Source organism: Lagopus leucura, unplaced genomic scaffold, assembly GCF_019238085.1.
Source record: "Lagopus leucura isolate 7727_CA_CO unplaced genomic scaffold, USGS_WTPT01 Super-Scaffold_100157, whole genome shotgun sequence".
NCBI classification, from domain to species: domain Eukaryota; kingdom Metazoa; phylum Chordata; class Aves; order Galliformes; family Phasianidae; genus Lagopus; species Lagopus leucura.
Window position 1 is genome coordinate 36,993,342 of NW_024962334.1, and position 72,089 is coordinate 37,065,430.

Consider the following 72,089-nt stretch of genomic DNA (forward strand, 5'->3'; position numbering starts at 1 on the left):
GAAGTATTAAAATGGACTATGAACAAAGATAATTCATTTAGCTTAGAAATACTTTATAAGACTGGTAATACTTTCATGCATGAAAAGAGCTTCACAAGAGCTATGAACTCACAGTGGAACTGAGCTCAGTTGTTCTTACACAAGACAGCTCTTCCATCAAGCTTTTTATCAAGCTTTAGCGTAGACCTTTATTTTAGGTAGACTTAAGGCACTTGTCAGAGCATAGTTGAAGATGTTTGTCCCAGTGCAAAAAAGCATCTGACCTGGGTTTATTTAATTTTACTTTAATTTAGTTTTCTGAGCCCAAAGTCATTCTTCTCACTCTGGACACATCTTTCTCATTACTTACTGGGTATCATTTGATCAATTGCTAGTTAATCTATTGACACCACAGTGAATTTCCTCACTTATCAAACAACACGGCAAGTAGACTTGGGGCACCACTGAACCTACATAAAATCAAATGAACTTTATTGCTGCAGTGTTAACAGCTTAACGTCTTTAAAGAAAGCAAAAAGGAATGAAGTTTTGCAGCAAGAATTCTCCTGGGTCTAATTGAGAAATGGAAAAAAAGAGATATTTTAGAAAGTCTGTGAGTAAAGGATTTGCTTTCTCAAGTGAAGTACTACTTGCTGAAGGAAATCTTAAGAATATTCTATTTTACCAGCTTTAAAAATAAGAATATTTTATCTTATCAGCCTTAAAACCCATCCTAAAAGTGTTAGCACCTCTTGGAAGGTATTAGATAAGATTTAATATGATAAAAAACGTTATTATTTTTTGGTGCACTTCTACTATTGGAGCTCTCTAGTCTTGTGAACTTGCTTGTAGACTAATTTGTTTCTTCTTCCTCATTCTTCAGAGTAATAATGCTCAGGAGTTCATTAGCACTTTTATTCTCTACAATTGTCTTGGAAGAGTTCAGGCTGAGTCCTTAGTGTAAGTATAATATTAGATTGTAATGCATACATTTTACATTTATATAATTCATGAAATATTAACAATATTTAAGCTAAAAGTATTCCATGAATTGTGTATAACTTTCTAATTTGTAATTTCAATACTCGTAATTTCAGCACGTTAAGTCAACACCATTTTTCATCACAGGATTTTTGCAACAGGTTCAGTAAATAATGAGGAAAATCAAGGAACTGTAGATCAAACTGGCATAATCCTACATTCAAATATATAATTTATGCCTGTTTTCTCATTGATGTACTTTATTACTATTACTTACTGTACTGTTAATTGCCAAGAAAATATATATTTTTTTCTCCAATGATACAATAGAATGATAAAATCATCAAGGTTGGAAAGGCCACTGAGATCATCTAGGCCAACCATCAAGCCATGCCTGTGAGTGCTCTGGCCCATGTCACTCAGTGCCACATCCATCTACCCTTTCCTTGAAAGGTTCCAGGGATGCTGATTCTACCACCTCCCAGGGCAGCTTGTGCCAATGCCCTCCCGCTCTTTCTGAGAAGAAATTTTTCCTAAAATCCAGCCTGAATCTCCCTTGGCACAACTTGAGGCCATTCCCTCTCACCCTATCGCTGTTACCTGGGAGAAGAGACCAACACCACCTTCCTACAATTTTCAAGTAGTTGTAGAGAGCAGCCAGGTCTCCCCTGAGCCTCCTCCTCTCCAAACTAAACAATCCCAATTCAGCTGCTCCTCATAAGACTTGTCCTGCAGACCCCCCTTGGCTTTGTTGCCCTACTTTGGACTGAACACAGAACTCAAGGTGCAGACTTACCATAGCTGAGCACAGAGGGACAATATAATATAAAAGAAAAATTATTTAATAATACTCAAAAATAAAGAGCAGTTTGTCAGCTTCTTTGCAGTTATTCTGAACAGTACAGAAATGAAGGACCTCATTATTTTTCATATGAAATTGATAAAGAATATCAAACTTGAGAGTTCTAATTCAGTATACAAATGAGTTCAAGTATCTTTACTAAATGGCTAAAAGTAAATGACAGACCTTGTTTTTGAGCTTTTTTTATATGTCTGTGCATCCAGAGGCCTTCTGTTTTGAGGGAGAGACTGCTACTTGGACAGCATCTGGCATCCATTTCAAACATCACCATACATGTTGCTTGCTAAATGAGCACAGTATTTGGTGCTTCTGAATTTCAGAAATGTGTTATTTCAGCAAGATGTCTTTCCCATTCAGAGTAATGTCACCTTGAGATCTCCTGCAGAGTAAGTTGTTCCCTTTAGTATTTCTGAGGCTTCTCTCTTCACATGGCTAACACTATCTTTTCATTCTCTACCCTCATTTCCATTACAGTAGGGTCCAGAGCTCTGTGTAGCTCTCCTCTCAAAGTTCTCAGAGGACTTTGTAGCAGGTTTCACAGGGAAATTAGTTTTGTACATTCATTTTTGAACCTGCCATCCAGTTTCAAACCTATTTGTCAGTTTGCTGTGGTAATGCGTAATTAATGTCGAACTTCAGTCAGAGTTTTGTGAGCTCCTACAGTCCAAGCATTTAATTGTATTCAACTCTTACTAATTTCATTAAGACAGAGACATCGTTTTAATACCCATGCTGAAGAAAAATAATTGTGCAAAAAACAGTTCAGTAGTGAAGAACAGGCTACCATCCTTTTGTTGCTTTCGAATTTTTAAGAATTTTTATTACTGACATTACTTTCTATCAAAATGCCATCAGTTTTAGGATTAGATTTTTTCTGGCCTTATCACAGTTCATTTGTCTGGTTGGGATCACACTGTGAGCTATTCATGGGTTCACATAAAATGAATGCTTTCTCACATGCGTAGAATTGGAAAGTTCAGAGGCTTGGTTCCATCTACTTTAAGAAGTTAAATGTGTTTTGTGGCAAACAAGCTTACTATTTCCACTAATTATAAGTAACATAGAAGAAGAAACTAGAATTTGAAGCTTGGAGAGCAAGGTGCTTCCATAAATAGGTAATTCTGTGTGGAAGGGAGCAGAAGAGCTTTCAGTGTATCGGTGAAATATTTTCTTTGATGTGAAAGCCTAGCAAACATACAATTAGTGCGGACTGAAGAAAGCACAGGAATCTAGGCCACATGCAGATTGGTGAATGCTTTTCTTGTTTATTTGGCATAGTCTTGCTATGCAAATATTGCTTAGTATTACAAGAACATAAGAACAGCAAGAAAGTGACATGACGTCAGGCTGCTGGTGCTGCTAATGACAGCAGGGAAGAGTGCAGGAAACAGGGCAAGTGTAGGGCGATCCTTGTGGTGGTGTGTGTGCCCAGCTCTGACAGGTGGCAAGAAACAGATTTCCAGAGCTTGTGTTTGCACAGGGCTTGCACTGCTTATTAGTCACTGGAAACAAATGCGATAAACTTCTGCTGTATGTTTAAAAGCCACTAATATTTTTTCATTTCTGTAATATCTAATAATTTCCAGTTAGCCTTTATTGTAAATGGTTGATTGATCAAACATTTTGCTCCATTTCTTCAGTTTCATAAATGACAAATAACAATTTTTAACTCCTCCAGTCATTCATAGCTCTATACCATTGTTATATCTGTTGGAGAAGAAGGATTCTGATCTACTAGAAGCAAGTTTGTAATGCCTGTTTTTATCTTTGTCACCTTTTTTTGCACTTCTATTTTTTTTTAATAAGAGATAGGAGTACCAAAAGTAAGTGTAGCAGTCAAGATGTGGCCGTGCCACCCATGCATGCAGCAAGATGCTTCCTGCTGAATTTGAGTTTTCTTTGCCTGTTTTTTTCAGATTATTCTTATTTCCATTTTCCAACAGTTTTTTACATTATTTACCTAGTGCTAAGAGTTGGTTCTCCTTGGAGAACTACCCACAGTGATGTCCATGTCTTCCTTGTTTCAGGAGAGGAAGGAAGCATTAATAGTGACTCCATATATATGTAATTGCATCTATTTTCCAATGAGCATAATTTTCCAACTAGAGAAGTGATGATGACTTTTCCCCACATACACCTTATTTATCCACCAGTCACGTGATATTATAATACTTTCTACCACTATTCCCAGTACAAGGGTCAGCCTTAGTGGCTTACAGATCCCACTATTTATACCACATTTTTCTCATTAATCTCCCCGGTACTGGGATTTTAGAACTCTAAGCTCTAGTATCACCACATTTTGAAGGAGGGACTTGGAATTTGGCAGCAGAACTTCTCCGATGTAATGAAGTGAATTTGCTGTTTTTATGACAGCCATCAGATTTTGGCAAAATAAGCTCCTGAAAAAAACAATTCCCATCTGTTCAATAAAAACCACTAGGTGTCTCGTACTTCTACCTATACACTGCCCAATTTGATTGCCTTCACCTCCACATTATATTCTTCTATGGCTTACTAATTTTAGGAAAATTGTATCTATATGTAGAATTCTTCATTTCCACACAGATCCTACATACCACATATTAATTAGACACTTATTCTACTGCCTCTTGTACGTACTGCAGCCATCAGACCCTTAGAACAGCTGTTTCTATAGCTCTGCTGGCTAACAAAATGGCAGTTTATTCAGAGGGCTTAGAGCTCAGCAGAACTTCTAACATTTCTGTTAATGGTATTAAAAGTTACTGTAGTGCTAAAACTAAGATTGTGGATAATGTTTGAGACTCTCAGTGTTCAAGAACCAATGTGCGGAGGGCATGCAGGTGCAGTCTGACTGGAACGCATATCTGCTGGGCAGCTGTGTGTTAGAGAAGACACAGAGAACTTGATCAGGAGGAGAAAAACAAATACAGAGACTAAGAAGGAAGGAGAAGTTTCTCTGAGAGCCTGGAATTAATCTGTAATTGTTGGAGTCACTATATGCATTTGCTATCAAATAGACATGAAAACATTTGAAAAGATATGTGACCTCTCTTCTGGTTCCTGTGGGTAGAAAACAGCAACAAGTTCACGGACAGCCGTCTGTACGGCCAGACTGAACACGCGAGTGCTGTTCAGAATCTGCATAGGGTAAAACATTTGCACTGATTAAATGTCTGCAGGGAGGAGGCAGTGAGCAGAGTGCACATCTCTATCTCCATCCTTTTTACAAAATGTTTGGAGAGGTCTATTCATATCAAAGCAAAAGAAAAACAACAGAGAAGAAAATGAAAGGATTAAGGCAGCTGAATAATCTGCAAGTAGGACTCAAATTCTCACCTCCTGTACGATGCTGGCCCTGTTATCCCAACAAAACTTGGAAAACTGGTGTAAGGTACAATTTGGAAATGTCATGATTTGTAGTGTGAGTTAACATTCCTATGTGCATATGAAGACAGTGGGAATCCTGTTTGGAGCACACCAAATGCTAACATCAGAAAAATTAAAGCTTTGCTAGCTCATGTTAAACCTCAAAACAGGTCAGCACTTCTGACTTGTGTCTCTTTATGCTCATGTATAAAATAACACCATGACCTCACCCATCATCCGAAGCATCTTAGAAAACATGTCATTTCACAAGTACTCATCATGGTGGTGACTTGCACTGTAAAGAGGAAAAAGTCATGAGGAATTAATAATCCATTTCCAAAGCTGTGTAATATACATACAACATTACATGAATGTGTATCAACACAGAATGAAACTACTCGTAGCTGCTGGTTGAGGGTTTCCCATCTTGTTAATTTCCAGGTACTTGATATTAGTTTTTCTATGAGATGTTAGGACGTGTAAAGCACAGATAATTAGCAGGAATTAACATTTAGCAAGCACATGTATTTATGGTATTTCCTAACCCACGAAGACCTGGTCATACAACAGTACATATTTACATACAGTTTACATGCAAGCTCATTGCTTACACAGTAGTCCAGTCCAGCAGTCTGCTAACGATTATCTCCTCACTGTGAAATACAAACACGCCATCAGTGTGCTTTCACAAGTGGTTCATTCTCAGTACCCTTCTAACAAGTGATCAAATTCATCTGGTTTTGTGGGTTATGTCTTGGAAAATATATGCTATAGTGACCATACGCAGCTGCAGGTGTTTATCTGCATTTCAGAACATTAACCCCTAGCATTTGCTCTCGCTTTCCCCAGTCTGCTGTGCAAGCGCTGCTCCAGTTTGTCACGGCCCTCATGGCAGGGATGGGCTTTCTGTTTGTTTTCTCAGGGATGATTCCTCCTCAGTGGAGCAGAACGCTCTCAGTGAGAACGTTATGTGTACCCCAAGGAGCTCTCATTAAATTTTGCTTCAGCTAAAATGCATGCTACTGTTGCGTCTCAAGCTTCTCCTCGAATCTGGAGTTTATACTTGATCTAAGCAGGTCGTAACGGGAGAATATTCCGTTACAGAAGTTACGCTTAGCGCTCTCCCCGTCCTCTGCACTTTAGCAGAGGATTCTCCCCGGGGCCGACCCTCCAGGTCAGGTGCAGTGGAAGGAACTCGACTCCTCGTTTCCCCTCAGGGCCCGCCAGGTGGCGGCCCTTGCGCTCGCGCCCGCCCGAGCCGTTGGAGCGCCGCCTCAGCGCCCGCGGCCGCCTGCCGACAGGGGAGGTGCGCGCTCCCGGCACAGAGACAGATGTAGGGCTGTCTGAGCGGCGGAGCTGCGGAGGAAATCACTGCAGGGAGAAGCCGAGAGCTGCTCCCCTGGCAGCCGCAACATCTGCGCTCAGCCCGTGCGCCCTGCCAGGTGTCACGCAAAGCGCCTCCGGGCCGCCCCTCCCGGCTTCCCTGCGCTGTGACGGATTGACCCGAGGGGCCACCGCGACACTCAGCATCCAGCGTGGTACTGATATAGGTTAGCCGGTTTCACAGTGGAGATTAGTACATTCAAGAACCAGTATATTAGTTTGGCAAAAGGAATCCGTGGGTGATGGTTCGAAAACTTTCCATTTCACCTTTAATGGGTGTATAGTCTTGTTTTCCTCAATAATTTTGCACTGAGGACATAATAGAATACTTTCATCTTTGTCTCAAAGATTTTGCCTCACGAGAAGCACTAGAATCATAATAGCATGCTTCTATCTTTTGTCTCAGTAAGTGCAAGGACATCTTCCTCATTCCACAAAGACTGTTTTAAAAGTTGCTCACTATGGCCTAATAAGCAATGGAAGCTTTCCAAGTTGGGGAGAAGCAGCTGGAAGTTGGGCAGGGCTCACGGTGATGAAGCTGATGATGGAAAATGGGGAAGAACTGTGTGGGCACTCGACCACTGCAGATACCACTGAGCGTGCCAAAGGGACATTAGCATATATTAATGAGTCCTTGAAGAAGAGTGAATATGTATGCCTATGTACTGCATATGTATGTCTTAACTGTTTAAATGAAGAACCTGAACTGTCTAAGAGTGTGCTTGCTTGTCAGGTCACCAGGTACATAAAGTGAGAAATAAAGGAATGCCGCTTACTAAAACCACACTGGGGTCAGAGTTTCCTTCCCAGATTTCAGATGGCAGTACAACGTAGGGACCTCCCTCAGACCTGTAGTGGTTCTTGAAGCACACAGGCTGGTGTAGCTGGACAGGCACGTTTTTCGTTCCCCCAGGAATACGACTGAGTACATTTGGTGTGCTGCATGGAACTTGCTCTGTGGCAGCTAGGAGAACAACTGCTCGAAGTGCCCACAGTCAGAGATAACAGAGGCCCTGAGAAATGAGGGAAGTGTCAGGACTGCCTGTACTGACACATGGCTGAAATGCTACCAAAACAACTGAGCAACACACGGCCACAAACAAAACAAATACCTGTCAGAATAGTTGAAGGGAGATCATTTTCACAGTGCTGTGGTCACCACAATAATAAATACATTTAGATTAGATTTAAAAAAACATAGCCTAGGCAGGCTCTGAGAAGTTAGATAATCACTTACTGTGACCATTATCTTGATTTACTTAAAACTCCTAAGTACTTATTACTCAGCTTTATTTATTTATTTCTTTTTAAGATAGGAAAGACTTGCAGTTTGCTGAGAAGCCGTAACCCAAAAGGAAAGCCTTAGAATACTTTTCCTGCGTTTTCCATGCTGCTCAGAGGCAGCTTGAAGTCAGAGTTGTCCAACCCAGTCAGAAAAGCCTGAGAGCTTTTACAGTTTTACCACTTCAGGGAATGGGATTCTCTTGCAACACTGTGCTTCCGATTATTCTGGAGCTGTGTATGGGCTTCTAGGTTTTGATTTGGTTATGGAGGTTTGCAACCTGAAATGTACTAAGTGCTTTTTAATATTGTCATCACATTACTTTTTATTTAGGAAGATTCTGATTTAAAATTATTCTGAACCTAAGTACACGATATTCTGTACTCTCTGCTTTGTTTATACATATATATATATAAAATCTTGTATGTAGAAATTATGCAGATGCACGGTCACTACAAAAGCAAAAATGCCTACTCTTAAAAGTAAACACTACCATTTCCTGCCTGCTTATTTTCTTCATAGTTTTGTGCCATTTAAAATCCATTTCACAGTGCCACACTGCTCATAATGATTTGATCTCTTTAACAGCGTAACACAGCTGGATTTAACTTCTCAGCAGTGTTTTCGGTACAGTTTTTGGTTGGGGCTTGCAAGGAGGTGGAGATATGTGTCGGAATGAGTTCCACGTGGACCAGCTTCGCACTCTCCCTCAGCTGTGTGCTGCCAGCTATTACTGAAGACTCAGCATAGGATGCCTTCCTGTGACCACACTACAGCATGTGATTACATCCCATATGGCACTTACAATGGCATTCTGGTGAATTCCCCGAGCTCCATTAATTAGAGCTCACTCTTCTGCAGAGGTTGGCCTAATCTCTTCAGTTCCAGTTCTGACCTAAATTCTTATCTCATTTACTTGACATACACTTTTTTTTTCCTCCATTTTTTTTAAACACACAAATAGTATTTAAGAAGCAGTATTAATGGCAATAACCTACAGCTTTCCATGACTTGCTTTATTCAAGTGAGAAACTGCATGGTGAAAGCTTTCTGTCTGAGCTTTAAGAAAACACAGGAAGTTATTGTGCCTGTCTTCCTCATACCAGAAACGATCCAGAAGGGGAAGGGATATACTGGCTGGCTCTGCATTGTTTAGGGAGGCCTAAAGCAAGAGGAAAATGTGCTGAGAGTTATTAAGAAAAATGAGCTTGAAAGAATGCATTTATTCATTTGTGAGCAATATATCCATTAGCACAAAACCCATCTAAGGACTATTTTTATATTGGCCTGATGTACGGATATTAACTGGGTCTGTTCTTCAATGCTGTTTTTATTGCTTTTCCTTACCAGAAACGGGCAATATCACATTGACACTTCTCGAGAATGAGAGAATTTCCATCATTAGCTCCTGGCCCAACCTTAATTGTGCCTGGGGAGATGAACATTTTAGTTTTCTATAGCTCTCAGCCTGTCAGAAAAAATATTCGAATCTTTCCATGACAGTATGAAAACAAAATCAAAGCAAAGAGGTTTGTCCACGACCCGACGGACAAAGAAAGCGATTCAGCCTGATGGCATGGATTAGAAATAGTTTTGCTGCACAGTTTTGCTGCATTTGCCTGTGAGGCTGCAGTAGGCATTTAAGTCAGTTGCAGCACTTACCCTTAGACACCCATGGTACACCTTGATGATGGCAGGAAACAGCCGCTGCTGCTGCAGGAAATGGGATTGTACTCGTGTCCTTCCTTCTTGGTTCTCCTTCCTTTTTTACACAATATTCATTAACTACTGTGGTGTGTTTGTTTGGTGTGCATTGGTTTGTTTTGTTCCTAATCATCTGCTCCACACAAATCTTAATAGCACAAAACAAAAATGTTACTGGCTCTGTCAGTCTGCTTTTGCACTTTTGGCTTCTGGTACTCTAATAGAAGCTGCTTATATAAGCTACAAATATGAAGCAAATTATTGTCCTGATTGTGTTAGCTTTCAACAGATCTTTGTTTTCTCACAAATAATACTACTAAGTTTTAATCCTTCTAATCTTCTTTATTTTTTTCCCCCAGAAACATATTTCTGTCTTCCTAAATGTAACAGAAACAATAACAGGAGACAACTTCTTTGTACACTCACAGTGGTGAGCTTTATCTTGTGCTTGCTAAATGGCTTTTTGCGTCCAACACAGATTCTAAAATGAGTCTACTGATGGTGGTACTTGGCAAGTGTTAGTTGACTTCTTGTGATACGTGGCTAATTTATGATCAGCTCAGGTACTTCTTCAATTTGGTAAGTAGGTAGACTACCTACTGCAAGCTTTGACTATAGTTCATATATATTACATAAGAAGTAGATTCATGTCACGTGAGCTCTGAAAAACATGAATGGTTTCAAAGAGAACTGAGAGCTAGTGGAAGAATTCGGATGGGACAGCATCATGGCAAAGGCTCACTAACAAACAAAGAGTTTTCAAGAGTTTCTTTCTATAGCCTTTCATAAAGACAGTAGAAAAGCCTCATGTTTGTCTGAACAGGGAAACAAGAACGGTTTCTTCAGGTACACTGGTCACAAGAGACAAGCAAAGGAGGGCACATCCCTCTGATAAATGAAAAGGGAAAACTGGCCTCCTTGAATGTGGAGAAGGCTGAGGTACTTCATGAGTTCTTTGCTCAGTTTTCATTGCCAGTCACACTGGCACTGCCAGATGGATTTGAAGGGCGGGGTCTTCAGTGTTCAAGAACTGGCTGGATGGTTGTAGTGTGAGGGTTGTTAATAATAATAATGTTGGGTCTGCACCCAGCTGGAAGCTGGTCATGAGTGGTGTCCCCAAAAGGTCTGCCTTGGGACCAGTGCTCTTCATCTGAAACTGGGACTGAGCACGCCCTGAGCAAGTCTGCTGAGTGGTGCAGTCAGTACAGCAGGAAGGGATGCCATCCAGAGGGACCTGAACAGACTTGAAAAGTGGGCACGTGAGAAACTAGTGAGGTTTAGTAAGACAAAGTGCAGGGTGCTGCACTAAGGCTGGTGCAATTCTAGACATGAATACAGACTGAGAGATGGACTCTTTGAGAGAAGACCCAACAAGAAGGACTTGGGAGTCCTGATGGACGGAAAGCTGGACGTGGAACTAAATGATCATCAAGGTCCCTTCCAATCCAAACCATTCTGTGATTCTGTGATATTGAGTTGAGGCATTGGAGATAAATGAAAAAAGAAGAAATCTAGAGATGTTGAAAAGAGGAAACAGCAGGATTCCAAAATAGTAGATTTTTGCTCCTTTTTTTCCCCCTTTTTTCTTTTTCTTTAAAAATAATGTGAAGGAAAACTGTAAAACTACACTGAAATGAAGTACCTGAGTATCCAGAAAGACTTTTTTGGAAAGTAAAGAGATGCAGACATCTTTTGAAAGAAAAATCGCTCTTTTTCACAAACCTTCTTAAAGCTGGTAACACCTTGAAATGACATAATTCAAGAGAAGGGCAGAGGGGGGCATATTACATGAACAATTAATGATGCCGAGTTTGATTTATTAGTCATCATAATGACTAATACGTAATACATAGACAATAACTGAGATGTGTCAGCTGACGAAATTGCATAGAGAAAATACAGCATGTAAGATGAGCAAAAGGCTATGGACGCTGCCCTGGGGAATAACAAGAGTGGGAAAACAGTAAAAAGACTCATGAAACCTAAAAGAGTCTTGAAATGAGCTGGAACAACAAAAGCCATCTTCAAGCCTAGTGGGTACAAAGTGTCAGGAAGGCAAGAAAAGTCAATGGCATCAAAAATTGGAAGAAGGCAAGAAGAAAACATAGGAGAAGAACAGTGGAAATATGTGCCAGGGCACAGCAAGGGTAGACTAATCCACAAGGTAAGGCCATCCAGGAGATAACGATGGCAATAAGACCATCGAGGGCAGTGCCTTCACAGAGGAACATAGCCCAGCAGTAGGTGAGCAAGGCGAGCAGTCAGTCTGGTAATGGCTATCAGGATCACTGAACAAGTCACAAGACACGTCTAAAATGATGAGAAATGATCTGAGGTGGAGTCGAGCTCCTGGTCAGAATCAGGGCTGGTGAGAGCAATCAGCTTCAGCCAGCAGTCCGGTGGTTGTCAGACAAATCTGTACTGGCAAAGCAAGTCCAAAATCAAGGCCTGAAACCAAGTCAGCAGGTCAAGATCAGTGGCACTGGTGGCAGGTGAAGGAATGCCTACAATATAGCTCAGGCAAGGGCCTGAAGGCATTCACAGCTCCCAGAACAAGGAAGAGAACTTCTCAAGAGGCCTAGAGCTTGTTCTCACACAGCTCTTCTTGATGCAGCCTTCTCCCCGTGTTTCTCAACTGCATCATAACAGAGCTAAGTGGTTCATACTATTTAATGACTTACAGTGGCCTCCAGTTAAAGAGAATTTTGTGAGTGCTTTCATTGGGGCCATTCCCAGTCCTACATCTGACCATAATTCCTTTTTGCTATTTGCAGCATTTCAGATGGGAAAATAGGATAATGTGATCCAGAGACCGGAATAATAATCAGTTGCATTGTGATACAAGTGAAAAGTTCATCTCTGTTTTGCAGGGCTTAAACATATATTTGGAGGGGCAGTGTTGGAAAAGGAGATAATAAAAGTACATTTTTTTTCATGATTTATACACTTAATTTTGGTGTTAAGGTTCTATAGAAAACTCATTTTTGTTGGGGAAATGACCAAAGCAGAATGAAGACAAGTATTCAGATATCCAAAATAAAATCTCATCCCTTGAGACCAGAGTTGAACTGCAGTTCTGTAAAGTGGATATAGATCAAATAACACAAATTGTACGGACAGTGCAGCATTCACTTCTTCCTTATTTTTGGTCAGACTAAACGCCACTCTCAGACTGTTTATGTGCTATTTGGAATGGCAATACAAGAGAGAGCATTCACAAAGCAAGAAGCAATTCAGAGCAGTACTGTGGATTTTGTTATGAATGACAGCAGGCTCAACTACTGCTTCTTCCGATCTGTGACTTGGCTCTCGTTTGCACCACCCAGCAAAAACATACCTGTTGCCAACTCCAGCAGCCCAAGGGAAGCGAGGTTGCTGCAGCTCCACGTCCACGGGCCCAACTAATAGTGAGCCTAAGTGCACACTCCCTGCAAGTGTGCACATGCAGAGAACACGCACACACTGCATGCACAAACACACACAAAGCATCACCAAAACCAGCACGCAGAAGTACAGACAGAACCAACGGCCTCATCCCTCTTCCCCTTTCTGGCCAAGCAGAATGAAGTGGGAAATACGGACAGGAATGCAGCGCTCGTCCCTGACACTCGGTCTACCCAGCCGCTGTCCCTTGCCCCTCGCACCTCCACTCTCCTCCATCAGTGCCACATGAGCACGTGCCGCTGCGGCTGTGGGTGCAGACTGAACCGCTTGAAGACACCAACATCAACACAATCCTGCCAATTGCTGGCTTTACACAACCAGGGCTGCCCGATAATTGGCTCCTACCTCCAGCTGCCTCTCTAAGGGAGAGGCACTTCAGCCACACACATTGCAGGGAAACTGGGCTGCTTCTGCCCTCAGCCCGAAAACACTGAAAGCAACTTTTAAAACAGAGCCCCGTTCATCAGCTTTTCTTTTCTTAAAAACAATGCGTTATTCTCATTTGCTGTGTGTCATGAAACAATATTAACCAAACAGTGGTAGTGTGGTAGAACTGCCCTAACTTACAGAAATCCTTTAGCACACAAGCTGTGGCTTCACATCAGTTGTCATGCCATGTGATAGGCACTGTGCTGCACCCTGGCCTTCGTGCACTTGGTACATCTAACTTCTTTTACCTTACCTTTTACCTTGAAGATCAGCTGTACCTCACCTCTTCTCAGATTTGATCCAAATACCATGCATTATACTACTACAATTTTTATTATCTCTTGCCCATCAGACAGTTCTCTTTTTCCTTTTTCTTTTTGTTCTAAATGAGATCTACTTCTACAAGATAAAGAGACAACATGCAAGTATTTTAAGGTACTTTTATTTAATAAATAACTTCAGTAATAGCACTGTAAAAAGTGAACATCTGTTAAAATAAAAAGGCACTTAAAACAAGGATATGACTGTAATGCAGTTTGAATGGTCAAAGGCAAATATACATGGCACATGGCAAAAATGTGTGACTTGTCACATGACAAACTATGCAATCTTAGCTACGGGGCAAAGGCAAATTTACAGCTAAGACTGCCCAGAAAGAAAAAAAAACTCTTGTGTTGATACAAAAATATTACAAAGAATCGCAACCAAATACGTTAAAAAGATTAGGAGTGTGACAAAGCACCAGACTAAAGAAACATTAACAAGAAAGACACAGTGTGATGTAAGGCCCTTACGTGTTTTGAGGATGTCTTGGTAAAGCACTTCATGATACTGCCCAACCAGGGCTTGAATTTACAAAGGAAAACGAAGCAAGTTACCAGTCAGCAACTTTCTCAGTAATGGCACGTGTTTTAAAGCTATGTTTTTCCTTCTGAGAATTCTTTCCAAACCCTTTCATCTTAACCCTGACAATAAGCAATCACAAAATTAAAAATAAGCATGCTCACACTTTTTCCACCTTTTACACTGCTCATTTCCAACTCATTCAACTTACCATCTACTTAATCATATGTCTAGCAAGCAGAAGCCCTGTAATTCACCAGCTCCATGCTACATGAGTTTCAATAATCTGCAAACTCAAGCCCTGATTTCTCTGTAAAGCTACAAATTGTAACGCTAAATGGCTAGGCAGAGCCCTCATGCTGATTGCTTTAACCAGTTCCCTCCCAGTCTTGTCAAAGCACTAGCACACCCTAGAAGATCTAGATTCACAGCACGGGAGTGGAAAAGGTCAAAAAGGCACCATGTGACCTTAGCTGACTAGGCTACACAGTCTCAAGTTTTTGTTTTTTTGCCAGACCCCTGGCACTGATTTTTATTTGCAAAAGAAATTAAAAATAAACATAAAAAAAATTACATATGGTACATTCTCAAAACCTGAACAGGAAAACAAACCTATATGTAATGAATTAGTAAAATCACTGCAGTTTGCCCTAAATCTATCTTACTGTGACTACAAAAATTGCTATGCTGCATACAGTGTTGTGAAGTTATACAAGCAGTGTTCATTTTCCCTCATATTTAGGATTGACCACAGTTGTCACTGCACTCTTGTAAATAGGATTTTCACCCTAGAAAAAGAAAAATATTTGCATTAACATTCAGAGATGTGAAAAAAGCAGCGTTTTTAACAAGAATGAACATTAGTTTAAGAAATTACTCAATGTTTTGTTTGTACACAAACAGCTTAAGTAAAGCTAGTTTTCCCTCTAGCAACTTAAAGGCATGCTCAGCTAACAAAGCAAAGCGTTAGGCACGATCCTACTCAGCTGACGTCACAGATTTCTTTTAAAGCTGCTGAACCTCATACGCTCCTATCTCAGGCTGAGCAGTCAGCTCAAGTCTGGAGCCCAATAGGGTTTTTAAAGAACAGAACTGCAACAGTATCATTTGAAACTATGACTGTTCAATGACCACATCCTGCTAGAATTAACATTAAATAGCTTATTTCATGTTATAATCGAATTCTTGAAACACAGACGAAAGGGTTGTACCATCTTAACAATGCATATTCAATATTCAGTGTTGAACATCAGCACTTGTAATTCTATTCCTGTAGGCTCCCTCCTCTCTCCTGGTATGTACAAAACGCACAGTTAAATCTCAAAGATGGCTGCTGTGATGCAAACGCGTTTATCTTAGTAAGTCTTACTCCATTTATGGCACATCCTTGTGCACCTAGGATGAACAGCTTAAACTCTAAATGAAGAGATGAATCTCATTAGAGGAAAGGCTATTGCAGGAATTCTGCCAGCACAGGCTAGATCTCCTGTTCTGTGCTCTTACCACAGCTGAGCTGCAAGCTAAATAAATGTGGTTTACCATCATCAAACTCTTCTGTGCATGTACAAATAATTCCTGAGGAAGTTCTGCACAGAGCAGATGTCAGCCTAAGTACAGCTCTGGCCAGAACCATATCTGGTCTTCATCAGCAGTAGAGGAGTATCTCTCCCTTTGAAATTCCTCTCAACTAAGATGTCTTATTACACCATAATTCAATTCTACGCTATTCAATTACATAGCATTTAAAATATTTCAGGTTAATTTTTTTTTCCTACAGTCAATCAAAGGAAATCCTGCTCCTACCCCCTCCCTGTTCCCCACTTCTGGATATCATTTTTTTTCTTTCATCTTTGATAGTCTGGCTTTTGGTGTGGAACAAATTGTGTCTGGTGGAGACTTATTGCTTTAATAATGCAGATTTTCAAGTAGATTTTTATTGTTTTATACACAGCACTTGAGATCAAATGGCACAGAGGAGGCGTTCTGTAAAGTGTCAAAATCAAGCGATTAATATTCATACATAAAATGGGTTGCATCATGCCATGAGATGCTGCTCTGAATGACCTTTTCATTTGTAAGGAACTTGAAGCACCTATAAACGTACGTGATTTATAGAGATTAGACATGACTGGGTTTTTTTTTTGTTTTTTTTTTTTAGGGTTATAAAGCTGAAACATCAACTACAAATACCACAGGATGTGCCACAAGGTGACGAGGTGAGGAAAAAACTACTTGGGCTGAAACTTCTATAACCGCTCCTGGGGAATTCTGTTACCTTCTGTGTGCAAGACCTAGTAAAGGACAAGCTGACTGATGCACCCAAGCAACAGTGGCTGCTGCTAGGGCAAGGCCATTGAGATGGGGTTCTGCCTTCGTCGCAGTTCTTCTCCAACAAAGAGTATTTCTCCTTAAAGTAGCCTTTTCTCCACACAAGGAACAGAAAGGCACATCCAGTATTGCCAGGGCTGAGTCACCAAACCTAATCTCTCAGCTCCAGAAACTGGACTGCTACACAGTGTCTTTTTCCTTAAATCTGTATTCTTCGCTAGCTCCTCAAGAGGGGAGTCAGCATCATCTGGTTTGAGGTGAAGCTGCAACTAGGGGTCCAGTGTAGGCTAAACTCACTAATGGCAAAGACTTTTCCATCAGATCCCAGGCAATGCTCTGTTATTTAAAAACCTGTCCTCTACTAGTTCAGAAAGAGATGAGGGGGTGGAGGAAAAGTATTTATCATGGACATAGTGTTGCAGCTAACTCTCAGCCAGATAAATTACCAGGGCAACATTTCTTGCTCGCCCCCTGCAGAACATTTTTATGCTAAGACTTCGCAGTAGTAACATGCAGATGAAACTGGAAGGCAGAAAAGAATCCAACTGCGAGGGATGAGAGCTTTCATCATGTTTAAATGCTTGGCAACGTTATGTTGACTGTTTTCTAGATAAGTTTTAACACAGACTTCTCCCCTCCCCTAAAAAAAGTAAAATGTATAATGCACAGAAAATCTGTAAGCTTAACAGGCTGTATCATATGCAGACTGGAAAATACATACAGAGCTTTTACAGAGCAAGGCATGGTATAACATTTGTTGCACCACGCTTTCAACCTTCAACGCTCACATACAGTGAGGTGTAGGTTTGCATTTTTTACTTACAAAAGAGAGAGAACTTCAGTCAGTTGTCAGTCCAAAATTTAGCAGTAATGCTTGGAAATTTGCAGGGTGTAGTTGCTATAACTAATTTGAATTTGGAATCAGTTCAAAATGCAGTAAGTCTAATGCTTTTTCAAGAGAAGTAATGATATGAAGTATAAGTGCTCTTTCTTTAGCACAAGGCTGATTTTACAAAGAAAGTGAAACGCTGTACTGTCTTCCTGCATACCTGCATTTGTGTTTGCAAGAACTCTTGGAAATGCACAGTGAAATTTAGTCGCAGGATAAGGCACTTAACAAGGTGCCTCCTCCTGTCAGCTGAAGTGTCTCAGGTCCCATTACAAATAATGGAGATTCAGTCAGCACAGCCAAAACTGTTCAGCTCAACCTTACACTTCATCAGCTGAGCAGCTTATGTGGCTCTACTGCCTTTAACCAGAACAGAGGTACCCAAATACTTCCATGAAGCAGGCACTGACAGCACTGGCCTTGCCAGCTGCACTCAGGCACTGCATCTCAGCCCCAGCTTAGAGAGATCGAGTTAGAGCTGTTCATTAGAAATGAGATGGAGGTAGCAAATGAACACCCACTAGTCTAACACAACCCTCACCCCACCTGGGCCCTCTCACAGCTGGGACACAGAGCAAACTTTCAGAGGTTAGCAGCGCTCTGCACTTGTAACTGGTGACTAGAATATGGTACACCAAACTTGCTTAGACAAATGCTACTGCTCTTCAAGCAAACCCATTTCCTTTATGCCAATGCAGAAAATGCATTGATTTAAGCATGCGACATTAGGAAAAAAGCTTCTGCCATGAGCCCTTACAAATGAAAACATCATGCACACTTATGCAACAACAAGATGGAACAGTAAAAACCAACAAACAATAACTATATACAAAATATGGTGAAGTACGTTGGAATAAAGATAGAGATATTTATAAAAGTACCTTTAGCAGAGAATAAGTGCCACATTCTTATAACAGTACTCATTTTTAACTAGGCTGGGCTGTTCAGAGGTAAACAGTTTAGCCCAGTGTTGAATGAAGATGAGCTTACAACACAGGATTCTTCTCCATGGATTTACTGTTTCAACAGTCACCTGGAGTACCTACCTTACTAATGGTTGAAGTCCTAAGTCACTCTAAGGAACTGCTGCCCAGAATGCTTAAACTTCCCCACATACAGTGCTCAAGAGCTGGTTCTTACTATTTTCAGCTCTCATAAATATTTGTACTTGTTTTACTATAATTCATAATGATGTTCTACAACATGGCTGTTGTTCATTATTTTACAGGCATGTAAGACAGGCATCTGTCAATCTGTAAATACAGCAATTGAATCAGAGGGTGAAGCAAGGGCCACGCTTGAGGGGCAATGCAGATGGCAGAGGGCATCACGCTGTGACTGGTGGAAGAAAACCACTAGCATACTATTAAAAAATACTGTTAATGGCCATTTTAGACCCTCAGAAAATCTGTTATTGGGAAAAGGAGGATTTTCTCCTTTTTCTTCCTAAGGCCAACCTACTGCGCCAATGCTTTCCTGGTGCTTGATAAAACAGAAAATGCGTCTCTCTCTCTCTCTCTCTCTCTCCAGAGTTCAGTTATTTCTATGAATACGAGCAAAAATAAAATCATACATGAAGACCCACACACTGTCATATTCCTTTTCATCTTCACAAGGGAATGAAACAAAAAGGCAGAATTCAATCTTTCCATGAACAAAGGAAGGAGGGGAAAGCTTTTAGCAATAAGTAAATTTTGAGGAGAAATGGCAACACTGAGGACATCATATCCTGGGAGAGTCACAGAGCAGAGAATGAGACCAAAGAATGGAAGTTACACACCACACGGTTTGTTCCATGCTTGTTCTGCAAGCAACAGAACACACACAACTCAGTGAACAGCACAAAAGATGGTAATGGAGACTCAAACAGATGGATTGCATGAAATGTTAGAAAGGAGCAACAACTCAATTTTCTCTCCAAAAAAGTGCAGAGAAGGAAAAATGGAAGGAAGGTGAACGTGGTTGGTGTGGCAAGCATAACAAACGTTTTTTACCACCAATTTGGGATACACTGAAAAGTGAAATGATTGTAAAGAGAAAAGGCAAGTACATTTATGAGGCTAGAACTCAGAATGCTAGGCAAAGTATTTGGAAATGTTGTCACGGTGAGCACAGGCAAGAACTTAAATATTTTCTATTCCGATTTTCTCCCCTCATTTTCTCTTTACAAAATCTTTTAAGTGCAATGCTGAGAAAGGGAGATAGCAGAAAGAACGAAATTACAGACAGCTCCTTCTCTTCCACTGGCTCCTGAACCCTTTGATATTTATAGGGATGCACTGCCTTCCCTACTTTCTCAGATTCTACTTCCTCCTCCCTTTATTCCATATTTCTTATCCCTCAACATTCATCTGACGCCCACTGCCTCACTATCATCCTCACCTCCTTCACCAGCAACTGGGTGTCCCAGGGAAGGAGGAGACAGCCTAAAGCACTCAGGAAAGTGCAAGAGCAAAGTGTGTGTAGGTTATCTGTCACTTCTGGTTTACCATCTTGCTGTTTGGGGTGCTGCTGTTTCTTGTCAGGTATGAAGAGAACTGAAGTTAGCAGTTCCAAACAGAAATTAGGGATTCTCACAAAGTTTAATAGGACTCAGAAACTGAGGAAAAATACATCCGGAGGGGACAAGAAATGTTCTGCTCTTGTGTGAATTTCTTTTCAAAGGAGGGCCCTAAACTGACTAAGCTACAAGGGCTGATACTACCAGTTATAACAGAAATAGGAACTGAATGAACTAGGTGCATATTTAGTTACCAAAGCAGCAAAGAATATGCATTTCACACTACAAATATGGGACAGTTCTATGTTGATAAGCCAAAGCAGTTACAAACCCACTCTGTGAGGCTACCCTGAATGTTTCCAGACTTATTCTAATAATAATAATAAAAAAAAAACAACAAAAAACAAAAAACAGTGATATTGACAAGCTGGGATATCTCAGGAACATCTAAACTAGGTTTGAAAACATACCAGCTTCAAGCAAACTTACTGTTGATTTGAGGGAGTAGAAGATAAATTCTTCCCTGAACTTCTGTTTTTCTTCACAATCCAGAAAGCTTCATAAATCCTATCTACTGTTCTGTTATATACCCACTTATTTATCCACAAGTAGTTCATGAAAATAAATCACTTGTAGAATAGTTTTGTAAGCCAGTACTGGTGGTATTAGTAAGAAAGCAATCCTTCTGTCAAAACAAGTTAGATTTTCAAATTGCATTCTTTAAAACCCCACAACCAAAGCAGCAGTAGATAAACTGTGCAAGACTCAAACTGTGATAAACTGACTGTGACACACAGTGAGTTTCAAGTGACATGCAAAGGAAACAAAAGGAAGAAAATGAAAGAAGATACAAACTGAGACTTAGAGACCAGCTTTACGTCCATAGTTTGGGTTCTTGAAATTGTTAATAGGACTCTTGTATATTGGGTTTTCTTGCTGAAGTAAAAGAAATGGTCAATTTCAAATAATTCAACAGGAAAAAAAGTAACATTCTCAAGTACCACCCAAAAAATCATGCTATATATATGTAAAGAAAAGCGTTAGTAACATTTTTCCCAATGTAGAACTAATTCATTTTCTTAAATAAAAAGGTTTCCTAAGAGATTTTAAAAAAATTCTTCTCATCCAGTGCACATGGGAACTAGCAGATGCCTGCATTTTCCCAAAAGCAGAAACCCAAAAGCATGCCTAAGCCTACAGACCAAAGGTTTATGTTTCTGGCTTTTTTTTTGTTGTCAAGACGCTGAGAAGGTTTCACCAAACCAGTAGCAACCACTGTTCTGTTAACGAAATCTCTTGCTGAACTATGCTGTCACCATCACATTTTCTCTCTGGAATTTTATTCCAACTGAAGTTACTACTCACTTTTCTAAGTCAAGATGTACTTCTTGAAGAGGTCTGTTTTATTTATTTATTTACTTTTATCAATAACAAATTACACTTGTTTCAAGTCAGCTGAAAATAAGGATACTTGTGTATTCCTGCCCTATGGAAAAAACAATCTGAAACAAAAAGGAGGAATTGGGAGAAATTCCTGTCCTAAGGAGAAACAAATTGGAAACATGAAGGGCACGTGAACAAAAGAAATCTATTCCTCACCAACTACCATAGCTGTTATAGAGATAAAAGCCTCCCAGCTTACCGTATCCCACTTGGCATTCATCTTCTCCTTTTCAAATTTAGCAAATTCTCTTCTGTCATGAATGATCATTAGTAGTTTCCAAATCAATAACAATGCAAGTCCAATAAGAACAATTCCAGCAACCACGCCAGCTACAATGGGTATGATGTCAGGGCCACTGGGGCATTCTAGGGTACAAAAACAAGAGAAGCATGACTTTACAAAGTGGTAATGATGTTCAAATGCTTTTAAAAATGTACATTTTGTACTGAAGCCATTATTTTAAATATCTGAGGAATGCTAATACTACTTTCATGTCAAATTACAGAAGTTTGGAACAGCACATCTTTGGAATGTTCCAGGTATTTGTCCTTCTATCTTTTTGTTTAATCTTAGCAACAGAATAATCACTATTCTGATGATGAAATCAACAGACTGGTAACCTCTCAAGCTATTCATTTAGAGAACTCGGACAAAATAACTAGTAACTGTATTTTAAACATACAGGAGCTCTAACTCAAAGATGGTGCCAGAGGGACAAATGTCTGGTTAGTCAGTCAGTGGCCGCTATAGACAGCATTATAAGGGAACAGTGTTCCTCTTTTTTATCTCAGATTAGCTCTATTACTTATTTCTATGTATTTAGCAATTAACACTTTGCTTCTATGGGACAATGTTTTCAGGATATTTTCTCATCTTGGGAATTGGTCTCAGCCAAAGGTAAAAAATCCACATCTTTGGATAAAAATACTGCACACCTTCAAAATAAAGGAATGTTTGAGAGTAAGAACATAGTTGAAAAATGCAGGAACTAATGGGCAAAAATAACCTCGAAATTAACACTGTTAAAGAACAATTCTCAATAGTCACAAACTGATGAAGGGCTTCTGTAGAGTTCAAGGCACTGACTGAAGGTATCACAAGCAAAGAGAACTCCTGTTACTCCTATGTCCATGTGAACAGTGATTCCACAAACTGTGGACTCCTTATCTTGGCAGATGCTGCTGTAGGGGTGAGAAGTAGGAAAGATAGGGCAGGGATTCTTTGGGAATGAGTAAGGAGTGAACATCTGCTCCACCAAACCCAGCTCCGCCAGGCAGAACCTGCTCCTCTAGTGCCCATATCATACAAAATCCTCTTGCAGAATACAAATTCTTCAGAAGCCTTGGTTCCACTCTTATCTAAGGGCAACATAAATTTATATGGGAAGAAAAGGCCAGTTTCCATACATACTGGGTGGGTGTTGACTTGTCCTAAGAGAATATGGGGCTTAAGATCTTCCTTTCAATACTTTAGAAAACATTTCTAAAGAATTTAAAACATTCTTAATTGGAAGTACTATTTTACTCAGAAAGAAAACAGAAGCCAAAAAACAGAAAGCAAAATTCAGATACCTACAAGTTGCTGCAGGACAGTTAATACAAGCCCAAAGTCACCGAACAGAAACACAAAATGCACGAAAAACAAACTTACATCTCTGACTGATTTAAAAAACAGACAAACAAAAAACCAAACTTGTTTCTGTCAGCCCAAAGCTTAGAAAAAACAGGTCTAGAGAGACTTAGATTTTTAAAATGCCACTTCAGTTCTGAATATCTGCAGCTCTCACGCAACTAACAGATACTGTTTGTGAATGCAACTCAGGCAGAACAACCAGAGCTACTTTACAGTATACAACATCGGTGAGAATTAAGGCGAAGGAAGAGAAGGCAACATCAGGTTTCATACCTGGTGTCTCTACCACGTGGACACTGGCTTCACCATTTGAATTGACGGAGTACGTGAAGTAGAACCAGCAGTCATCGACGTCCTTTTCTTTGCAGTGAGACAGTGGATCGGGCTGGCCGGGCTGCGGCAATTTGTCTCGACTTTCTACCCGTGTCATGTTAAAATGCATGCATTCCTGAGAACATGTTTCCTTTTTTTCTCCCTTATCGAAAGCTCTGCACTGAACACAATCCCTGTGGAAATACACGATCAGAAACAATGCTTGCTCATATGTTCACAGAAACTTTTTAGCATTTAATGTAAAGAAATGTAAAGGAGAAAGAGGAAAAAAAAAAACCAACGTGGACATAAGAGCAAAAAAAAAAAAAGAGAAAAGGATGAGTCTTTACCAGTCAGAACACTGATGTACCTTTAGATTAACAAAGACCTGCTTTACCAAATTCCTGGTTTAACTAAATGACTCATAAGCTTCAAGGACAGGGAGGGGAAAAAAACAACCAACCAACGCTAGGAACTAAATGTCTAAAAGGAATGATATCTACAACTTTTTCAACGTTTCCACCAGGAAAATGAATACCCTCAGACAAGGGTAGGAACAGAAGGTTTACAATAAAACACTATCTGAGGTACTGGGCTAAGAAGGACAAACTGGCTGAATAATTTTATGATAAGTTATCACTCTGAATACATCACCGAAAAAAAGCAGACTGCTCAGGAATTTTACAGCAGCTGAGAGAATCCTTAATGCCAGGAATCAGCACAGCCACCAATCATAAATTTATTTCAACAGTTTGTACGCAGAAAATCCTTCACTTCCAAAAACCTGGATTTCCTAAGACAGGGATGCAAATTTCATTGGCCCTCACACATCAAGGTTTAGTTTTTACCTGTCAAGAATAATTAATATCTATTAAATAATAACACACGATGGCGTTCTTTCAGTAAGTTTTTTTTTTTAAACATCTTAAAATTGAACAAGTCTTTAAAAAGTGCTTAGCTGAAATTTTAACTCCTCTGGAAACAGCAGCATACTTCTGCTTATTTTTTGCTATGTGAATTTCAAAAGGCCAAGATGATGGGACTTCACAGCCTGCTGCTTTAGGCCTACACTTTCTTCAGCTCTACAGAATGTTGGCTGTTGGTAATCATACATAAAGCTGTAACCTGTCCAAGTCAATCAAATCAATCTGAATGGATAAAACCGACTGAACAACACACACATTCCAGTACGTAACAAAAAAACAGCAGGGAAAGAATTTAAGAGATAAATAGTCTACTTGGGAGCAATCAAAATACTGTTTGTGTTGTATTTCTTGATCCTCATCCAACAACTTCCATTATCTAAAGGGATTACATGATATTCCTACATTTCAGGACAGGACACAGCACAGCATCAAGAGCCTCATTTTCAAATTCAGCATAAGTATGTATCACAGAGCCAAACAAACATAAGCCGGGATTTGCCTTTCTAGTTACTTACTTGTGCTCTGCACAGACACCAACGCACGTCTGACACATCTCACATGTGGGGCCTTGGAATTTGGGATCTGTACAATTGCAAGTACCACATTCACAGGTTCCCCTTCCATTGCAAATCTGTTTGTTCGCTGCCAGGCAGGGAGTGGTATCCAAAGAACAATCACAAGCACTGCCAGTGAAGTTGGGGAAACACTCGCACACTCTGCATTTGCAGATACCATTTCCTGTGCATTGAAAAGATATTTCAGTGTAATCAAGTCTAACGTTAAACACATTTATGACAGTAAGAAACAAATGTTTGCCACTTTAGGATAGACACAGGGAAAAGAGAACCCCAGTGAGCAAAAAATGAAGACAGTAATGAAGCAAAAGAGCTACAGATTTAATTCCTTAAAAGAAACTCTACTTACAGAGGTTTCTCTCCTTTCCCCAATTTCTTACATTTGGATTTCCTTTCATAAATGAAATAACAAGATTTGGGACAGCTGGTCATGGCAGTAACTCATGGGCAGAGAGCAACACAGTATTGCTTCGGCTGAAAATTTCGTAGATGCACTGATCACTACTGTCTCTGAACCTATCTTTACATAAATCTATAAAGTAAGATCTAAAAAGATCTTGGACTTGTATCACAGAAAAAAGAAGGACTTTTGGCTCCCTAAAACCTCATTCATCTGCTGCAACTTGCATCCCCAATGGGGCATTTTGGATGGAAAGACCTAGGACTGCATCTCTCCATCTCCATGGAAAATCAAGTGTTTAGCTCAGTGCTCATCTGTCACCACGTATCTTAGGACAACACCACCATTGCTCCTATCCTTTGGACAGCTGATGAGCAACAGGCATATTCTGAAAGAACCAGGCAGACTAGGTATTCTCTTAATTCAGTTAACTCTTAGTGGCTTCTCTGTTTTATTTCTGGATCACAGTCAAAACTGAAGCAGTAGTTATATACCCATTGAACACTTCCACATACAAAGGAGCCTAAGGAAGTTAAAGGGCGAAAATATGTGCATCAACATTAAATTAAACCGTAGGTGCTAAAGGATTTTCTAAATTTCTTTTGATCCCAGAATCAACTGCCATTTAGAATCTTGTTTCAAGCACTGAAGACATCTCCCTGGGTCTTGCACATTCTAAGCTTCACTCACCTCTAGAATAGTCTCAAGATAGCATCTCCCTGGTATCTTGTCAAGCACCAATTCAAACACTAAGCTGTAAGTGAGGTCATTATCTCTTTTTATTGCTGCAGTGGTTACACTGAGCCAATATAACTTCATAACATTAAGACAGTTGTCTTAGCATTCTTTACTATAATATCTGAGCATAATTCTGTAATAAACAGCAGAAGCCAAATTCACTTCACATCCTTCTTGGAGCTGTGATTCAAGGAAGATGAAATGTGCATAAACACACTCTGTGCTCATGACTGCAAAGAGTTGTTTTATTAATAGATGAGTATTTTCAACCACTGAAACTCTGCATGTTGCCTCTGTTATCACATAGCTATGTATTTTTAAGCTAAGTACAACTACTTTACAGGCTACAGTTGACAGATTTGTAAACTATTGGCCAGTTTTCTTACAGAGAAGTCTGAAGTAGTTTCTCACCTCCACAAATCAAGCCATTTGATCGATCACAGTTGAAGTTATCACATTCACAATATTTGCCAGAATACACTTCATTGGTGTTTTCTCTTTTCTTGCATACACACTGTCCACAAATACACTCTCCATTGTTGCTGCATATTTCTGTACTGTTCTCCCTTCTGCAGTAAGCATCCATATCCTCACTATTTACTTCATCTGTACTACATTCACAAAGTCTTCCGATACGTCCTTCGTTACATCTGCAAAGTAAGAACATGACTGAAAATGTGAAAATCCACCTCTCCGGGCAAATGAAACAGCTCTTGAAGCTGCTGGATTTAGCTGGATGAAAATGATCTTACATTGATAACTTTTTCCAGGTAAGAAAAAGTGTCACTACCCCTAGCTAGATTGCTACATAACCACTATTAATTCCTCTCTGGTGTGACAGAACAGCAGCTACTTTTAAGTGACAATAACTGCTCGATGTAGCTGCTGTCAAACTTCACTGAAAGAAATCTCCCAAGAACAGCAATTAGGCAGGGGAGTAACTGATCTTCAGAGCTGCTGAGCACCAGCAAATTCAACTGGGACCTTTGGGATTCAGCATTCTCACTGTCGAGGCTAAAACACTGATGAACAAATGGAGGTTATTCTTGTTCAGCTATTGACAAACTCAAACAAGCTATTGTCAAAAAGACAATCAGAAATAATGCTTTCATCACAAAATTGCAGCTGTTGCCAGAGAAAAATGCTGTTCTTACCTGGAGGTTTTTACCCTTGCAACAAACCGCAGGGACTCTAGTAACAGTGATACTAAGTTTAGTAACTCTGTTTACAGACAAGGATGGGAAAAGCTGCTTCCATTATTTAAAGAGAACTTAAAAAATAACTGCAAAATTAAGCACTTTATCTATTGCATATGGCCTGAAGTAGCTTATTCCTCAGCTTACTTAATATTAAGGAGTTACTCATAACTCAGTCTTTCAAGCACTCAATTAGCTACTGTCATCAGCCTCACCAGGAAGACTGTCCTATACTCAAAATCCCATAAGCTAGAAGTCAATAGTTTTTTCATTATTTTTAATAAATAGTCATAAAGTTTTAAGAACAAGATTTATAACATTTTTATATTTTTATTTATTTATAGATGCAGTCTATTGAGCAGGAACCACCTAGTACAGCTCCCTGAAGTCCTGGATCCTATTTTCCTAGGGAAGTACTTAATTGCATTCAACCTTTACCATTCATGTCTCAAGGGTTTCCAACAAGAAATGCTTTTCATTTTTGCTGTTGGTTTCTTGGGAAAAAATGGCTTAAACCCTGACTTACCAAGCTGATATCCAACTACTCTCCTGCTGGCATTTAACTGCAGAAAATCCAGTACAATGGGAAAAAACAGAAGTTCCAAAAGCATAATTATACAAACGATTAGATCTATACCCAGACATTTACAACGCAATTGGAAGAAATATTGTAATAAGGCCCCCAGAAGTTATAAACAAAGCAAGGAAAAGGGAGCAAGGAGGGGAAAAGTCATCCAAAATAAAAGGCAGCTCTCTTTACTTTTCCCTTCTTTGAAGCAACTGGTGCCAATCTGGGTAGGAGCTCCTATCACAAACTAGAAAGCCTCTAAATCTCTTGAAATCAGCAGACTTTACATTAGAAAGATAAAATTAAATCAGTATCAATATTTGCAAAAATATCACAAAGTAATCATTAATTTTCTCTGCCATAAACACAGACTTTAAAATTAAATGTGGGAAATAAAATAAAGCCTTAAGGCCTATATCCTTTAAAGGATTAAATCAAGGCCAAATTCTAATTCTGACTTGTACAACAGTATCAATCTAATGACTTCTAGCACAGATTATTTGCAGACATGAGGTACATCAAAATGCCCTACAGGAAAGAGGACTGTAACTATAATTCTTGTTCTTTCACTAAAGAACTATTAAACTCAAATCAACTTCAATTAAGCAAACAAAGCTATAGCTCATATTTCCCTCTTGCAAAGATGAACAAGCTGTCTGTTTATCTACCTGCATGCTCCACATTCAAACGTCCCATTTCCGTCGTGGCAGGCAGGGCTATTCGGTTCTCCTTCGCTTTGACACAGACAATCACAGATGAACTGGAGATTGATTTCCACTTCTTCAGTGAATCCCAGTGGTTTAATTTTAATTGTTTCATTTTGTCCTTTCTTTGGACATTCATTTGCTGTTACATTAATCTCAAACCTAACCTGCAAACAAAAATAAAGTCTCACATTATTAAAAGGAACTTTGTACTAAGTAAAGAAAACACTAAGCACTAGAGATTTTAAGTGAAATTTGAGAGTAGGACGTGCATTGTTGATTACCTCATCTCCTATCGAAATATTGGAACATTTTCTTCCATCTTCCTGTGTGTCGTTCACTCCATTCTTGCAGTATGATTTGTAACTGATTGTCACTCCTTTTGGTAGCTTACTGTTTTCCAGGATCACCTCTGAAGAAAGGGACTAAACCAGTAGTTATTAGCTAACTTAGAATGGAGTTGCAAAAGCACTTTGATGGAAAAATCCAGGACAGTGCGCACAAGGTAGCTCTCTGACCCTCGTACTGATGCAGAGCCATCCGTACACTTGGAAGTGCAGGATGTGCAGGAAAATGAGCAGAAGAGGCTCTGGGGACTCGATCCCAGTTCTGATGTGTGTTGTGTCCAGTGGCTCTCATGGGGGAACATGAGCTGTCTCTGGCTCTGAACAGAACAGAATCCAAGCATGATGCTACCCCTCTCAGGAAATGCTGTGGAGTCTGCCTGTGCCCAGCAGAGGGACACTCTTGGGGCTGGGCAGTGCTGGGGTGCCCAGAAATCTCAGCTCACAGCTGCTCATGGCCATGCCAGGTAACCCCTTATCACACCTCAGCCCTGCTACACGTGGGCACTGGGAGACATTTCTTTGTGCTGCGTGCTCCAAAGGGGGAAATGGTGCCTCTTGGTACAGCACAGCTATGAGGAAAATATTCTGGGTCCAAATGTAGGAGCCACTGATGTTGATGAAAACATTTTTCTTAGAGTCAAGAGAGTGCAAAGGGGGCCTCTGCTTTTCTAAACGGAAGAAAGACAGGTAAATACCTGAAGGCTCTAAAGAAACAGGTTTGTGTTATATTTATCCTTCACAATACTAACCTCCTATTTTGTAGAGAAATTTAAAATCCACCTTGGAAAAATTCATAACTTAGAAGCAAGGAAAACAAATACCATGCAAACAAGATTTGAACTTACATTGTATGCATCAATGATCAACTGAATGACATTGCTGGAATTGGAAGACAATGTTCCCACTGCTGATTTTGGTATCAGGTTTTTCAGTTCCTGTAAATATTTACGAAAGTAAAAGGAAAATTACAGCCTTGCTAACAATCTAAGTATAAATTGCACTGTAGATGTGTGTGTGGTGATAGTGCATTATTCAAAAAATAAGGCTGAAGTGTTGCCAGCTTTTTGAGATTATACCAAGAACCGCTGGAATAAACAAATATTCACCTTTCTCTTCTGCACTTTGGCAATAAAGGCATTCATGTTACTGTAACAGAATAAAATAAAGATATTTTCTTGCAAAAATTAGCCACCAATCTCCATGATTTTAAAAAAGAAGCACAAGACTTGTAGAGGTAGGCAAACAATTTACAATTTCCAGAAGAAAAAAAACCATTAAAATTTGAAAGGAGGAAAAAAAATGCATCTCCTTCACACAATTATTTTCTATTTCATAATTGTATGCAGCAGTTCAGTTAATTTTAACCATGAGGAATATAAACAGATCAAAAGAACAAAATGTGTTCCTTCATAAGTGGCTATGCTTTCCTAAGCTATTTTGCTGTAAAACCATTCAGAAAAGGTAGCATTACAAATATGTTCTCCACCCCCTTTTACTTATTAAGAAAGTCAAGGAGGATTCTTTTCTTAAGTACAAGATCCATTTTCTCCTTGGAAATTACGCACACACGCAGCATCACTTTGAACAAGTGGGGAAAAGGGGAAAAGCTTAACAATAAAAGCATGAATAGCCAAATACTGGCTCTGTGATCACTTCCATCTCTTCTTGTTCTAATTTCATATCAAGCAGCTCTAATAAATTCAGTCCAGATCTAAGTCAGCCTCTTAGCTGTCAGTCTGTACAGGGGAAAGAAGTTCAGAGACCTGAAAATGCATTATATATCCTTACCTTATAAACTGCCTGAAACTCTTCAGTAACAGCAAAAATTGTCTGAATATTGTTCTCACTAAGCTTCTGTACCAGATGAGCAATAGAGGGATAATCCTGTTTAAATTAAACAAATAAAGCAAATCAAAGTTACGATGCTCAAGAGAAAATAACTGTTAATATTTTGATGTTGTAAATACAAAAGAATTTCAGAAGCATTCATAAGACTTTCAACTAGCCAGCTTATCTTATAGCTCCAAATCAAAGCCACCCCTGCAAACCAATATCCATCCAAAAGATTCCACGTATGCCCCAGGAAGAGAGCCGGTTTTGGAAGGGACAACAGAAATGCTGCCACACACCCTGACACTGAAATCCTCCAATTCCTAATTTCAACATTCTCACAGTTACCTTCAATATTTTTCCACACATTTGTGAAAAGGTATCTGACTTAATACCATTAAAACCACTTCTGGTACTGTTCCAGAAGAAATGTAAGTTGTCACTGGAGAAACACCATCTTAAATTTAGGAACATATGAACGTGCAAACTTGGTAAAGCTTACTGTGTTTACCCTATTCAGTAAATGTTTTACTTTTAACCTTTCCCCTACTTCACCTCTCAATAAACCAAAGCAGCCATGCTGCTAACATACTTACCATAAATTTGGTATTGTAAGATTTCAAGTAGTCTTAGGATTCTACAGAATCTCAATTAGCAATTAATGCAGAATTATGAGCAGCATACTCAATCAGTGAGAGCTCATGCTCAAATGACTCAAAATGCCTAACAGACTTAAAAATGAAATGAAATGAAATGAAATAAGAAGCCAGCCCTCATGAACAGAGACAGGTGAATCTATCATTTGGGTCCCAAAGTAAATGAAGCCAAGTATGATGCTATGTAAAACCGGGCAGAAGTAGAAATACTTCTGAGCACAAATAATAGTGGAAGTATGAGATAGCAGGATAGAGCCAGCACCAGAGTTTGCCAGTGGACGAGCAGAGTTATTAAGCACCACAAATGAAAGTTGACATTTCCTGAAGTTTTCCAACTACAACATTAACTCTTGCAGTTTTGCTTTTCTCACGCAGAAATCATTTGATTTAATAGAGAGGCAAAAGTAAATTCCGTAAGATGTAGTGTTCAGAAAACATGTCACTTGGCTGAATTGATTTTTTTTTTTTGAGTTAAGCACAAAGAATATTAATTTCCCTAAAGACAAAGTAAAGACTTACATAATAGTGGCTCATTGTGTACATATTATTTTCCAGGTGACATTTCCCATCATTTGGTAAAACAATTCCACCAAGTTTACCATCCCCTGCAAAGTGAAATCCAGCATCCGTGGAGAACACCAATAGCCTTGTAACATTTCTCCATCCAATCTGGTCCTTAGGAAAAAAACAACAACCAGTTCAGGTATTTTGTACCACTTTATTTTTTTTTTTTAGCAATATGGACCAATGTTGAAGAGTTAAGTGCATAATAAAAATAGAAAGTGCATGATAAACTTAGGAGAAGCCACACGATGAAGGGATCATCCTGAAAATTATATAATTCACTCAAATGTGCTCATGTTTAATTGTGTGCTCTAAAGCATTTGCTGCAGGATTTTCACCAAAGGTAACGAACATTCTATCTGCTCTTTTAAAACAAGACTCCGGATTGCTTCAGGAAGCGCTGACACCTTACACTGCTCAACAGTGTAACAGTGCAGTAACAAAGAGTAACCTCAGGTATCGCTTCTGGGGAGTTCATATTGCACAGGAACATAGAACTGTCTGTCAGATCAGAAACATGAAAGGCAGCAGTGAGCTGGATAAGAACTCCAAAAACATACAACAGTCTTGTTTGATCTACTTCTGTCTAAGAAGCTGGTAGGAATTCATCAAGCTACTCCGAAACCTGAGCTAGAAGCAGCATACAACATGAAATAATTGGAGCATAACTGCCAATTCAGAACTCCATACACTTGTGAGCAGAATTTGACTTTCTTTTACAGAAACCTTTAGAAACATCAATTTTGGAATGCATTCATCTTCTGTGAACACAACCTGGGACCATGTGCTTCACATGTGCTGGTTTCATCCATTCTATACATGTCTACACAAAACAAGTCAATGTATTCATGCAGCCTGCCCAGCGTACCTTACATTGCTAGCAAAAGTGGGACAAACTGAAACATCAGGCCAGCCACCATGAACACTAAGCTGTATTATTGCTATACTTCATCTAAAGCAACAGTTAGAACATTTCACTTTAAGAAAACCAATACACGCTTACCCCACAAACAGCAACTTGCATTATTGCATCAAATCCACCTTCAGGAGAATCCAGATTCCCAGAAATGTGCTGTTTACCTACAAGCTCATTGAACTTATTTCCTTCACTAGTAAGACTGAGCACATTTTTATAGCTAAATGGACTTGTACAGTTCTGGTCACCTGTACAAGGATTTCTGAGTTTGGCTGGTGTTGTACTTATATATGGCATCACAGTTTTCTCCACAAAAGAGCCAAATCCTAAGAAAAAAAAAAAAAGAGAAAAACTCTGTGAGCTGAAGAATGTAGCTCTCTTATTTACAGAATGCAAACTTGTTATAGATGATCTGACACTAGAAATGCTTCTCATACTTGTTTACATTCTACTTTCTCCACCACGTGTTTCCATATTTCTCAACAGATTCTATTCAGTCACAATACTGCTAGTTTTAAAAAAAGTCCCTCTCCATACGTAATTGTGTGAAGAATGTCAGGAAGGAAACATTTTATTAACAAATCTTTCTTACCAATTCGAAAATCTGAGGTTATTTTTTCCATCTCACGCATTAGAGCTGTTCCAAGGCTTTTCACATTCTCTAAATCGTCTTTCATAGAATAGGAGAGGTCCATGAGATAATAAAGGTCAATAGGGTAATCTTCAGCTCTCTTAAACTTCAATGAAAATGTTTGTGGTTCCCCTGTTTCGCAGATTAAACAACAAACAGAAGCCATTACAAATTCCACAAATAGCACACTGGCAGGAAAAATGCCTCTTAAAGTCAAGTCTTACAGATATTGATGGAGGTTTTGAACTAATTAATGGTGAACTTTTTCTTCTGTTAATTGAAATGATTAACATGAAATTATAGTGAAAAAAATTCAGAGCATTTCTTTCAGATGCCCAACACCACACATCTAAGTCATTTTATCTCCCCACAGAAGATACTAGCCTGACAAAAATTGAGCTTCCCTTACTTCCTGCAATTTTAAATCTTGATGCTCGCAATAATTTTAACAGGGTTCCTGTAAGATCTAGTAACACAAATTTTCCATATTTCCATAGATTTATTTGCATCCAAGATGACTGCAGGAATTCTAAGTTTAGGAATAACAGTGTTAAAATAGGTTTATAACACAACAGTTCTGGGTAGAATATTTAAAGGTACTCCGCATCAAGTATAGACTGAGAACATAGAAATAGCAGTGAGACAATTTGTTACTGTCTGTTGCAACTGGAAGCCCAGGCCCCGAGCTTTGCCAACAGTAGCACATGTCCCGCTCTGGTGTTGGAAGACAGCACAGAATTGCCCTCAAGTTAAATGGAAAAGAATTCTCTTGCCTATTGTATATGAAATAAGGAATGGAATTAGAAGTCTTTTTTCCACCCCATCCCTTCGTCACTAAATAGGGATTCTGCTGCTGATTAAGTCTGCTCAATGGTTAGCAAATATTTGGTTAATATTAGGAAAATAAGATGGGTAAAGGAGATGAACACATGGATCTGGCAGCTATGCAGCATGTTTTGTTAAAAAACAAACAAACAAACAAGCAGAACAAAACAAAAAATTTAGAGTCCTTAGCTACTGCTCAAAAGCACAGAAAACATCCCCTGGGTGTGCACAGTCTCTAATCAGAGAACTTGTGACCAAGGGAATTGCCTGTAAACGGAGCACTGAGCTTTTGGGTCATAAGGTTTTGGTTGCCCAGGTCCCTCATGTGTCTGCTGAACACTGTGTCAACAGGGTGATGATAATTTAGCCTCTTGAAGCTGAAAGGATAATTAGAACTAAACACCAAAACTGCAAGAGGACTTCTGCTCCTTCCTTTTCTTTCCTTCTCATTATGCTAAGCTGCCTCAGATCACCTTGCATTTATTACAGCAGCCCCCTACAAGCAGCTAGCTCCATGCATAGGCTCTTCTTCCAGGTAAATGCAAGGTATTTTCTGGACATCTTTACAGCACCTAGGAACTCTCCTTAAGAACAGTCTCCACTGTGTTCAAGCACTGTGTGAACTACAGGACTTGTTTCCTGCTATCCATTTGAATAAAATCTTTACAGGTTTGAAATGGTACGTAACTGCTCTGTTTTCATTAATTCAGTTCTGTGTCCACTTCTTTAGCTTCTGGAACCTATTTTATACAGCATACTGAAAATGTTGCTGCACACTGCAAAACCACTCAGCTCAGGCATGCAGACTTTGGACAACTGGAATAATTCAAGGAATAGGATGTGCTCTCACAACCTCTCCAGGCTTTTGCACACTCTTCCACATCCATTTCAAGAAGTGGCACTGCAGAAAATCAACTGCATACTACTGAAAACAAGAGAATCTAATCTTTTTGATACATCTAGAGAACTAAGCGGACATATTTACCATCTGTATCGGTTTTCTCAGAAGATCTATTGGGAGCAAGAGATAAAAAACTACCTTATCTTTTATAAAAATCTGTCAGTATTCAAAGTACCTCAACTCCTGGGGTTAACCTGAATAGTTCTGCTATTACTCATATAACCTGAACAGTGATCATTTCTGAAACAGAATGACTACACATTCAATACACAAAGTGCAGTTGTGGTGGTGGCAGGAAAATCACGTAAAAACTGGAACGAAACGTCCTTACCGACTCTTAGTTGCAGTACTAATTTCTGTGGCTGGATCTGTGTAATGGCCTCTGGTTTCAGCTTCTCCGCAGCACCTATCTTACGATTTGTTACTTCTCTATCTTCAAGCACCCGCTTGCTACCCCTAGGATTTTCTATATCTTGCTCAGGACAGCCTTTACTCTTCAGTGCTGCTAAGTCATCACATCGGGCAGATGTTGGTTCTCCTTCTTGCAGAAAGTCCTAGAAAATATGGATGAATAAACATTACATTTACAGCTCTGCAATCAGTTATATTCCACACACAACACTTTTTTTTTTTTAAACCATTATTCCATACTTCAAAAAAATGCAATAATAAAACACAGTAGTTCATATTTTACTCAATGCATCAGTGACAGTAGCTTAATCCAGGAGTTTGCATCTACGTAGACTAAACTGTGTGAAAGATATCAGCAAGATGAAAGAAAATAGGTGTATTTCCAATGTCATCACTGGCAGAAGCAGGGAATCTTTGTAGATCAGCTACTCTGGAAGTTACAGCTGATGGGAAAAGCTCACATCTTCACGCAGCTGACAGTTATGTGAACTTACTCGTACAGCCTACTTTCCAACTGCCCTCCCTTCTTTTTTTTGAAAGGCTCTAATTAGTGCTTATATAAGAGCATCTCAGTAGTCCACAATATAACAGAGGAGATACACTGACAGAGCAGGGGAAAGGCAGGCAACAATTCTTTTTATATTGGAGGAAACTCAATCCAAAAGTAAGATCCATTAGCAAGAAAAAGAAAAAAAAGGCAACAACAACAAAAACCTCTAAACCAAACCACACCCAGCCTTGCTCTGAGCACAAATTACCATTCCCTCAAACATACAAAAACGCTCTAATCTGAAACACGAATAAATATGGTTTCTAACTGAGGACAGTCAATCTCATTTCTCCCTCTCCTCAAAGCATACATGTAAATACATGTATCTTACAGCTTGTCAGATGCTGATGAGAAGCTGATGAAAGCCTCCAATAAATCTGACTGCTTAAGGCCAAATTCTAAAGTCAGGTCAGTTTACTTGAAGTGCCTAAAGCTTACAAACTGAGTGGAGGGACAGTCAGCACACACTGCATGTGGGTAAATACACAACATCATCTTACAGATGAAACAAGAAAATTTCCCAGTTCTCAACCATAATAAACCCATCCTCACAAACCCCAGCTCTACACAAAAATGTGAACATCTTCCTTTCAAAAGCAAACCTCAGCTTTCTTCCTCTACTCCATCCATGTCTGTCCTAAATTACCTCTTATTCTAATGTCACTGAAAGAATACAGTTAAATATGTCCAGATGGACTGCATGCTGGAATGATTTTAAATAGCTACGAGATGGCCTGTAAAATCTTCAAACACTTAACACTTAGAAACAGAAAAGTAAACATGTTGTGAAAAGATCTACTCAACCCTGGACACTGGGAAAATCAGGGTACTGAATTTCTAAGTACAAATAGGGATTCGAGGAAGAGCCACAGGAAACTACAACTGACAAAAATAGACAGTTCTATACATTTGAAGTATTTATTTAAATTTGAAACCAATGGGAAAACAAACCATGAAAGGAATTGTGCAATACTTACTGTTTTTTTACACCAACCACAGTTTGGCCCTGCCTGTATACATTCCCCACATGACTTTGCATTGGCTTTTATGCAGTCACTTCCACCTATGAAACAACACAGACAGGACACTTTATTTATAAAGAAGTGCTAACAGTAATATAATTTTAGTTTGCTTCATACTAGTCCCATAAACTAAGTTCTAAGTACAGACAGGTTATTAATAAGAGACATGAGTGACATATTGCTATTGGAACTCATCTAGCATATTAATCATCCTAAGTAATCGCTAAATTTAAATAGTTTTTAAGCAACAGTAAGCAGTAAAGTCAAGTGATTTACCTTGCTGAGCAGATCCACTCCATATCAAGCAACAGAGGATGCCAGCCCATGTGAGCAATGTTAAATTAGTCTGAAATACAAAACCAGATTGTGTGATTTACTGTGACTAGTGAGCAAAAAAAAGCTGCGCCAAAGAACACGTGTAACTGTGTTGCTTCCCTGGGGCATTAGGTACACAGAATACCTGATCACATGTCCTTGTCCACATCAATTGGACAGATGAATGTGTTTTCATCTGATACAACCACATTTGTGGACAAACCCTGTATTTATGAGACACCAAACGAGGAAGCTGCTTCTTACATTCTTATGAAGTACTCTTGCTAGGTAAACCATCAAGGTAAGAGGAATTTGGACAAACTCAGGGTGAAAACCAAAACCTGACAACATATTAACATCCTATTTAAGAATACTGATGCTCTGTATGTCATCAGAGAGAATCTTCCAAATAAAGATACTGGAGAAATACGAGAGAGAAACAGAGCTTCCTTATTCGAGTCTCTGCCTTAAGGCAAGAAAATCTTCCAGGCCCTTTTCAAAATCTTTTCCAAGGAACCTTCAAAGGTTACAGCCCAGCCTGGCACCTGTACTACGAACTAGCGAGCTCCTGTCAAAGGATGTTACTTAAAGCATCACTGATAAACACTCTGCTATTTTTTTTTCCTTTAGACAAGAGAAAATTAATGGGTAACTTTCTTATTAAGGAAAAGACACTCTACCCTTTTACCAAAGCTACAAACCTCAATGAAAACCTGCCAGAGCAATAAATACATGCAAACTGTATAATCTATATGCCTTGTGAAACAAGATTTGAATGCTTATGAAGTATGACCTACAGTCACTGAGCAGCTGTGTTCAGGAATTAGTGCAGAGACTTCATATACCAGAGTCAGCTCGGGATTCCAGAGTCAGGACTATGGTCTAAAAATCAGTTTCGTGCACCATTTTTTTCCCCTGGATTTTCTTCTACTCCAATAGTAGGCAGGGTCTGTCTTCACAGCTTTCATATACATTTGAAAAGTTGAAGTTATTTTAAATTTAATTTCTCTTCTGCTCATTATAATAATGTGAATTTGGATCCTGGCTGCCAATTTCCTTTGCAATCCTAAGAGGTTGCTGCTGACTGTGGCGCTTTCAGGCATCCTAAAAATATCAAAATTCACAACAAGTTTTTGTTCTAAAAGCTATCTTGTAATTTAGCCAAGGGAAAGGAAACTTGGCAGTCCTTTAAAATGAACCTGCCATTTTCTGGAAGACATACCATTATTCATATGAATTAGCAGCAAAGAGAACGATGCTTAAATTAGCACAGCAGTTGAGTTTTGGTTTTTGCACACTGATTTAGGGCCGTTCATAATTGTTACTCTGCACACACAGACCCATAACTTAGGACAGCTGCTCTAAAACCTGGTGGAGAAGGTTTCAAACAGAAGCCAACCCTGTGTTAACAAAATTTATCCAACAGTAATATTACATGTTTCATATTTTTTCTGACATATCACTTTGGCCCACTTGTGTCTTCGGCAGATCCTGCAGCCAGAGAGTCAGGGAAGTTTGGACACTGAGAGAAACACAGCGTGAAATAACTTTGCTGGATATCGTGCAGATGCGCATCAAAATTTTTTGGTTAGAAGAAAAAAAAGAAAAAAGTCAAATAACAAAATGGAACAGAAAAAACGACCTGTGAATTATATGTGGCATAACTTTTGAGCATTCCTTCGCTTGCAAACTTGTAAGTCAGGAATACTCTTTATGAAATGGACTCTGTAGGCAATCTCTTTCTAAATCAAACATGTGCAACTGCAAACCTGGACGGGAGGGTTATTGTGGTCCAGGAAGTGCAGGCAGAAGATTGAGAATGAGCCTGAATGGAGGTCAGCAGGGGAAGCAGCCACAAGGAACATGAGCACTCTCATCAGACCAGCAGCCCTGAGGGGAAAGCCTTACTGATGTGCTAGGATTTAGGTTCCTTCTTGCCGGGTTTCACCAACTGTATGTTGCACTCAACAAACCTCACTTCCCCCTGTGAAGGGAAGAATTGCTCCTGCCGTTTGGCTTTAAGTACAGACCACAGTGGGGAGGTCTTTTCAGCAAGAATAAAGCCTGAAGCTGCCTGCATTGGTTTAGTACTGCCTTGTTGGCCAAAATTATAAACAGTTCACCTTTTTAGGGCAGACCAGCAGTGGTATAGCAAGCCCACGCAGACTATATAAATAAGCCAGCAAAGATGTGACACAGTGCTAAAACTATGACTAAGACAATTTGGAAAAGAAATGTTCCTGTGGAAATGCATCTGCGTGATGAATGCAGTTCTGGGCACCGGCTCCCCGTAAAGCTAACAAGGAAAACGTCCTTTCCCATATAAGGCTGCGACTGAGCAGCCCGCCCTCCCATAAGGGCTCACTTCCTTCATCTTCCACTTAACAGCTTTTCCATCTGCCCAGGAACTGAACAACCTCAGGACCGGGCTGCTGATTTGGGTGCAGCCGGGATTAATGTGAGTAGAGCCACATGCCGGCTTACTCCAGCAAGCTGGGCAAGTCCATGTCACTGCTCAGTACCTGGCACTGCTGAGCTGCAGGCTTTATGTGATGGACATACAGCAAAATGAAGGGTGCCTGGATGCACAAGACGGTTAAAAAGAACCTTTGGAAACCTGTGGTGGAGTGGGAACTAAACCACGTGTCAGTATTTGACCACAGAACATGGCAACAGAATATAACTCATTGTTAAGAGAAAAAAACATTTTGCACAAGATCTATATATTTTCCCATTACACTCATTTGTTTTTCAAATTAAACACTAGAAAAATATCACAGAACCCCTGAAAAAGGTTCCCCCTGGAAAAAAAAAGCAGCTTGAAGCATTCAAAAGGTAAGCTTGCCAGGAACTAACATCCCCCTATTTAACAGCTAAATGACCAGCTGGAGCCTGTTTAATAGGCTGCAAATCATGTGCTGCTGAGAAAGAGATCTTAAAATTACTTCTGTATGTTTGCTAATGGTAATCTATTTTTGTTAAGTATTGTAGGAAGACAAACATGGACATAACCTTGAAATCTTTAATGCGCTTTCCAAGATTTTTCACTAACTGCCTCATCAAACACACTCGAGTAGACCTTTTTCACTGAAAATAAATAAATAAATAAATAAACATATCAACACATTTATGGAAATCCCTGCAGCTTCTAATTTCAAACAAGAGACTCATCAAGTTGCAATGGGAGAAAAGGAGAATTACTTCTCTGTAGTGAGACTAATTCTGAATTTGCAAATCAAATATCAGCACCTTTCTATTCTGCTAATCATCACACGTTTAAAAATTAAATCTCCTCCACAGGATGAAAGCCTTTTGCAGCTTTAGAATTGCATCTAGAGCATTAAATGGGCAAATGGGATCAAGAAAAAAAAAAACAAACCAACAAAACAGATGAAAATTATAGGAGCACTAATTCTTGAGAAATCAAGTACTGATGGCTGAGATGCTCAGCCACTGCAGCACTGATCCATGCTGTAAGCAGAGCCCAGGTGGGCTGTGGAGCTAACATGCACCATCAAGGAAAGCCAAAAACTTTGAGGTATCAGCCTCATGCCTCGCTGTGCAGCTTTACATCAAAACATGTGGCCACGCTTCAGAACACCAGGGAAGTATCTCGAGGTCAGATATCCGGCAAGAGCAAAGTTGCTGTGCAAAAGCCACCTTTTTGAGGCAATAACCACACACCCTGCCCCACTGACAGCCACATCCCCACAGACCACTCTAAACCTACAAATCTAGAAATTAATAAGCAACTTGCACTTTTGGACTAGCGTTTGCACTTTGTGAAGACTGACATCTCTGTGGCATGGGGTGTTTTCATGGGTTTAATTTTGACTGTGAAACGCTATACAAAATTGATCTCTTTTGGAAGTGAGTCAATGTTTACACAGCCATTAATCCAGCCAAGCAAGGAGCTGGTTTAAACCTCTGGGTGCAGAAATGCTCACTCTGCCATGGCAGAAGCAGTGAGAAGGGGATGGAGGAACAGAGCCTTGGCACAAGCCAGAGGACAGCTCTCTGCAGGAAAACCGCGGGGCTGCATGCAGGACCAATGCCTGCAGGTCAGCCCCCACTCCCAGCCTGTTTATAAAAGAAGCAGGAAGAGGCACGTTCCTAAAATAAGCAGAATTGAATACTCTCTGGAGACACCCGATGCAGGCTCAATGGATACGATGCTGAAAGAGTTCTCTCTTCACTCACTCCAGAAGGCTAACTGGCCTTAGTGAAAAGCCCAACATTTCAATGTGATTTTTAGAGACTGGCAGAACAAATCCCATTCACAATTCTGAGACGTGGAAGGAAACGACACAGCATTTTTCTTAACTGAAGGAACCAACCAAACCTGGTGACACAGAACATGTACTACAGACCTCTAACACCAACCTGCACTGCTAGCAGCAGTCCTGGTAACCAGCCACACCTCCTGCAGCCACTGTCATTCACTGCAAACCCAAATTTGCTCAGTATGCAATGCCTGCAAGCACAATACCTTCTGCTTGTGTAGTGCTTCATTGCCAAGCCTCAAATCACTATAAAAAAAAATGGTGGCAAAATGGTGTCCTCTTCCTCTATTTTCAGAGAGGTACATTACTTCAAAACACACAGGTACAAAAACTAGAAGTGTTTTGCACCATGGACTTAATCTTAGGCTTTTTATCCAAAGGTGCGCTGTGGATTCTCCAACTTCAAGTCTTCAATAGGTGGTCTTCATCTGAGACCTCAGCAGCTACCTTACTTATGTCAAATGTCACTGTGACACTGATTCCAGCTAGAACACATTGCTTGCAGAGCACATCCAGAGCGAATCCTAGGTCCACCACAACAAGAAATAACGTGACACACGAATCTCCACATGAAGTGGAGATTTGGGGTCAGAACTGACAGCTGAAAAGCAGCCTATCTCTATCAAAGAAGTAAAACCTTCACTCGCCCCACAGCGCTGTTTGTTTGCCAGCTATGGACTCGGCCTGCTGCACAGCATGGTGAGGGCGTGCTCCCACAGGGCGGCCACTGCCCTTAGCTAAGGGATCAGCAGGCTGGGCTGCCTGCAGGCAGGGGCAGCTGGGGCAGGGCAGGGAGCTGGATGCAGACAGCCCAGGAGGACTCAGAAGTGCAGGCTTAGGAGCGGGAGCCGGTAACTGGTAGCACCACAGCTCATGCGGGAACACCAGACACGGGCCTGCTCACAGTGACCTGCTGCATGGATGGACGGATGGATCACCCAGCCCAGGATGCTCTCAACTCCCCAGCAGCTTCACAGAGATTAACCTCAGTAACACGGAAAGAATGGAACATTAACCCAGATCAACAGGCAAAATAACAAATTCTTCAGTACTGAAACAGTTTTTACGCAAAAAATCATCACATCGAGACTGCTTACTCAAACTGTGTCCTGAAAGAGCTTTAAGCACAACGGCTTCAGCTGCTGCGAAACTACAGGATAAAAAACCAGCAGTGCCTCATGCTGGGCTTCATTTCTCTTTGTCAGTCATCATCTCTAGGTTAATGGAATACAACAAGCATGTTCAACAAATATCCATGGTAAGTACTTCCATAGCCACGTGGTTGCAGTGATGCATCCTATTAAAATAATATAGACGCATAAGAATAGGGTCTGCGTATATAATATCGCATATAATACACCAGTTAGGGCTTAAATTTTAATTACAAGGAGTTAAAAACCTACCGGAAACCAATTTTCTTCTCAGGTAGGGAGAACAAATGCTCAAGCATGTTTATCTGAGGTTAATCTGACACAGCGCATGCCACTGTTTTGTTCAGAAAATCCCCCGCAGATTTAGGAGTAAAAAAAAAAAAAAAAAAAAGATGAAAATACACATTTCTGAATGTGACAATCATGGAGAGATGTATCACAATTCTGCAGCTTCTGCAAGGGAGCGAGAATCCACCTCTGTGCGTAGTAAGGTAGGCAAACACACCTGGTAACACAACTGGTTTGCTCAGTCTCGTTAAGATCTTACAGCAGGTAACTGCCCATAGTTAATCTGTACTTACAGCAGTAGAAAAGTTCATAGGAGATTAAGTGGCCCAAGATTCACCAAAAAGGGACGCCTGCAGGCACTGGGTTCCAAAAAACACCCATGGGTTTTAAACCACTACTAAAAACCCCGTATGTGCTTGTGTCACTTCGCTTCTTCAGCTGAATACCTGAATTTGAGCACTTATCATCATCAACTTATCATTGCGACCACAGCTTCTGGGAACAGACAGGGACCTCTGGACATCATATCTGCTTGTATGCTTAAAGGATGTGGTTTCTGATTGTTAATTTACTAAGGACACTACTTTAAAACAGAATGGCTAACTTAACAAGCACACACAGTTGGGTCACAGCATTCCTTTATATGCAGTACTTGCTAGTATTTGTTCCCAGATTTCATGGGAGCCTTCAACATAATAGCAGTTTTAAGTAGTGGAATGAACAATGATTAAGTAAATTTCTGAAGAATACATTTTGGTCTTGATTTGAATCTCTGAATGGAAACACATCTGCTCAAGTTAGGTGCCTGGCTGCACGGAGATGGGGGGATGGAGACTTTTTTTGATAGAACACACAGATTTCCCCTATTGTCGGAACAAGTTTCAGAAGAATATTTATCACCCACAGTGGTTTTATGTGACATCTCTCCAACCCAAGAAAGACAAAACCAAGAGGACATGGTATATTTACTGGTAGCAGAGTACAGCAAAGAGGTGCTAGTGGTTCCCAGATATTTTATAGCACTAAGGCAAAACCAAGAACAACAAAAATACCCTTGCAATCAGCTGCAATCCTAAACTAAACTGAATACAGACAAGAAGAAGTTGTGTAGTACTCCACTAACTTGTATAGATTACTTCTGCCTTTTGAAGGTAGAAATATATTCCAAAAAGAAAAAGAGACTCAAGTCCAGATTCCATGCTGATGACAGTGACAAAGTAACAGAATGAGAGGAGAAAAGAGAGTACAGGGACAATGTGAAGACCTCAGTGACAAAGAACTTTCATCTGTCGAGGCAGCAAACACCAAGAGCAACCTGGATCTCTTGCCCTTGTTGAGATGCCTTTTGGAAAGTACCGTGGTACAGACAGGACAGATGTTGGTTCATAAGCATCATTTTTTGAAGTAGGGATATTTTTCAAACAGTATGTGTTTATTATGGCGTAGGCAAAGAGTGTATTTGAGTAACATTTTCTTCAACTGCTGAAACATAGTTTTAAGCCAAAGTTCCACAGCTAGGAGTTCCTCTGGAAAGCATCTTGATGCTTGTAAGGCAAGTAGTACTTAGACTCATATAACAAGCAGCCTGCCCACGATCACCACATGTAAGAAAAAGATAAAGAGCCAAGCGAGGTGCTCTTTCTCATGAAAATATTATTTTTTTTCACATGTTTACTTACACATTCTTACAAGTGACTTATCCACAGGTAAGTGTTTATAAAATAAGATGTGTTTTGGAAAATGACTAACAAACAGGCACACTATGCTTAATGTTCAACATTACATTAGAAGAGAAACACTGCTTCTTATATTCTCAAGCAGAGCAGGCAGAGCCTGTAGCTATGTCTAATTGAATTAAAAAAAAACGGCAATATCACAGAATCACAGAATCACAGAATTGTAGGGGTTGGAAGGGACCTCCAGAGATCATCGAGTCCAACCCCCCTGCCAAAGCAGGTTCCCTACAGCAGGTAGCACAGGTAGGCATCCAGGCAGGTCTTGAACATCTCCAGAGAAGGAGACTCCACCACCTCCCTGGGCAGCCTGTTCCAGTGCTCCGTCACCCTCACTGTAAAGAAGTTCTTGCGCACATTTGTGCGGAACTTCCTATGCTGCAGTTTCCAGCCGTTTCCCCTTGTCCTGTCTCCACTCACCACTGAAAACAGTCTGGCCTTGCCATTCTGCCCCCCACACCTTAGATATTTATAGACCAATATGCTTTTACTGTTTATTATCTACATCTTCAGTATTCCCAGCTTCAACTGAAACACGTACACCTTGTTCTGAAAGGCCAGCTTGTAACTTCTTGTTTTTCTACACCTCTCAAACTATGATGCTTACAAAAATACTGAATAAAAAAAAACCAAAAATGTAAACACCTCCCCATTTTTCTTTCTTTAATAAATGCCATATCAGTGCAATCTCTCTGCATCAAGCTGCGATTCCTACAAGTACATCATGAATATCCCTGAATTTCAAGCAAGCACAAAACAATAAAACCTGTTCATTATGCTGATTGTGGTAGCATGCAAACACATCACCAAGATGCTCAGCCTTGCAGAAGCACCAAGAGCAAGACCACGTGTAAAGATATTGTGGTTGAGACTAATATTTTCTCTAACAGCAGCTCCTATAGATGTGTACCTTGAAAGCTTCCTCTTTTATATGGCAACATTTAAGTTTCAAGAAACAAAACTTACTTTTTTTTTTTTCCACGAGTCTTCACTAACAAAAATGTTCCCCAACCTGTTGTTAGGAGAAGTTTTCAATAGCCCAAACTCTAAGCACACCACCTCCACAGCTTCATAGGACTCCTTACTGTGCCTGTACTGCTATCAGCAGCCAGTCTTCCATAAGAAATACACAGGTTTTTCATTATACAAGCACCTTTTAACACAATTGCATTAAAATAAACCAAAACATCTGTTGTTGTGTCACATTTCATATGCTTTGTGACCCACCAGCAATTTCTACCACAATAATTTAATTTCCCCTCTTGCTTAATGTGACACTTTTGCGTGGGGACAGATGCATTCAGCACTGAGCTTGTTTGCATCGGTTTTGCTAGCATACCTCACTTCTCAGCTAAGTTTAGCATTTCCAGCTCAGGTTACAATCAGGAATGCTATCAAATGATTTAAGCTATTCTAGCAGAAAACACGGGTGCTTGTTCCTTGTGGAAGTATTAGATTCCTACATAATCTGCACCACTTACTACTCCCATAAGGAGCCTATTTAATTTTGTGCAACTCAAGCCTCACATTCACCCACACGCAGGGAAAAGTTTAGTTAAACATAGGAATATCACACTTAACAAAGCTGATTGTAATTGATGCTTCTAAGGCTGCAGTGCCTTAGCAATATTCCACAGCCATCCTAACGCCTGGCTAAATTCACTTTAATCCAAGCTTTTGTTTTAAGCAGAAAGCAGAAGAGGGGCAAGTACATTCTGAAGTGAAAGAAACTGTCAGTTAATACAGGGTACTGCTTGCTGCACTGCAGGTACTACAGGAAGCCATGGGCTGGCACACCACAGAGTGCAAACTCAACGGAAACTCCACTTTTACATGGCAGCATTACCCGCCAGTAACCATCATTAACACTCTGATGCAGTTTCGGCAACTAAAACCAAGATGAAAGCCAACTGCTGCTAAAAGAAACCACAGTGCTGCATCCCCACCTCCAAAACTGAACCCCATGCTCCAGGTCCCAGCGCCCACCAGCACCTCAGTTGTGCAGGCTGGGGGTGGGTGCCTTGAGACAGCCCACTCCTCCTCCACAGCAAGACCGACTTTCTGGAAGCTTCAGTGGACCAAAGCAGACCAAGTGGACAGATGAACAGTGAAGAAAACGTCACAGCGGTTGTCAGAGTGAAATCCCATCAAGCTTTTTGGGTGCTGTTTATTTTTCACTTCAAAATTCTAATGACAAGCGCCTAGCAGAATGTTTATATGTAGTATCTAAGTATTTAAATTGTGAATTTTAAAAAAGATTCACTATTCTATCGCAATTTACAATGAGGCTGGTACTGAAACAACTCTGATCCCCAACACACTTTGAATACTGGGTAAATAGTCAGGGAAGCGAACACGAAGAATTCATAACAACAAAAAGGTCATCCTACCAAGATACGGTTTTGTAGATCTGTATCTATTCTACATACCTACCTACTGATAACAAAAACAACCATGATTAGAACACAGACAACAACATCTGGCTAGGTATAAGCACACACTGCAACACTGGACTTCTCCTACATTTCAATCTGGAAGCCTGAGCACTGGCAAGAAGCTCACCCATCTGAGGAAAAAAAACTACGTCAATCCTAAAATGGCTATTTTTGTTTTATTTATTTTTTACAAGAGATCCATCATAAAACGCTTCATAAAAAGCAGTCCTTGCCTGAATAACTTGTCTAAGAATACACTTTTGCTGCTTCCCAGAGCAGGACATTAAGCTTGGAGCCCACAGGCCCCTTCTGAGGGGACAGCAAAGGGCAGTAACAGAGGAGGTTTCTCACACATCTGAACAGATCTCCCACTCCAGCACTGCTGAATGGAGATGCTTCTTTAGGTCCCAGTTCCAGACTTCGCACCATTCATCCCTAACTTGTGGCCAATCCCACCCAGCAGATGTGGAAGGCTCCACAACACTTAACGCCAACTAAACTGTGGATCATTGCAGTCTCACACTCTTCTCATTAGCCACATTCTCCAATTCCTCCCCTTCACCTACAGAACGTTACTAGTGATGATTGCGGTCACCCCCCCAAAGAAGCTGATCTAACTGAATACTGATTTTTTAATCAAGACATGGGAGCAGCTGGGCTGACTTCCACTGCTGATGTAGGTACAATGAAGACCACAAGCTACAGACAGGAGGGAGAGTGTGATCACAAGAATTAGGACCTGCATTGGTGTGAAGTGCTGCAGGGCCATGTTCTTAGGGAAATAAAATGTACGATCAGTTGAATTTGTGGTTCAGTGGGTACTGGGACACTTTATGAAGTACCATATTCAGCTCAATTTGAAGCCACTCGCCTACCGCAGTTTTGAGCTCTCTCTAATGAATGTGCTCTTTTTTTCTCTTTAAACTCTGCATTACAGCATTACAACTCCTTCCAGCTACAAGAAAATGTTAATCATATTAAATACTGACACTGTTCATTTAGAAAGTGAAACTGCATTGTGAATTATGCACCAAAAAGAGCCACTATCTGAGCAAGCTTTTTTACTGCCATGTAGACACTATTCCAAAGGGGCAGCTGGCCATGATAAAAGTAAAGTGCTGGCAGCAATTCTACATGCTAAAGTTACTCCTTAATGCTAAAGCAGAGTCCTTCACTGAAGCTGCTGAGGTCAGCAACACAGCTATGTAACATTTCATTTCAGCCTTTGAAAATGTAAGTAAGCCGCATCTGCAGTGCAGGGAGATACATACACAGAGAAAAAACAATGCTCATCATTGTTTATCAATTTTAAGATGCCGCTTAAACAACCTATAGCTGGTAAGGATAGCACATTCTTCCGAAAAAGGAAATTTGCTGTTTCCTTGTTTTTTAAAACACTTGAGTCCACACCCAAGAAAATGAAATTCTTGAAAACTTGTTTCTCACACAGTTTTTTATTTGACAAAAACAACATAGACAAAATATGCCCCATTTTTGACCTGCACGGTAAAAGAAGATGCAACTCCGTAAGTGTGACACATATTTTGCATGAAGGTTACATTCATGCGTAAGTAAGGATAGATTTTTAAAACACAAAACCAACAAACTGACATTTCAAAAAACGCTCAGGCTTCGTGTTTTATGGAGGTGAGCTACAGAACTCCTCTCAGTATCTGGACAGTCTTTGACTCACAATGACAAGTGAGCACATACACTAAATACAGCCTTGTAAAATCTTTGATCTTTGAGCTCCCTTCCAATCCAAGCCATCCCATGATTCTATGAAAAACAACAGAGAAACCTCAGAGAAGGAAATTCCTGACTTTCTCCCAGGCCCATCAAAACTAATTTCTCAATACAACGGAAAACATAACTTCAGTCAAAAAAAGAAAAAAAGCAGCTAGAACACACTGCTTCAAAGGCAGCAAATAACTCACCTTGCTTACACTTGATATCTTGTGTATTGCGCTAATAAAAACTTCCTTGGTTCTCTTTTCTACCATCATTAGAAGGGGTATTTCACTTGCGGACTGGACACGTGCAAAGTCTTCAGTCATTCCAGCACTGAATGCTGTGATAATATACTAGCTCATCCCACTGCAGAATGCAGTGCAAATTTAATCACAACCAACTACAGAGATGTGTCAGCTCTCATTCCCCGGAAAGCTCTTTTTATTTAACATCATAAAGATGATAATCTTTTGTATTTACCTCCACTTCAGAAATAGGTTTCCTTTCAGCCGTACTATCTTCACACCACAGCCTGTACCAAAGAGTGCTAGAAGCAGACAGCTGAGGGTCTAGGCAGAGACTGGATATTGTTCAATTTAATACTTGAGCAATTGAGTCTAGAGGGGATGCCGGCCAAGCTGCCACCACACCAGATCCTTCCAATGCCTTCTACGGCTCCTGCAGACCTCCCACCACCTGCATTACTGCATGGCTTGGCAGGATGGCATCATGCAGCATCTCTCCTCCGCACAAATGGTGCTCCACATCCTTGAAGTCATGGTTGTATGAACCAAACCACCCCACTGCCATTGCTGCTTTGTTTTACATAGCCACGATCTTGTGGGCAAGATGCACAAACTGTCCAACATGCTACCTTTGACTCACAGTCTCACCATTTCCTAAATGAAATACTAACTCTTCCTAAATTGAGCTCATGTAATTATTTTTCATCATTTTTTAAATAACCACAAATCAGTCATTTTTGCACGAGGATGATTTCAGTGTTTCAGTTCAGCCCAATATATAATTATTGTTTCTGATTTTACCACAAAGGATGAGAAAAGAAGATACTTTCACTTTTTCAGTTTGACTTCCACATCAAAAGTGCCATTATTTGCACAGCTTTACAGGTAAAAAAAAAAATCATTTGTTAACAGGCACAGTAGAAAATTACCTACATGTGAGTACTCAAACACAGCATGTATACCACACACAACCTTGCAGTTTAATGCAGTAGGAGCCCATACAAACGATGGCTCGCCTTCCTGTTTATATACCAGATACCATTGTGAGCAGAAGTTAAAAATAAGCTAAGACAAACCTAGGACAAAGTTAAGCATAAGCGATCCTGTACCAACCCAGAATGAAATAAACACATTACAAATACCACGTTAATTTTTTTTAGGGGGGCAATGCTATATTGAGCATGCTACAGCTTATGTGCATTTTGTGCATTTGAGGAGAATCGGCAGTTAAGCAGGGTCTCACTAATCAGAAGCATGGGGAAAATTACTATAGACAGTAAAGGAATTATTTGTTGGCAGAGAACTGCTTTAATTTATCAAATATAAGCACGTTTTCTAAGGGAGAAAGAAAAGAATGAAAATGATTGTGAGAAAACACCACTCTCTTCTTAGCTCTTCCTAGCAATAACAAAGTTGAGAATCCTGCCTGTTTTACTACTCGAAACTTCTCCCACTAACAAAAACCACAAGAATACTACTGATGTCTCACTGCTGTTGTTGGACTTAAAAAAAAAAAAAAAAAAAAGACCACTTTTAAGACAGAAAATATATTTCATAAGCCTTTTTGAAGTCATTAGTAAATTAGTAAACTGAGAAAGATAGAGACAAAATGATTGCTCTAATACACAAAAAGGTCCTTCTGTCTCAAAGACGATTACAGGTCACGTAGAAACCTATTACCTTCCTAAAAGTAAGCATCAGTATTACAGTCTCACAAAGCCACTTGCCTGCTTTTATGCAAAGTTGGTACTCAAATAGTGACTCCCCCATCTCTCCCAATCTAAAAGAACTTCAGTTTGTTCAGAGGAGAACAAAAAGCCCCAGAAAGCCCACAAAATCATTCTAATTATTTTAAGAGCAGAAAAGTAAGAGGAGGGGGTTATTAAAAAAAATACAGTATGTTTAGTAACAATTTTCTACAGAGAACACTCTTAATAGTGAAAAACACAGCGGTATCATTTAGTGATACATAATGAGGCGCCTGCTGCCACTTCTTCATTCACAGAAGTCAGAATTTTCATTTTCTCTGCATGACATTTCCAAAATAAATGCAAGCAAGCTGATACACGTTTTACATCAGGCTAGAAACTCACACAGCTAAAACACGTTGTTTTCTCACAGTGAAGCTGGACATACATTTTTCTGATACTTCTACTACTCATCCCTGGAGGAAAAAAAAACACATTTAGAGAGAAGTCTCAATGGAAATTCATCTGGACTTAAGATTGCAGCAGTTTAGGTTGCCAGGCTATGCCTATGGAGGAGAAATTGGAGGAGGAAAAGAACCCCACAAACTACAACCAACAAGAAGTAGGAGCTGACTTCCCATTTCTGAGGACAGCAAATGACTCTGTATGGCCACCCCCAGTATGTCCATAACCATGACAACTCACAGGCACTGGGCAATGTTGTGGTCAGCTGTGGTTACCTTCTCTAGAAAGTTTGCAACAGAATACAGAACAAAACTGAGCAAGGCAGAGAGAAGAACAACTACACAGAAAAAAAGTGACATTATACTGGCCAATAAGAGATGTCATGAATTACTATTAGAACAAACTGGCCAACTTCAACTCTTTTGTCACAAAAGGAGTCCTACATCTGGGCAAGACATTGCCAACACAAGCCCACAGTGCAGAAAGCGTTCATCTACTGTCCTCCTGAAATTTCATGAGACTCTCACATTCTTTTGAAAAATAACAAATATCCTCTGCAGTAATAACAGCTCTGTGTCCCCTATGCTACAGCCTCTTTTTTAAGTAGTCTTAAGATACACGTGCTCATGTACACGGCTCTGAAGTACATAAACACCGGATCAGCAATGTTAGAACCACTAATGAGAACACTACCACTAGGAAATGTCTTAAATCAAGGCAGAGTAGAGACAAGCACACAGTCAGCACAGGGAAGTGAGAGACAGAAAAAAACAGACCCAACTATGAGCTTTCTACCAGTGGGAGATGGCAATTTCAGCAGGGGCACAGAAAGTGGTGGATGGCATGAAAACACCTAAGACAACAGTACATATATAGTTACGTACATTATAGTACTTCTAAAAAGACAATTTAAAACATCTATCTATACATTGCCTTAACCAAATAATTCTTAAAAATCTATGTAATTGCTTTATGATCTCTACCAGTGAATTTTTTCCCCTACATTCCAGGAATCAGTACAGCTCCTAAATACAAAGAGTGTGACAAAAGGAATGGCCAACCTAATAAATGAATACGTAAATCAGCAAATACATACATCATCCAAAATTCCAGAAGGGAGAATGACAGCAGAATAGGCTCCACTACTGCCAAGCCTGGATTCCCTCTTTTCTGGCTCTAACCACTGTCTGTTCCAAATGCCATGTGAAAAGGCACGATAGATCTCAATGCCAGCTAGCTTGCCACACTTAATTAACACAGAAATAAATAAATAAATAAATAAATAAAATGTCATTTTAACAGTAATTCTGTAATGTCTGAGTGTCTGTAACAGCAGCTCTCATTTGGAAGAAGTACAAAACGCATCTGGAAAGGGATGGTGAGGATGAGGAGGCAGGGTATATCAATTACTGGCAATGGTCCATCCTGCCTCTGCTCGTCCCACTAATGTCCATTCCCCAAACCACATGTTGGGTGCAGCACTTTCCCTGAGCTTGTATGGAACTGAAGGCAGTGCAGCTCGGCATCCAGACACGTGGTTTGAATGTTGGGTGGTCCTGTGTGGAGCCAGGAGCTGGGCTCCACGATTCCTGTGGGTCTCTCGCAACAATCTGTGAATCAGCCTCCTACTTGTGATGGTGAAATGAGCAGCGGCTGCTCCAGGCACTGTGCACGGGTGTGCAGTGCTTCTACTGAAGAAGCCAACCTCCTAGCACCAGGAAGGAAGGGGGAGTCAAAAAAGGCCCCACGGCAGCACAGGTACTCCAGCCATCCTTATCACAGCCAGAACAACCTTTGAAGGCCACAGTGCTGAGACCTGGACAGCGTGGAGCCTGCAACAGGCGGGTCCATGCACACCACTTAGCCAAATCCAAAGGGAAAAGGGAGGCATGACAACTATTTACAAACAACTGAAGAGCATTCATACCAGAGGCAGTGAGGAAATTGTATTCAGGGTAACACAGCAAACAGCATGTGCCAGCCCCGGAGAGCACTGTTCCCTCTGAGCTTGCCTTTCTGCTACCCAAGCTATCCACTTCCTCAGTTCCAGGAGATGTGCTCTTTTTAGAACGGCATGAAAGCAGCTACCCCCTACATGAAGTACCAGGAGGATGGCTGAGAGCACTGGGATGAAAACACAGACCAAGAAAGAAAGAACAGCAGGAAAAGTTTCCGGACAGTTTGTGTTCAGCTGTGGGAATCACTTCCCAAAGGAAGTGGCAGAACATTAACCACTTGAGTCACTTAAAGCTCAGCAAGACCAACACTAGAATTCTGCACTCACATCAGAACATCATGAATACTCTAGAGAAAAACTTCTGTCCCTCCAAATTCATCCTTCAAATGACTGGGAACACTATGCCAGATCAGACAAATACATGTGCAGGTCTCCCTGGCTGCGCTTAGAAGGAACACCAGGTTTGTAACTCTGAGTTTCACTGCTGAAATGAGTTTATTTATCCCCCGGGTGGCACAGCACTCCCAGACCAGCTTTGACTAAGGCATACTCTCACCCTACCAGCCTGCCGGGTGCGCGCCTTCCACCACATGAAACACTTTTGGAAAGGACAATGGCTGAAGGTGGTGCTCTCCTGGTGAACACGCCTTGTCTTGCCTGTGTGTTGCCAACAGCTTTTGCAACCCTGAAAAATAGAGCTCTAGGCAGGCTTGCAAAATGCTACTTAATCATCTGCCAGAGGCAAAGAATATTTTTTAGCGACAGGACAATGAATCATCAGTTTCATCACTGTGATGGATGCAGACAATGAAGGTCTTCACAATGGTGAGTCTTGTTTGACTTCATCTAAGTCCTTCTAGAAGCAAAACAGCTCTTTTAAATAAATTGCCACCAAGTCATCTCATTTCACAGTAGGAAACCAACAACCAACCTTCCCCCCCACCTACCTCACCTACCAGATGGTTAATGTGCCAGGAGCACAGATGACTCCAAACTGCTCTCACCTAGGTAAAGCCCAACTCCATTTCTTCACTTAAGCACGTGCAGTTAAGCCAGCGTGGTTCCACTGACCTGAATGCAGATGATTCCTCCTCCCAAGGTTTGTGTGTGTTGGCAACAACAGGACTGTAGCACCAGAAGCAAATCAAACAGAAAATCCACATTTTCACCCATCAGGTATGTGCACGTGTGCTGGCATGAATGGGTTGGATAATATCACGGACAAACTCAGAAGTGAAGAAATGTTTGATGTTTTTCATAAAGAAAAGCAGTCACAAGTTGAGCTGATGAGTCCGACAGGCGGTCAGACAAGGTTCTACTAGATAAAGACATCTGACATTGAGTCTGAACACAACCTAACCAGTGAGTCGGGGAGTAACTTGCCATCCTGCACATCAGGGGGCCGCACCAGACAGAACGCGGTGCTCCGGTTGTTTTAGGCCACTTCAGTTATCACCACGTGAACCAGACGGTGCACAGAGGCCTCACATTCCCACTTCATCCCGAGGTAAGCTTCTAAAGGGCTGCCCATGCTCACAGCCAACTAACAGCAAAATACGCACAAAGTTGAGCGTATCTAGAAGTGGAAACGCTGCATTACGATCACACAGCCCTTCTAACATCTGCCAATTTTCGATAGCCCCGTGCAGGTCAAAAACCTAAAGATAGACATCCACTTTCCTACACCGACTCACTCTTCCTGACCCTATTCCCGTAACTCCTTGCCCCTACGCCGTCACAGGGCCCCACTGTCGCCCCGGCAGCCCGGCACCCGAAGTGGCGTTAAACTTTCCCCGCCGGGCTCCGGGCGGACAAAGGGCCGTTCCGACCCGGGAGGCCCGACCCGCCGTCCCGCCGCCACAGGAAGCCGCGGGCCGGGCGCGCCACCTTCCAGCTCGACCGCAGCGCCGGCCCCCGAGCCCAAGGCAGGCCGACCCGCGGCGGGAGGAGGCTGGCGGCACCGCGAGGCACCGCGAGGAGCCGCGCTCTTCTCCCGCCCCGGCGCCAAGGCGGGCAGCGCTCAGCTCGCTCCCCACTCCAACCCCCGCCCCGTCCTCCCGCTACCTCGGCCATGGCCGCGGCGCCGCTCCTGCCAGGGGGCGCGCTCCGGCCCGCCCGGCTCCGGCTCTACCCCGGGAGCTGCGCTGGGCGCGGCGTGGCCTCGCTCCGCGTCCTTCCGCCCGTCTGCGGACCGCCCGCTACCTCCGCGCCGCTCAGGGGTGGGGGCGGGGGGAGCCCGGCGCGCGCGGCGGTGGAAAAAGGAGGGGAGGGGAAGGTCCGCGTTCAGCCGCTTTTTTGCCCGCCCCGGAAATACATTCCTCCCCGCTGCCGTCAAGCCCTGGGCGGGGAGGAGCGCTCTGGGCTGCGGCTGGGGGTAGGGAGCGAGGGAAGGGCGCTCCGGGGGCAGCGGGGACCCGGCCCGGCAGCCTGTGCTGGCGGCGGCTGCGACGCCCGGAGCGCTGCTCACGTAGTGCCGCACCACGCCGTGCGCGTCCGCGGGACGGGAAAGGCTCCGCCTGGCGCAGCGCTACGAGGAGCGCCCGTGTCCCCGTTGCCCCCCGCCACCCCTCGTGGCAGCCGCCATCGCCTTATTTGGTGGGGTCCGATTAGCGCTCCTGCTCCCGCGCCGGTGGAGCTTCTGCCGTCGGGGCGGCGGCTCTCCCAGCCCCGCGACCTCCGCGCTGGAGGTCCGCTTGTCCCCACGCTTCGCCCGTGTGCTGCGTCCCAAGTGGGTGGGAGGCACCGGCGAGGGGTCGGCGTCACTTCGCGTGCCACGGGAAAAGTACAACTGCCGCGTCCCGTGGCTCCAGCTTGCTGGTATTCAGCACGTGCTCACGTGCTACTTAGGTTCTTGAAGGACTCCTGTTTTTGGGGGCAAAATATCAAAGAGGTGTAAGCCACGTGATCACAGCTCACAGTCAATTGCTGTGCCTCTGTAACTAACCTGCTACTGCTGCTGCTCATTTTGGGTATCATAGAATATCCCAAGTTGGAAGGGACCCACAAAGATTATTGAGTAGAGCTCCTGGCTCCGGACAGGACCACCCCAAATCCAAACCCTATCTCAGAGCATTGTCCGAGAGCAGTGTCCAGACGCTCCTCGAACTCCAGCACTCGGGGCCGTGCCCACAGCCCTGTGCAGCCTCTTCCGTGCCCACTGCCCTTTCCCTGACCCCCAGCTGCCCCTCCCTTCACACACCTCCATGCCGTTCCCTCGGGCTCGTCGCCGTCACACAGAGCGGAGCTCCGCGCTGCCCTTCTGCTCCCTGTAAGGAACTGTGGGCTGCCATGATGTCTCTAACTAAAGGTACTACAAATTGATAATCATTTTTTTCCCCCCTTTTCCTGTACTAGCAGCACTTAAAAAAGAAACACAGTACTTCTGCCATATGTAGGCACAGCCTGTTCTTTAGTGGTTGTTCTTATAGGCAGTACAGCTGCCCAGGATGCAGTCTCTTATCATAACTGCCAGGTCTTAATGCTGGTACAGCTGTAATTTTAAAACTGGTTAAATGGTCTTAGAAAATGAAATGGAAATGTTAGGCCGCTTTCGAAGCAGCTTCATCAAAAGCAAACACTGGGCAAATGAAGTGGAAAATAAATAACATGCACAATCAGTGATAAAGAGCCCAGAAGCCATATGTTGCAGCAGTTATGTTACATTATTAATACTGCCAGGAGCAGAGAAACAAGCTGCCATAAAATCAAACCTTAAAAATGGTATGTTTCATGAAATAAAAGTAAATGCCGGATGGATAGTGATCTGCCAAAAATATAAGAAATTTGAATACCGTTGGGGAGAAATGACTTTTAGGTAAGGCATACCTCCTTCTTGAAGGGAACTAAAGGCCATTTTGCCAGAATATACAAATAGCAAGTACATGTGCACTGTGACGTATTGCAGCCAAGCAGTGGCAAACGTCCTCCATTCTCACTGCCATGGCTTGCCAAGTCTGCAAAGAGTAAATAGAGCTGTGCAGTGAGCTGCTTCTAGCCTGCCACAGCTCTCGGCTCAGACATCTGTGCAACAGGTTGCCAGTGGCTGGCTGCACTGTGCAATAGGAAACTGTCAGGAGAAACCTCCCAAATGGCTGAAAAGAATTATTTGGCTGCTTTCTGGACTGTGTTTAGAGAGTGCAGGTGTGCACGAAAGCCATTTGCTATTTTCCAACACTTCTGAAGTACTGAGGATGTCAGAAAATGTTCTGGAGGTATCTGAGCCAACAGACACGATCACAGATGATGTCAAAATATTTAATGTGGCATCACCATATTGTGGTATATGCAACATCTGTGCGAGCGAGCGAACATATCTGCATGGAGGGGATGAAGCAAAGAAAGATTTTAAAGGCTCGATAGAGCAGTCAGAGGAGTGTGGGTCACTGTTAGGCTTGGGGACCACTGCTGTGTGACGCTGGGGAACCGAGTATGACATGATGTGTATTCCCTTAGTGTGTGCACCAATCGGTTCGATATCGCTGGATTTGTTGTTGTGTTAGCTATTTTGTTGTCTGTAAGTCTGAGACACTGTGGTTCTTTGTTACAAGATTTGGATGTAAGCCGTTGATTCTTCTCCATGTACTTGCACGCGTCAAACCAATACAGTAATTGGAAAATATCAGAATTGTATTACTTCAGTTAGCTTAAATTAATTTGATATAATTGACTTAATTATATTAAAATAATATTCATTTTTTCCTCATTTCTTCATGTTGGGTTGTCCTTAGGAAACAATAAGCACTGTCATTTGGTAATGATGCCTTTCATTTTATGGGTAATGTATGTTCATTTTCTGTGAGCAATGCAAGAAGTAAATGTCTGTGCTGTAGAACAGACAGTCCCGGGAGAGCCAGCCAAGTGATATCCCCAGAGATTGCAACAGAAACAACAGAATAGTTTGTTAAATACTGTTTGCTTGTATGAATATCCACATATCATTTTCTTGAAAAAATCATACCTAAATAATCAGAAAAATATTTTAACATGTTAGTTATTGCTTTCAAATTATTTACAGTGTATTAAGAAAATTATATTACTTGGTCAATACAGCTGATTTAATTACATAGAGTTATCTTTTATACCTACTGGAGTTTGGCTATAAAAGTCCATTAAGGACTATGCTTTAATTCTGTCTAGCTGTCTTTTAATCAGAGCCATTGGCAAAAGAGAGCCTCCTGTCACAGAACAGCAGTAGTGGTTGGCGGAGCACCGCTGTTGTGCAGGTGGTAGTTGGAGATTCTCTGGCCAGTTGTCACTGCCTCATTTTATACATATGCAAAAATGTTTTCATTATTATAATATTATCAACATGATCAGGTTGTCTTGTGGAGTATTCCATCTGTATCCACAGCTTGCCTTGCAGATAACATGTTTTGTTACGACTTTTACAGAAATAGCTAGGAATCCCAAGCTAGATTTCTTCCAGCACTGCATGTGTAAGGCTGCATGAATGGGGGATGTGGAGCTGCTGCTGGGGCTGTGAGTGAACATCCCCTGCCAACTGCATGCCCCTAAGCTTGGGGATGTTCTGCACACTGGCCCCCAGATGCTAACCCACTGGCCAGCAGGCTGGAGCATCACTGCTTCCCAACTCCATCCTATTGATTATCTCATCTCTTCCTAACACAAATCCTTTCCCTGTTCCTTGTTCACACTGCACTGGAAATCTCAGCCTCATTGAGTGTTCATTGATCAGTACTGCTTCTCTTCCCAACACACTTTGTTATTGGTAATGAGTACTTTCTTTCTCCTTCTGTCCCTCTTTTTCTGCTTTCTTTCCCTCTTCAAAATGCTCCAACCCTACCTAGAACAACTGTTTTTCTTTCCAAACTAAAAATAAAACAAACCAACAACCACACCATAAGCCCAAGGTGAAAAATAAGAATCTAAATGCAAAAGGCAGATAGAAGATTGGAGTGAAAACAGAACACCAAGGCAATTTTTCCACAGATAGTAAAGGAGCTGGAAACAGCAGGCAGCCTTTTTGACCTCCACCAGGCTGTTGCACCTGCACCCATTCTGAGAGCCCCAGGCTTCTCTGCCCTGTACCCATTGCCACAGCCATCACTGTGACCCTGTAGCTGCAACCATGGTGGTCACTGCAGCCCTGTACGTGCGGCCCTGGCTGTTACTGAGGCCTTGCAGCCCTGTCTGCGTGGCAGTGAGTTGCGCAGTGAGCGAGGGGCCCTGCTGTGACTGCTCAGCAAAGGGCTGGGCCTCCCGCAATCGGAATGGAGGGGAGTTTAGATGTGGCAACGGGATTAATTGTGCACGCGTCACTAGGAGATAGACTCACTGAGTGCAGGAAGCGGTGGTGCTAAGCGGTTGTGGTAATTGCTCTGATAATGGCCTCTGCCTCCTCACCAACAGCCAGGAGCACTGCTGGGGATACAGGTGGAGTGCTGCCCTGGCAGCCACACACAATGTGCCCATTATACGGAGCAGTACATTTGTATTGGAGCCAGGTCCTCCTGTACAAGGGCCGTAGTGGCATGAGTCACGTATACATGAAGCACAATATTGCAGAAGGTTGTAGTCTAGCAGCAAAGGTTTTCTCCCCTGAAGTGTACCGAATGCCCTGCTGGACCTGTTCCTGTTCTCACTCAGCTCCTAGCAGCAGTAAGCTTGATAAATAAACATCTGGTTTATAATCAGTGCTTAGCTCTCTGTTCTGTTTAATCAGCCGCTTGCACCTAATGTGAGGGTAAAAAGACAGAGGTCTGAGAAACCTGGTCAAGCTGTAGGTGTCCCTAATCATTGCAGGGGAGTTGGACTAGTTGATCATTAAAGGTCCCTTCCAACTCAAATTATTCCATGTTTCTATGATTAAATGACTTTTGAATAAACTGAGCTACTTCTGCTGCAGTCCTATATTTTCATTGCTGTAATTAGCACACACATCCCTTGTTTGCCACGTGGATATATTACTTCCAAGGCTGTTTTCTGTGACTCCTTTGTCATTGCCAAGACCATTGATTATATGTTGAAATTCTATAAAATATTTTGAATCTCATAAACAAAGTAAGAATCTTTTTTCATGCTTAGATGTGAAGCACAGTTTGTTCTTTTGATCTAAAATAAGGAAGTGAGTAGGAATTAAGCAAAGAGAGTAAAGATGTCTAGATCTGTGATCCAAGGAAATGCTTACAATCATGATAACACCAGGCTGAGAGTTTCTTCATCAGCTCAGGATGGAGCTAAAGCATGTTTGGTAGAGAATGTGATTTAAAAACTTCAGGCTTGGAGATATTGTAGTGCTTAATTTCCCAAGAAAAGATGCCTATGGGAGATTAGAAATATGCCCAAGGGATGATAATTCTGAATGCACAATAACCTTCTGAGTTTCAGCAGTTGCTTAATTCTTACCATGTGCTGCTCTTGTTCTGTGCTGCGGGAGGATGGGGCTCCGAGGCCACATGCAGATCCTGTTTCCCCTTTCTCAGGGGATTCCCACTGCTTGGAGAAGCAGCTTATGTTCGTTGGGGGAAAAACTGAATTCCATCGCTACCAAAAAAGCATGCAAGGAAGATTGTGAGAATTTTCCTATATAGAATTTTCCTTTCTCAATTTTGCCATGGGGGACATACTCCAACATTTTAAATTTAATACAGCTGCAATTCAGACTTTTGTAGCATAAGATATAGGAATAAGGAGAATTTTTATATCTGCTGCTGAAAAGGGAGGAGAGGATAACAACCTTCTAGCAGTGAGAGTCTGTGGCATGAGAGAAGGAGTAAAGACAAATTTTGTATTCATTGCTGTACAAGGGAAAGAGGAGTTATATGGAAAACAGGATTTTAAAAAAGACTGGAAGGCAAGAAACAGTCCGGAGGAAAAAAATGAAAATGCTGCCTCCGGGAAAGGAGATGTGGGCAAGTAGAATCGCTATTGTATAAGATGATCAGCTGTTCTAGAAGAAAACAATGGCAAAAAAGGCAGACCATAATATTCTTTTTCTAATACTGTTTTTGTCAAGTAGAAGACCGAGTCTTGTTCTGAAATTCTTCTGAAATCCCGTGTTTATCCTCCCCATTCCTACACACTCAGACTGATTCTCCTGGCCATGTTTCTTCAAATCATTTCTTCCACTATTTTTTTTATTTTTTTTTATTCCCTAGACTCATATCTGAGACACTTTGGCAGTAATGATGTTTGGACTAACATACCAATGATTCACAGCCAGAATCTCTCACTTGTGCTCCTCAAAGACCTCCATATATTGTTCTCTTTCTAGCACAAATGTTATAAATTTTCTTGTTCCTAAGAGGTTAAGTCTGCATGTTAATAGCAGTTCTGTTGAAGTACCAGTTTATCCCACTATCTTGTCACCTATACAGAGGGTAGTACAAAGCAGTTCTGACTTTACTTTGAGCTGTTCACCAGGTTTTTCTTCCATTCCTTAACTGCCATCAGTTGTGGTATTTTGCAACTGTAAACTGTCTACATCACAGGACTCATCATGAGGAGTATTCCGTGTTCCAGTCTGAATTCACAGGCTCTGAAATATCTCATTACTTGAATCCTAGGTGTGAAACTACAACAAGAAGAGCTGCTGTTCACCAACATCCTTAGCAGTGGGATTAGAACTGCTGGCATTAGAACTGCTACAAACTCAAATCTTCATCCTAGTTTCTGCTGGATATGAGAACCAGCAAGGAATGAAAGAAAAGAAAATAAAAAAGCACAGTTGTCTGTGAACAAATACAGGATGGAAAAGTTCACAAGTAATTCTGAAAAAAGCTCCAAAAGAAAGAGGTGGAACATCACAAGGAGATGAACTACACCTCCCAGTTCCTGATAAAAATGTAATTAAATATTACTATGAGGACAAAGCAGATGTAGGCTGTGCTGGATGTCACATTGCTCAGGTGGTGGGAAGGCATTTGGCTTTCAGCCTTTTGTCTCACAGCTTACTCGGAATCTGTGGTATTTTCTGTAACCACATACTTGAATATGTGGCATTGCCTTTCTGCCGTTGCTGAGGTTTATCTAAAATTAAACTGTTTTCAAACCAGTAAATGTAAATTTTAAGTCTCTTTGCTTGGCTAGTGCCAACATCAAAGAAAGACTTGTTCCCTGCATAAACCACCTTTCAGCCTTGCCTTTTCTCCACCCTGTTCTCTTCTCTGAGTCTCCAGGTTGCATCTACTTTGAATACTCCCCTTGTCCTGGTCTTTGGTGTGCTTCCATCTTATCAAGAGGCATTTACGCCTTTGAGTTTTGAATGTTTTGGCTACACTGCTTTGTTTCTGATTTTCCTTCAAGAAAGATGACTTTTGAGGGAACTTGGCACGAACATCCTCTGAAGATATACTTGTGCATTTCAAGAAGACACTCCTCAGCTGTAGCATTTCTGGATCAGCGTGTGCTTATAATAGAGAAAGCTTTGGAAAATGTCAAATACTAATAAGTTTCCACCAAATATATGTGAACTGAGCTAGTCCAGTCACATAAAGCAGCTTGATTTACTAACTATCATACGAAAGGCAAAAGGATGGATGAAAGACCAGATGACTGCTGAAGATCTAAATTTTGCCTCGAGGATGAGAGGTTGCAAGAATTATCATCTTAAACTTACACTATTGGAAAATATTTGTCCTTTTTTTGCTTTCCAAAGAAAAACTTACACCTTCAGGAAAATGGTTTTCTTTGATGTATAAATATAGAAAAGCTGTATAATAGGAAAAAAAAAAAAGAGTTACTATTTTCTGACCCTGACTGGAAGTCATAGAAGCGTAGATAGAATATCCCAAGTTGGGAGGGATCCATAAGGGTCATTGAGTCCAACTCCTGGCTCCACACCAGAGCACCAAAAAATCAAATCCAGTATTTGAGAGCATGGTCCAAATGCTTCTCGAGCTCCGGGATCTCAGGGCCATGAGCACTGCCCTGGGCAGCCTGTTCCATGCCCACCGCTCTCTGATGAAGAACTTTTTCCTAATACCCCAATATCCTATTTTAATATCTTCTGATATTACAGGCGACACAGGTCTTCAAAAAATAGAGTACCATTTTTTGTCCCAAACCCTTATTCTAAACTTTTCTTTATAAAAGCATCCTGAAGCCTAAAACTGCTTTTAAAATTCAGTCCTTTATTTTTATTGCTTTTCAAATTGTTTTATTGGTGTAAATATTTATTTGTGCATTGCTGAATTATTCTGCGATGAATCTTCAGCAGCAGAATGGCTGCACAGATTAACTTGGTGAAGACCAAGGCACTGTATTTCATGGCTCCACTGTCGACAGTCTGACGAAGACCATCAGCCTGCTTGCAGACAACAAAGAACTTTGTGGAGGGCTCTGCCTCGCACGGAACCAGCTAATTAGTTTCTAGGCTGATAGCACAATCGGTGGGCAATGATGCATACTGCCTTCTTTGTTCTATGATTATGAGTATTGGGACTCTTCAGAATGCTGGAGGAAAAGTTTGTATGCCTAATTTAAGCTGTTACAGGAAGTTGCATGCTATCATATAAGTAGATTAAGGACTGCTGGCCAAGTTCTCAAGTTTTATAAACATCTTGCTCATTTCATACTGGGCAGTGCTCTCTCTGAAGCATTTCCACTTAGTCATTGGCTACTCAGCAAGAATGATTGATCAGAAGCATTTCTCTAATATAAGTCAGCCTTATCAAGTTTAAACACAAATATAACTCGTACAGCCAGGATGTTATACATGCTGCAAGTGGGAGGGACGGGAGCAGCTGTGAGTGCTGTTTATGCAGTGTGAATTGCCCTTTGCTTCTTTGCATGGGCTGAGAACTGCTGGGCAGAAAGAGCAGTTCCCAAAGATGTTCAAATTGTTTTGCCTTAAGAGCATGTGGTTTGCCTTTCATTTTATGCCTTGATATCAGTACACTGTATAGGCTAAAAATAAAGAGACAGAAATGTTAGGTATGCTGTCGTTTTATTTATTCCACTGCTTTCATTGCCAGCTAATAGCAGAAAATGCCTTCCTGCCATGTACTCCCTCCATATCTCAGAAGCTCCTTTGTGCTGGCTAGAGTTGTATTTTTCTCTCTGTGATGGTACCATAAAAGTACACTGAACAGACTTGAGCTGACTCATGGTTGGGGCAGACGATGCTCACAGCTCAGCTGATTTGGGGTAGCATCAGAGGTTATTTATACAAAACGCTGAAGGCTTTCAAGTGACTTCTGTATTCTCCATTATAAAAACTGCATTTTGTAGCAGTAACTTTCATCTGTTATACTTTGTCTTTTTCAGTGTAAGTTAACTGAACTGTATTGTTTGCATGAATGCTTTTTCAGTTTTTGCTGGGGGGAGGAAGGGACTGAAGTGAAAATGAAGGCTGACATTATCTGGACACTTTCATCTTAGTCGTACTCTCAGGAGCAGCCTTGACTTCCAAGGCTTCCAAGTGCTAACAGGAAATTGATTCACCTGCTGGAAAAGGTCCAGGATTGCTTGTGACACTAAACATGCAGAGGAAGTTTTGCCCTTTGTTCTGATTCAGTTCCTGGAGCAAAACCAAATGACACAGAACTGATAAATCCATGTACAAAGCTTACATATGTACCACCTTACTCTTTTTTCTTTTTTTACCACTTACTGCTTTAAGAACTGTGATATGCCTGGAAGTCTTATCTTGGAATACAGGAAAATGTACAACATAATTTAATGATAACAGATTTTTTTTTCCCACTAAATCATTTTGATAATTTTTTTTTTTTTTTTTTTTTTTCAGTTATTGTTAAAGCAAATGCTTGGTGATGAGATAATTGCCTATATTTGTTTGATACTCAAAAATAATTATTGGTTGCAGTTTCACTCTGAAATCTGATTTAGCCTTTTCATCAGTGGTGGAAGAAGTATCCTGGATAGACTGGTGCAGGAAGCAAAACAGCACTGAAGTGCCTACTCAGGCATAATTTATATCTAAAAGGAAATCCCAGGACAGTTGCATTAAATGATCTGTTATATGACAGAGGAGGTTTCATCCACCAGCCTACACAGTATGCAATTAATTTCTTGCAGGAGTCCATTGACTGGCTTCGCACAGCTCACAGTATTAAAAGTTTAATTTCTCAAGCTTATATCCAGTAATCAGGAGTGTTCCCCTGTGGCTCAGAACTGGATTCTGGCTAAAGGATTGTGGATTCCAACGTCAGCTTGCTGCGTTTTAGATGTCTCTCCCTGTCACATTTTTATTCCATTCTTAGAAAATAGAAGACAGATTTTCTGGTTTTAGATTTCTTGAAGTGAGGGAAGTGGAGTGGAATTATTATGTGAATGGGATCTAACTTTGACCTGTATCTACATACGTACATACCTAGGTATACATACGTATGTATGCTATAGATACATATACAGCTATGTATGTGATTTCTAAAGATTTTCAAATCTTCTGCTCTCATACTCTTCTAGGAAGTGACAAATTTCTTTTTTGTGTTAAAAAAACCCCTCAGTTTAACAGTATCACAGTTGTATCTGTCTGTACTCTTTAATTTTACTGTTCATTCATAACATTTAAATAACTCATATAAATGAAGCAGCTGTTTCCTGAATTTTTAAAACTTCACGAGCTAAACGTTAAGGGCTAAATTCAAGACATAAAGGGCTCTCCTCTTGTTTCTTCAGCAGCGTTGTTATGACATTTTCCAATAAGAGCAGCATGTGCCTTATCAACCTTTCAATTCCCATGCTTCGTGTTCCTCTGACTTCTAGAAATAAGTGCGTTACACTGAATTTCGTGTGGAGCATCAGATTTGAATTCCTCTACCATTTGCTGCCATATGCCCCTCAGATGCTTCCACTAAAAACATGAAGCTTGTGAGCTCATGAGAAACTGGTGAAGCATGTTCTGCTGAGCGTTTGTAGCCTTTCAGTTTTCTTGCTTTTTAGATGTTAGCACTTCCATTTGAGGTCAGCATGTATTATGCAAGGAAATTGCTTTTCCCAGCTCCTGTGGGGAATTTGGGCAGGAGCATACAAACTCTGTATGTGTATTTCTGGTTGTAGCACCCTGTTTCTGACAGCATGCATGTGCTGCTGGCATCGTGCGGCAGTCCTGCTCTTTTCCTTGTATTATCCCCTGGATTTGAGTTATCAGAGTGAATAAATGTCCCATGTCTTGCCATGTCTTGTTGTGTTTCGTATCCCAGGCTGCCAGTCTCTGTTTCTTTTTGGCTGCCCCAAACACCATGTGGTGCTATGGCCTTTCCCAGCTGATCAGCTACACTCATCTTTTTGGCTGCTGTTGCTGCTGGCCAAATCTGCTGTCTCCTGGATGGCTCCTTGTGAGCTGTCCCTGCTCAGCCCCTGCCTTCAGAGCACCAGGCAGAAGCAGCAACAGCTAAAGGTCCACCTGAGTAGATCTGAGGGCAGAGCAGGATGAATGGCATACTGTGAAAAGGAAATGTAATTCAGTGGTTCAGGATACATTCTTCAAAAATATTTCTCAGGCAACCAAAAATGTTTGTGTCTCATGTTGAGTTTGCTAGAAGTCCACTACAGGGTTCAAATGTTACGGGACACACAACATATACCTGTTTCTAGACAGGGGATGAAGAATATTTCATGTTTCTTTATTGAGCTGATATAAAACGTGAGCAAATATGGTAGAAATATAATTTGGCCGTACAAGGTAGAAATATTACATATAGAGTCATTTTTAACAGACTGCTGCCAGATGTAAGTTATTGTTCAAGCATGCAAATTGGAGGACCTGCAACAAGGACCCAAAAGGAAAACCTAGCAGCCTGGCGGACTGCTTATTCTGTTGTTTCCCACTGCACTGGAAATTACATTCTTGAAAACAGTATTGCAGGCTGGCTGGATGTTTCCCTGGAAAATAACTTCTGACTAAATAATAAGGCTTGGTGGAAACTCCATGGAAACTGGGGTGTCAGCTCTGTTTCCAGCTGCTGACCTTGTCCGTGGCTCTGTTGTAGCCACTGGATCTTTCAAAGTGTAAATCCAGCAGTTTCCTCCCTGACAGACTTCCAGATCTTTCCCTTTGCTGTGCAGAGGGCTCTCTTCAGACACTTTACAAGTCTGTGAACTTTGCTCAGAAGGAATGGCTATCAGGAATTGCCAGTTTGGTGGCAATAATTGGGTAAACCCATTTCATGCAGAGTCTTTGGCCTCATGGACCAAGTTAAATTGTAATAACAAAAAAGGGAAGTCAGTTGAAATCGTGAATTTGGTTTGGTGAAATATCTCGAGCAGCTGTTTTTGCAGATGCTGGGCTCAGGGTTTTTTTAGCTCCTAAATCTACAGTTCCTTGCAAGATTTGGTGTCTCAGACAGAGTACATAAAGAGCAAGTAAAGAAAATGCACAGATTGTAGAACGATTTTATTTAATGTGACAAAGCTGATTCATTTTTCTAATAGCTCATATAACTATTTGGTGTTCTATTTTGTTTTCATTTTAAATTTTAATAATGCAGAACTACTTCGGTTTGGGGTTTTTTTGTGCGTTACTCATTTGTGTAGGCAGTGAAACAAAACAGCAGCATAAAGGTCCTGGCAGAGGCTTCTGAGGATAGAAACTGTACAATAGGTGTGGTGTGCCTCTCCTCTGGGTAATAATTCTGCAAGGCAGGTCAGCATTGCTTCAAGTGGGATTGTCTCATTTTAATGCTGTTAAGTGAGTGGATATGCTATGATTTCTTTTTCCCACTACATGTTGCCAAAACAGTTTTAAAATTAGATTTCGTTAAAACAAGGCAGAGTTCTTTGCACACAAGTAGTTAGGAAGAAAAGAGCTAGCAGGTTTTTCAAGAAAATTAAGAATATCTGGATTTAGTGTACAGAGACACCAATCCTCTACTGGAGAGTAAAGGCACATGTGGCAGTCGGTTCTCCTCATGTCTCTTTTTCTTGGGAAGGAAGAAGGGAAAAATATTCTTCCCATAGTTTCCTGAAAAATCAGACAGTGCCAGCAGATCTGGAACCGTAGAGCTCTTCATCACCACACTAAACTGTGTGCAGCAGTGGAGGGATGTATGTTGGCACTGAGATAGAGCTTACTGCAATGGACAGAAAAGAAAAGTTTCCATTTGCAACACATTTATTTTAAAAATTTGGCCTTTTTTTTTTTTTTTTCCAGTTTAGCCTGGAAACATTCGAGTCAGCCAGAGGCTGCTGGACCTGCCTGTCTGCCACCTTGGGGCCGTACCTGACGCAGTGCTCCAGGGCTGTGCTGCGCTGTTGTTGTCCAGCCCCAAGCTCTCCTAAAGCCTTGTTTTTGGGAACAGCCTGCCATATAAAAGATATCCCTATTTGTAGTTAGCAGTGTGAGATTTTTTGGCAAAATGGAGCTGCAGAAGTAATCTTCTAGCTTTGAAATCAATTCATTTGGTCCTGTTATAGGCACCCAAAATGCAGAGATAGAAATTACTGTTTTTCAGTGTGACCTTGGGTTAATTTTAGCTTAAATAAAGATTTTGGTAGAGTTTGTAAGCAGAGTTTTGCTTTGTTATCCTGAGCCATTGATGCATCTCTGGAGCTGGCTTCTGGGGAAATGGCAGTGCCCGCCTGCCCAGGGCTCACGTCCTTCCTGAGGCTATTGATCATGGCTGGAGACACAGGCATGAATTAAGTGACTGCGGTAGAATCATTCCTACATATTTGTGTGCAAGGACAAGCCCTTAGTGAAGCTTATTCTGCTTTATATAATATAATAATAAATAACATAATATATTCTCTCTTCCTGCAAGTTTGCTTCCAAATACATTTTCTGCTGCCTATCAGGAACTCAGCTGATCCTGCAACCTTTGCCTTTGTGAGGAGGTTTAACACGTTTCTTTCATCTGCTTGTTTTAGAACATTTGTAGGCGCTTGTTTTTCTTAAGAGATTTATGTTCCTCTCCTGAGTTTTCATTACAATTGACAGAATCAGTGCTAATCATCTGAATATGCGGAGATTGGCTAGGAAATGAAGGGAGGAGTTTTAACACCTTTCAGATATTCAAAAGGCACTGGCAAGGATGAAGGGGAGTTTTCTAGGACTATTTAGAAGCTTATGCTAGAATCAGGAATAACTGTGTCAAATAGAGCAAAAACTTATTTTGGGGCATGTGGAAGATGCCGCAGCTTTACTGCTTTGTAGAAGAAACACCAGAGATAAAAGCCTTATATGTCATCATTCACTCCTCCTGAGCACTCTGGATTTCAGCTGCAGAAGGATGGAAAAGTTGACGTGAGTTATGGCTGAAGTTCTCTAGAAAGGAAAACATTTATTAGCATTACTTAAACGGCTTACAAGAGCAAAGGCAGCCCACAGCCAGAAAATAAGACTAAAAGGAAGGCACCACCCGTGCCCTGGGAGGATTGCAGCCTGGTGTGGATCTTCTGTCTGTAAGTTTAGGGAGGGCAGCTGCTGATGGGCAATGTTGGGAGCCATAGCCTGGCAGGCTGAGCAGAGCTGCAGGCCTGGCTGCAGGTTGAGCTGTGTGGAGAGAGACATCATCGGCTTGCGTCCACTGCACCAGCCCAGAGTTGGCATGCAGGTTGCCAGTGCATGTTCAGACATCCCTACCTGCTGCTAGAGTGGGCTTGCCAGCCTGACTTCACCTGATCCTGGAGCGTGCTGTTGCTGCAGGGGAGGAATGGCCCTTCCCTTTTTTTTTTTTTCTTTTTTTTTTTGAGTAAACTCCCTGAAACAGGCTGACTTTTGGAAATGTTTGTGCCTTGGCCTCATAGCCCCTTACTAGGAAATTAACAAGCCATGTCCCACTGGATGATTACTGGACAGCACAAAACAACCCTGTGCCCATGTTTGTGGTTCTATCATGGGAGTTATGCACAGAAGCTCTAAAGAAACTACTTGGGGGGCCACTATTTCAGTTTTGGATGTTTTCTTTCTACTAAAAAAATAAATGGAGTAACTCAAGACCATGACTTACTCAGGGAACAGCTTTGAAGCTGTATGAGGTTTGCACTGTTAATAGCAAAAGTGAGATCAGTAGCCATCTCTGTCCTGCTTACTAAGACAGTCTGACACAAACTGTGCTACAGGGAACCATTTCATACTGGGGGATGCGCTTATTGTTTTCTCCATATCTTTTCTACTCCTTATTTTATTACTTAATTTAATTTGGTTTTAAATTTGGGGATCAAAACTGCAGATAGTATTTAAGATGAATCCACATTATTGTCATATATTTTCAAATCATGAAATTGTACAATATGAGGCTTTCTAAAGACACTGGCTTTCAATTGTACTCCTTAGTTACTCATTAGACCTACCTTGGAACCTATTCATGCAGAGTGACAGCTTTTCTTCTATTTATGGAAATGTGACATTGGAACTTGGAGGAGTCTCCATTATGTGACACTATCACCAGCCCAAGAACCTACTGAAGAAATTTTCTTACTAATAACGAATATGGTAGTTTCTACCATTTATTTTTAACCCCACTGACCTGTTTTCGGAAATGATGGGGAATGACAGAACCTCCTTCTTTCTCTACTTTGCTGTTCAGAATTATGCTCATTCTTTCATTTATGCATCTCCATTTTCTTAATTTCATTTATAGTTGACTGCTCTGCTTTCATACCTTTTCTGCTCTTTCTCTCTTACATCCTTTTCTCTTTAATCTTCCACATCTTCTCCCCCACTGTTTATTCAGCTCAACGCATTCTCCCACTGTGAGGGGAAAAATACATTTAAGGAGGCTCATAGAGTGGAAGCAGCAGGAAATGAGAGTGCAGAAACAAAGAGGAAATGGTGCAGCTCTGTCAGCAAAAGGGAGAAAAACTGGCAAAGGGAGAGACTACATGCTAAAAATCCAGCTGGAACTGGGACCATTCCTCTTGCCCTTCTGCCTAGCTTTGCCTCACTGAGCTGTGGCTTTGGAGCCTTTACTCCCAGAGATAACAGAAGGAGAAACAGAAACACCCATAATACTAAACTGCACCAAGAGGCACATAACTGACATACTTGGTTTTGAAAGACACCAAGAGTAATCTTTGAACCAGAATTTATCCCATTGAATAAGAGAAGCTGAATTTGTTTTCTGAGAATGGATTATGAGAGCAAATATTTCTGGGTGAGATGTTTTTTACATTTCAGAAATAACTGGTGATTTATGTATGCTGTACTATGTACTGATATATGCTGCACTGTGAAATCCATTCTAAATAAGTACAATTTTAATTTACCAAAGAACTGTTTATCCCTTTCCTCAATCTTTAATAAAAATTTAAGTAAGACTTGAAACAGCTTTTCCTACTGGACACATGCTCCTCTCTACTCTGAGTCAGAATCATTTTGATCACTGGCATTTCATCCAGAGCCCCTGAGAGCCCCTTATGCCTGTGTTTCTGTTGCTGCTGTAGGTTGTGTTAATGAGCTGGAGTCAAACCGAAATTAGCTTGGTTACTGATAGCTCTGTAAAAATGGCCAAATGAAACTTAAGATTGTTTGCAGTACCTGCCTGGAAGGCTCTGTGGTTAACTAGAGTTGAGCTCTGTGGTATCATGGTTATGCTCCTTGTCATGTCTGAATTAGATGGGGAACAGCTATTCTGTGCTTCTCTGCATAGCAGCCTAAATTACTGCTCAAGCTGCAGTCATGACATTCCTTCTGCAGGGGGTTTTCTTCCAGCCAACCTCCACTCTCCATTTAAAATACCATTGTCAATGTCACCAGCACTTCCTAGAATCAAATTGCTGCAGACTACATGTATGAAATAGTTTTCACTTTTA

The 72,089-nt window shown here is 41.1% G+C and overlaps 1 protein-coding gene across 4 annotated transcripts; it reads right to left on the reverse strand.

The window, feature by feature from the left end:
• Positions 1 to 13,841: 13,841 nt before the first annotated feature.
• On the reverse strand, positions 13,842 to 55,569 carry ITGB1 (integrin subunit beta 1). Of its 4 annotated transcripts, none has more exons than XM_042888302.1 (17): positions 55,479 to 55,569; positions 37,400 to 37,469; positions 37,079 to 37,164; positions 35,472 to 35,694; positions 33,376 to 33,546; positions 32,871 to 33,109; positions 31,823 to 31,978; positions 30,606 to 30,701; positions 29,663 to 29,752; positions 28,755 to 28,895; positions 28,435 to 28,637; positions 26,414 to 26,652; positions 24,805 to 25,027; positions 23,325 to 23,557; positions 21,618 to 21,784; positions 20,831 to 20,911; positions 13,842 to 15,046 (listed from the first exon to the last, which is right to left on the reverse strand). In XM_042888302.1, the coding sequence occupies exons 1-16, from the start codon at positions 55,485 to 55,487 to the stop codon at positions 20,837 to 20,839; spliced, it is 2,421 nt and encodes an 806-aa protein (XP_042744236.1). In that variant the 5' UTR covers positions 55,488 to 55,569; the 3' UTR covers positions 13,842 to 15,046; positions 20,831 to 20,836. The 4 variants fall into 4 exon arrangements, with proteins under 4 accessions (XP_042744236.1, XP_042744235.1, XP_042744233.1 ...); XM_042888301.1 differs by lacking the exon at positions 55,479 to 55,569 and adding an exon at positions 51,398 to 51,457; XM_042888299.1 differs by lacking the exon at positions 55,479 to 55,569 and adding an exon at positions 49,266 to 49,400.
• Positions 55,570 to 72,089: the final 16,520 nt, after the last annotated feature.

Bases quoted from the DNA above. Each gene is read 5' to 3' on its own strand.
- ITGB1 (XM_042888299.1), bottom strand. From the start codon at position 49,385: ATGACTGAAGACTTTGCACGTGTCCAGTCCGCAAGTGAAATACCCCTT. The intron at 29,753-30,605 runs GTAAGGATATAT...AAATATTTACAG, and splicing joins AGTTTCAGGCAGTTTATAAG to GAACTGAAAAACCTGATACC. The intron at 23,558-24,804 runs GTAAGTAACTAG...GTATTTCCACAG, and splicing joins GGTGTCTGTGCAGAGCACAA to GGATTGTGTTCAGTGCAGAG.